Source organism: Mirounga angustirostris, unplaced genomic scaffold (genome assembly GCF_029215605.1).
Source record: "Mirounga angustirostris isolate CCGP_5_RB_7025 unplaced genomic scaffold, mMirAng1.0.hap1 SCAF_5, whole genome shotgun sequence".
Lineage (NCBI taxonomy): Eukaryota > Metazoa > Chordata > Mammalia > Carnivora > Phocidae > Mirounga > Mirounga angustirostris.
In genome coordinates, this window is record NW_026991713.1 from 98601481 (window position 1) to 98668680 (window position 67200).

The 67200-nt window shown below is 42.0% G+C and overlaps 2 protein-coding genes across 6 annotated transcripts; one reads left to right on the plus strand and one right to left on the minus strand.

The window, feature by feature from the left end:
• Positions 1 to 811: 811 nt before the first annotated feature.
• Positions 812 to 11550, plus strand: FGF23 (fibroblast growth factor 23). The gene is made up of 3 exons (XM_045871173.2): positions 812 to 1114; positions 7225 to 7328; positions 9163 to 11550. Exons 1-3 carry the CDS (start codon positions 919 to 921, stop codon positions 9598 to 9600), a joined length of 738 nt encoding a protein of 245 aa, XP_045727129.1. The 5' UTR covers positions 812 to 918; the 3' UTR covers positions 9601 to 11550.
• Positions 11551 to 21077: 9527 nt separating this feature from the next.
• On the minus strand, positions 21078 to 53957 carry TIGAR (TP53 induced glycolysis regulatory phosphatase). 5 transcript variants are annotated; one of them, XM_045874029.3, is made up of 6 exons: positions 53716 to 53888; positions 44992 to 45029; positions 40765 to 40886; positions 28071 to 28148; positions 24360 to 24470; positions 21078 to 23194 (listed from the first exon to the last, which is right to left on the minus strand). In XM_045874029.3, the coding sequence occupies exons 1-6, from the start codon at positions 53745 to 53747 to the stop codon at positions 22763 to 22765; spliced, it is 813 nt and encodes a 270-aa protein (XP_045729985.1). In that variant the 5' UTR covers positions 53748 to 53888; the 3' UTR covers positions 21078 to 22762. The 5 variants fall into 5 exon arrangements, with proteins under 5 accessions (XP_045729985.1, XP_045729986.1, XP_064447753.1 ...); XM_045874030.3 differs by lacking the exon at positions 24360 to 24470; XM_064591683.1 differs by lacking the exon at positions 44992 to 45029 and having other exon boundaries at positions 53716 to 53855.
• Positions 53958 to 67200: the final 13243 nt, after the last annotated feature.

The window sequence follows — 67200 nt, forward strand, 5'->3', positions numbered from 1 at the left end:
GTCCCTCTGCCCCTGGGACCTTCCCGGGTTCTGATCCCCCCTGCTCAGCCACCAGCCTCCCCATCTTCATGACGTCTCTGAGTTAGTCTCCATACTGTTGGAGAGACCATAATACCGGTTTAGTTGCCCTTAGACAGTCCAAACTAGGAAAACTGAGAAATCAAACCTCAGAATTTCATAAAGCAGCAGTGACCTCAAGGCCTGGCTTCCTTTCTTCCTATTTTGAAATTTTCCCAAGATGGCAACTTTGGCTTTTGGACCTCTATTTCCAGCTCCTATGTCTTCATGAAGAGGGATCTCAGAGGGTGCCCTCTGCCCGATGGTGTCCTGTATTATTTCTGTACCTTCAAGACACCCACCTGGTGCTGTGCACAGAGAAAGCACCGGATGCACAGTTGCTGATTGGAATTAAAAGGACAGAGAAAACCAAAATGAGTAGACTCAATGGAAGATTAATTGCACAGGAGTCTGTCGACTGCATGACTGGAGCTGGACTTTTTTTTTTTTTTCGGAACTGCTGGCTGCCTTCACATTTCCTGGTGGAAGTGGGACAGGTCATCAGACAACCCAGAGTCGTAGATAACTTTTGCCCACACATCACTCACTTTTTGGAGCGCTGGCCTGAAATTGAGGGGTGTGTGTGTGTCTGGAACGACGTGCCTTCCGTGCACCTCAGAGGGCTCTGCGTTCTCTTCCAATGGGCTGGTTACAACACAGAGGATGTGGACAGCGGCGTTTTTCCTGTTTGATGTCACAGGGCTACCCTTTAAAAGTCCAAGGGAAAAAAGGAGGGAATCCAGCCTAGGATCCTCACGCCAGATACCCACAAAGAAAAGAAAAAGGCCTGAGAGGCACAGGCAGGGGGCTCAGGGAGGCAGTGTCAGGTTTCAAACCCAGCTAGCCATTCAGAGCGCTGCGATGTTGGGGACCCGCCTTGGGCTCCTGGTGTCTGTCCTGTGCTGGGTAGTCAGAGCCTATCCCAACACCTCCCCGCTGCTCAGCTCCAGCTGGGGTGGCCTGACCCACCTGTACACGGCCACCGGCAGGAACAGCTACCACCTGCAGATCCACAAGGACGGCCATGTGGATGGCACACCCCATCAGACCATCTACAGTGAGTAGGGGCTTCATTCAGGCTGGGAAGGATGGGGAGCTCCTCTGTCCACCTGCCCCCAAGGGACCTGGGGAGGCCTTGGGCTAGACCAGAGTGCCAATCCAGCGTCCTAACTTCTTGCCCAGAATCCACTTATTTGTCTGTGAGTGTGTGTATGTGTGTGTGTGCACGCACGCACCTGTGTGTGTTTAAACCCGGGGAGAAGATTCTTCCACTCCCTTAATTAGCATTTACTTGTTTCTCCCAACACGAATAATTTGTCTTAACTACAATCCCTCTTCCCACAATAGCAGCCACTCTCACTTTGTTCTAGCCAAAGAATCCAAAAATGTACAGAACCAAAAGGCAAGGAAGTGGAGAGGAGAAAAGTTAGATAGGTCATTGATACTGAGTTCGGCTCATAAACGTTGGACAGGGCTAACAATGGAGGTTATAAAGAAGATTCCTGCTTCAGACCAAGGATTGGAATAGATGAACTCAGGGGCTCTTTCCAACTCTGAGCTTCTAATATTCTGGTCTTATAAAACTTCTCAGGAAAAATGTACTAAAGACAGGGCGCCTGGGTGGCTCAGTTGGTTAAGCGACTGCCTTCGGCTCAGGTCATGATCCTGGAGTCCCGGGATCGAGTCCCGCATCGGGCTCCCTGCTCGGCGGGGAGTCTGCTTCTCCTTCTGACCCTCCTCCCTCTCATGCTCTCTGTCTCTCATTCTCTCTCTCTCAAATAAATAAATAAAATCTTAAAAAAAAAAAAAACAAGAAAAATGTACTAAAGACAAACTGTCCAGGTATGTTGTCTTGATGGGTTTGACCAAGTGCATGAACCATCCATGCATCCATGCACGCATGCATCCATCCATCCAACATGTTTACTGGGGGCTTCAGAGGTACCAGTTTGGTATCAGTTGGTGATTCCTCTCTGTGGAGCTGAAATTTCCACTCAGTAGCAGATCGAGCTAGTTGGGAACTCCTTGGCAACATGAGGCCACTAGAATGATTTTAAAGATTAGGTTTGTGACAAGATGGATCACAATCCACAGTTAATCAATTAGCTGTGATTCAAATGAGGGCCCCTTCATGTGCACCCACATAGGGGATTCTGTGGAGAGAGGGGGGATGAGTATTGAAGAAGACAAGGCCTTCGACTTTAGAAGAACGTGTCACAGTTACACTGAGGATACAGAAGCATGCAAGCAGATTCAATCTAGATCAAATGAAAGGAATAACAGAGTAATCACAGTCTCTGTTTAATTAAAGGAAACCTCTTATGGGAATAATGGTTTGCCCTCCTTGCTGTACTGAATTAATCGATAATTTTCTGTGGTCCTGCTGTGTGAAATCAAAAGTCCCTAAAACTGTAGCAAGATGGGGTGCCTGGATGGCTTAGTCGGTAAGCGTCTGCCTTCGGCTCAGGTCATGATCCCGGGGTCCTGGGATCGAGTCCCACATCGGGCTCCCTGCTCTGCAGGAAGCCTGCTTCTCCCTCTCACACTCCCCCTGCTTCTGTTCCCTCTTTCGCTGTCTCTCTCTGTCAAATAAATAAGTAAAATCTTTAAAAAAAAAAAAAAAACTGTAGCAAGATACATGCACATGCAGAGCCAGCCGTGCATGCCTCTCCAAGTGCTCAATGGATGTGACAGGAGATGAGAGGAGGGACCAAAGTTCTCTGCAAGTACCAGGCAGGTTCCAGAACTCAAAAGGGATCTAGTAGGATTCAGGAGTTGACATTTTGGAAACCAGGTTAGAGTCTAATGGCAAAAATCTGAACTAAATCTGGATATACTGGATGTGTCCAAAGTGTTGCTCATTTTATTCAAGGGATATTTAACAGAAACTTTCACTGAAAGGAACCCTCAAGGACATGTCCCCTGGAGCATGACAGAGACAGTGTGAGCCAGCTGTGGTGAGCTGCGTGTGGTACAGTGTGCGATGTTCTGCGTACAAGCAGGCAGCCTGAGCTGTAGAACTTTTCCCTCAAATATCTACCAGCATCAGGCTCAGAGAAGGCATTCATACCAGCTGGAAGTGAATTAAAACGATTGAGAAGAAGCAAAATGAAGGGAAATGACTTCAGATTTTTTTTTGAAATGATTTTGTTTTGTCAGATGTAGACAGTAACTAAGCATTGTGTCTCTAGAAATTAACACAAACCAGCAGAGGGCAACGGTGCGGGGGGGTCATGTTGTGGGGAGAGACTTACTTGTCCTACTTTATATAACCCTTTATACTATTAAAATAAGTCATTGTGTGTATTATCCAAATAAATGTATACACAAAGGTCAAAACTCAGTAAAAAAGGTAAGAGGAAACACCGAGGCATGTGGATAAGTAGCATAAGTAATTCACAGACTGGTGAAAGATTTGCTTACACTTGATGGAAGGTGTGTGGTGTTTTTTCCCTCCTAATTAATTATACATTTCTTGGTGAAATATGATTCATTTGATCATTGTGCTTTAGTCAGTTCTTGATTAATAGTTGAGTGCCCAACCCTTCTTTGGGTTGTCGGTTGTGACATTACCTGCCTGTAAGATTCTATAACCTCCCTTGGGGCTTACATCACTGATATCCTCTGCACCTCCTATACCTCACCCCACTTCCAGAGAGTCTCTCCGACGTCAGTCTCCAATCCTACTATGAAGGAGGCCACCCTCCCACTCCCCACCATCCCTACTTCATAGAAACAGCAGAAGAGATGCTTATTACCCGTGGTTAATACCACGTCCAAGATCCTGATATTTTTCCTTCCATTTTCCCCACTGGCGCTTTCTTTACTTGAAGCTGAATTATCCTGGGGCTCTTTAATCTTGCAAAATATTATCTTTCTTTTGGGGAGCTTGGAAACACTTTACATCTACCATCTCATTTATCATTTACCAGCATGAGACTAGAACAGAGCCAATAATTTTCTACTTTTTTTTTTAAGATTTATTTATTTATTTGAGAGAGAGAGAAACAGAGAGAGCATGGGGGGAGGGGTGGAAGAAGAGGGAGAGGGCGAGAATCCTCAAGCAAAGTCCCCTCTGAGCATGAATCCCAGGATCCTGAGATCATGACCTCAGCCGAAATCAAGAGTTGGATGCTCAACCAACTGAGGCACCTGGGTGCCCCGATAATTTTCCACTTTTATAGCAGAGTGGAGGCAAGTGGCAATAGTAAAATTACTAGCATTTAGAAAGTGCTTTTATTATGGATAAAAATATTATCTCATTACATCTTCAAGAGGACCAAACGAGGTAAATGATTCCACTACCTATGAAAAACAAAGGTTAAAGGACTACACTGGCTCGAGGTAACCTACAGGACACCTTGACCCCAACCCCATGCTTCTTCTGGGATCACAGGCCAGTCCATTAAGCCCACCAGGCTGCAACAGGTTGTCGCTCCAGAAACCAGTGTTGTGCCTTCCTTCTGCCAGATTCTGCCCTAGAACCTGCCTGCCTGTGAAAACACACCTTCCGCACAGGCAAAGGGAAGGCAATCTGTCTCTTCCATTTTCTGCACTTTCTTGTTGGCTCCCGTTGGTTTGACTCAAGGCTGTGCGTCATTTGTAGCAGCTGCTCGCTCTTCCCCTCCAGGCTGTTTGCTCCTGGGATGGGCCCCGGGGCCCAGCAGCACACTGCCCACATTGACCCCAAGCATGAGGCCCACGTGGCTGCCAAAGTCTGGGCTTGTCATAAATGGCAGGCCAGCGCATGCTACCTAATGCCTTCCATTTGCTCAACGCTTTTTGAAAAAAGTAACTTTTCCAACCATGATTGCTTTCGATTCTGATCGGAACCCTGTAAAGTCGGCAGGCCAGCCACTGTCATTCTCTATACGCAGCTGAGGAACCTGAGGCTAGAACAATGACTTGCCAAGGCTACAGAGTTAGGAAGTCGCATAACTGGGACCAGAATCCAAGTGCCCTGGTTCCTGGTTCAGTGCCCCTTCCCTGATCTGCTCAGGGGCAGCGTGACTTGGGGTTCTCACCGGTTGCGACATATATCTTGGCACTTGATTTTGTCTCCTCAGGCGGGTGATGACTTTTATTGGAGGTTAATTTCTGGGTTGGAGGAAGAGGATGTTAGAGTCGCTGTCCTGCGTTTGAATCCTGCATTAGTTCCCTTTGCACATAAATTGGGATGCTGCTACTACCCATGTTAATACTAATAAGATTAGGGCGCCTGGGTGGCTCAGTTGGTTAAGCGACTGCCTTCGGCTCAGGTCATGATCCTGGAGTCCCTGGATCGAGTCCCGCATCAGGCTCCCTGCTCGGCAGGGAGCCTGCTTCTCCCTCTGACCCTCCCCCCCTCTCATGTGCTCTCTCTCTCTCATTCTCTCTGTCTCAAATAAATAAATAAAATCTTTAAAAATATATACTAATAAGATTAGCCAGATCACAGTTGTTTGAGAATTTAAAATCTGTAAAGTACCTAAAGCACAACCACTCAAAAACAGGGACTATGTGTAATTTTTTTCTAGTTAGACTGAAAATTCATCAGGATAAAAACTTATTTTTTACACATTCCTTTGTTTCTTTCAGGGCTTGTCATAGACTTAGCCATATATTTGAGACCCATAGACAGACCTCATTATGGGGCAATTTAAATATCCTCTGCACTTCCTATACCCCACCCCACTTCCAGAAGCTTCCCTCAAGGCTAACTCTTAGCTAAACTTGGAAACAAATTAATGTTTCTCCTTGGCCTTCTTGTTTTCCCTTCTTTCTGGACTTGCTCCTACCCTCATTCCTTCTGTCCCACATCATTCCAACTTCAGTCCATATGAAGCTCTGCTAGAGTCTAGGTATTGTCTGCTACTCTCCTCAGAGGTCTCTACACAGGGTAAAGAGGGGAGACCTAGATGTAAGTCATCCCGTGAGGCTCCCCCACTTCCTGGGCACAAATACTGGGCATTTTCAACCTCTCCATACTACATTTCTAGAACAGAAATTCAAACACCTGCCAGGGGGTTGTGAGGCCAAAGGAGATGCACATGAAAATTCTGTGGTAAGCAAATGCAAGTGACTCCAAAGACTTAAAGAAATGATTTTTAGCAGAAAATGTCATATAATTAAACAGCATTTGGGCTGGAACTCTTGCTGAATGATATTCTTGCCACAAAACAGAAAGCTTTAGACTTTAGTCCTTGGAGCAATGCACTGCAGTTGGTAAAATTGCAAGTCCCCACAAGGGCAGGCAGTTATCAGTTATTCAAAGTGTAAGTAGTATGTGTGGGGTTTAGGCCCTTGTTGGAGATTGGTTGTTGAGTGGGGACACAGAAAGACCATGAGGGACTGCACTGGAGGGGACACCACCAAGCGAGAAAGGGACAAAGAGCAGCCATGAAGATCCAAGAAGCAATTCTGTGCATCCGTGGTATCTCTTTGACACAGAAAAATAAACCCTCTGCTCCCAAGAAGCTCACTCTAGGGGAGGCACTATATAATGTAAACTTAGTTTAGGCCAGGGGAATGAAACACACTCTGTAATAAAGGTGAGGGCATTTGTTCTGATTAGGGAGATTAGGAAAGTCCTCATAGAAAGTCACATCTGAGCCTGGCCTTGAAGGATGAGAGACTTTGATAAGCAGAGAAGGGAGGAGAAGATAATTCTAAAAGTGTTCTTGATACATAATGGGTGTTGGGTGATGGATCACTAACTACCATACAGGTACCTGGGTGGAGCATCAGGCTCTATACACAAGCTGGATTCTTGAAGGACATCTCGGTGTAGATTCAAGAATTTCATAAGCCCAGAAGGCTTTCAAGAACATGATGACCACCACAAGTATTACGAGGTATTAGCCAGGCAACCAGGGAAGTAAAGACAGTGCAGGCTGAGAGGGAAACATGTGTCCAGCACAGGAGAAAAAATGCTGGAAGTTCAGAGTGCTCCATACAGACAAGAGGAGGAAGTAGGAGGCAAATGGGGGATGGGATGGGGGGGTTGTTTGGAGGCGAGAATCAGAAGAAATGAAGCTGAAGAAGTAAGTACAAGGGAGGGTGAAGTGAAGTCATCAGCGCCCTTAAAATCAATCAAGGGAGGTTTCATGGGGGTGGGTTTTCAGGAAGCGCTCAAACATAGGAATTGGATGTGCAGCCAGTTTTTGACCTGGATGATTTTTTCCATAGGTGCCCTGATGATCAGATCAGAGGATGCCGGCTTTGTGGTGATAACAGGTGTGATGAGCAGGAGGTACCTCTGTATGGACTTCAGAGGCAACATCTTTGGATCCGTGAGTTTCTTTTTTGAGCTGGTCACCATTTAAAGATAATTCATTTCTTGAAGGGGGGGAAATCGGAGGGGGAGACAAACCATGAGAGACGATGGACTCTGAAAAACAAACTGAGGGTTCTAGAGGGGAGGGGGGTGGGAGGATGGGTTAGCCTGGTGATGGGTATTAAAGAGGGCACGTTCTGCATGGAGCACTGGGTGTTATGCACAAACAATGAATCATGGAACACTACATCAAAAACGAATGATGTAATGTATGGTGATTAACATAACAATAAAAAAATTAAAAAAATAAAGATAATTCATTTCTTCCCCAGAGCATAAAATTTTATAAAGATTCCATTGGCAGTGCTTGGTGATGTTTTCATGGAGTGATTTAGTCAATCTAAGTAGTAGATGCTCAGGTTTATACAGCTGGAGTTTGAACCCAGGTAGTCTTGTTCTGGGGGACTGGGCTCTTAGCCTCTAGTCTGACCACCTATGGGCACCCATCTACACAACACCTACACAACATCTTGTATGTAGGTCCTCTAATAAAAGCCATTAGTGTCTTCCTGATTCTTTTACTAGACCTTCTTGACCTTGGGCTGGTCCCCTCATTTCTCTCCACTTCAGTTTCCTCACCTGGAAAAAGTCAGGATCTTCCTCCAGTTAAAGATCTCTCATGGGGACTCCTGGGTGTCTCAGTCAGTTGGGCACCTGCCTTTGGCTCAGGTCATGATCCCAGAGTCCTGGGATGGAGCCCCACATCAGGCTCCTTGCTCAGCAGGGAGTCTCCTTCTCCCTCTCCCTCTGCCTGCTGCTCCCCCTGCTTGTGCTCATTCCCTCTCTCTCTCCAACAAACAAATAAATAAAATCTTATAAAAAAGCTAAAAAAAATAAAGCTCTCATGAATGATCTCTGCCCCAACTGTGGTCACCCGTCATTCAGATTGGTAAGCAAAGGATTTCCCAAACCACAGGTTGCAGGCATATTCCAAAGGATTTTGAGATCGTACAGTAGTAGGACTGTTCATCTCAGGAGCCTCTTACCCCCAGACAGACCCACCAGAACTACCATGACAGCAATGACTTTCTGCTTAGCTTGCTGCCCTGTCCCAGCACCTACAACAGTACCTGGCCACAAGCAGACAACTCTCCATGGAACAAACATAGGCATTAAATTAAAATCTCTATTGACCACATTTAGGCATATAGATAGTCCTCATCTGTAAAAACACTCCGTGGAGTCTGAGGATTAACTGAAACAACATGTGAAGGTCCTAGCAGGTGTTCAATAAAACCCAGTACTAGTTAGTGGCAGAGTGAGGGCTCAAACCTAGTCATCTGTTGCCAGAGCTCCCGGCCCTAAATCCCAAACGATATTATCTCTGAGTGCGAGTACCCTCAGTTATGTCTGACCCTACAAACCCCATCCCCCCTCCTTTCTCCAGGCAAGGACACAGACCCAAGCCAACTTCCAGCCAAAGGTAGAGGCGGGAAGGACCGGGTTCCCCTGACGTTAGCCGTCCCTCCAGAAACTGCACACAAGTGCTGCCTGCCGTGGCCAGACGAGCCGAGCCAGCCCCGTGCAGGGCCGGCGGGGGGCTCCCGGCGGGCGCGGGGGCTGTGGGGTCAAGTCCCAACCGTGCTCCTTGCTTGGGCGACTTGGAGAGCACTGGTCAGAGATCACTCCCCGCAGAAGGGAGCGGCGAGATGTTAAGGACGCCCCCTGATAGAGCCCCGGAGGACGAAGCCAGCCCCAGTACCCCCACCCCCACCTCGGAGGGGCGGGCGGGGGGCGGGGCACGGGGGCCGGGGGCCGCCCGGCGCTCACCCCACCGCTCTCCCTTTCAGCACCTCTTCAGCCCGGAGAGCTGCAGGTTCCGACAGCGGACGCTGGAAAACGGCTACGACGTGTACCACTCCCCGCAGCACCGCTTCCTCGTCAGCCTGGGCCAGGCCAAGAGGGCCTTCCTGCCGGGCACCAACCCGCCGCCCTACTCCCAGTTCCTGTCCCGGAGGAACGAGATCCCCCTCATCCACTTCAACACCCCCAGGCCGCGGCGGCACACGCGCAGCGCCGAGGACACGGAGCGTGACCCGCTGAACGTGCTGAAGCCCAGGCCCCGCATGACCCCCGCCCCGGCCTCCTGCTCCCAGGAGCTCCCGAGCGCCGAGGACAACAGTGTGGTGGCCAGCGACCCGTTAGGGGTGCTCAGAGGCGGCCGGGTGAACGCGCACGCCGGGGGGATGGGCGTGGACAGGTGCCGCCCCTTCCCCAAGTTCATCTAGGGAAACCAGAGAAGAGTCCTTTCCCAGCAGTCTTTCCGAAAACGAAACTTTTCGGAGCTTTTCGGAGGGACGTGCGCCCTCCGCAGTCCAGGGAAAGGGAAGGTGGGGGGAGAAGTGCGCAGTTAGCGGCTTCTCCCCATGCACCACGAGGTCCCCCAGAAGGTACCTTTGAGGCCTGAGTCATGGCGCTTTCACCGCCTTCCCCACCTCACCTATACCACCTTTCCGAACTCTGAAGCCCAGAAAGATAAACTAGAAGTTTCGCCTTCATTAAGGAGAGAGGGATTCCCACCACGACCACCACCCTTCCCCCAACCACCCGGGGCAGTTTCTCTTCCCGTGCCTCTCTTCTTCATCAGTCTGGCATTACCAACCAAGCAATGGTTTAGCGAGTTCACCGCTTGGAAGGTGAAGGGAAGAGCCAATACCAGTAGCCTCCGCGGCTCCTTACGTTTGTGTCACCTGCCCTGACCCTGGTGGCATTTTTGAGTCCGCAACCTTGACTAGGGCATTAATAGCTGACTTGGGCAAACTGATAAAAGTCCGAATCTCAAGGCTTCGCTCTTCCTTGAGCATCTCTGGAGAAGAGCTGTCAGAAAGACTGGTAGTAGGCTGGTCAAAACGGAACTGGAATGCTTAGACAACTGAGGCAAGAAACCAAGCTAGAAAATTCAACCTCCCTACGGAGTGGGCCCCCCTTGCCATGCTCTTTCCCCTTCTATGCAGCCAGAGCTGGAGGGCCAAGAAGGACCCTGCCTGTTCCCAAGCGGTCCATGATACAACGCTGTCTATGGGCCCTGTCTTGGGCTTTAGTGAATTTGGCCAGAGGAAGAGCTTTGGCATCGGCTCATGAAAATCTCCCCTGCTAGGAAATGGAAATAAATTTTTAAAATGGAAATAAATTCAAATTCCCCTCGGAGGCATTTGATGAAGCCTACTTCCAGGCTGAGTAGTACCACATTCAGGATAACTGTCACAGGGAGGGAGTCTTGAGACAATGGGACTGCTCTGGGTTCGGTTTTCTGTGGACTGGCAGATTGTGTCCTTCTGTCTAAGTGAAGTGGCATCAAGGACTCAAAGGAAAAGAAGTCCAGTAATCAGGGGACCAAAGTGTAGGAGTTACCCAAAGACAACGCTGTGGCTCTCCTTACTGCTCTGCAGCGCTGGCTATGGAGGGAGTTAAACACTCCCGGCTGACATGCCTGGGTCTTTGTCCACTTGCAAATTCTGGGGGCATTACTGAAGACAGTTTTCGGTCCCAAGAAAACCAAACCTTACTTACCAAACAGCTGAGCACCAGCCAGGTGGGCCTGATGCTCAACCTCCCTCTACCTAGCCTCACCACCTGACTTGGAGTCTTTCTATGAGGGGTTCCCATGTTCCTACCTCTATTTAGATGGCCGCCCACAGAGCAGAATGCTAGCAAGCAAAGTAGATTTCAACAACAGCTTCTTCGCATCACCTTGTTTTTTCCCACTGCCATCATGCCCCCAGCCTTAGAAACCGATCCGTTTTTACTTATGAAACATTGGAAAACTGTTTTCACCTGATGGTTTTAAGGTCTGGTTCCTATTCTGAAACACTAAAACTACGTATACAACTATATAGCAGTGCATGGCAAATATTATCTCCACAGTTTTCATTTCCTGTTGGAGACATTATACTGTTTAAAAGCTTTTGGAAGCTCCCGTACTGATAACTAGATGTAAAATCCCAAAAGGACTTTGGCAGAAAACTGGTTGTAATCTTATAAACGCAATACCATTTATTAGGGGCTCTTCCTTTGGCGGAGCCATAGTAGTCCCCACAATTTCCTACATTCCTTAGCATGTGGCAATATTTATTTATTTATTTGGAAAATTTGCTTATCGCTCAGTATTTATAGATATTTATAAAAGTGTAACCCCACTTTTTTTCTTCCTTCTGTTTAAAAGAAAAATAAAATTTATCTCAGCTTCTCTTAGCTTTTCCTTTCTGTGTTACATGAAAGCATGTCAGATATGATAACGACAGGGATTATGGGAAGGCAGAATTGTGAAAATCCAGAGACAGCATTATTGAATTGAAAAAGAGCATCAGAATTTTAAAATAGTCTGCCATTCATAAATGGACTCAGCAATTTTGATTAATCCAGACAGAACGACTGAAAACAAGGAAGATTTTTTATCAGTACTGAACTTCCGATCACTGCTGCTCAAAAGTGTTTTCTTTAAGGAGAGAATTTTGTATTTGGAAAATACCCACAGAAGTAACCCTGTCAATATCCCAGTGAACCACTTAGGATGTACTTGACACAGACACAGTGTTACTGCCCTGTGAGACTTTGTAGCAGGACCCCAAGATAATGAACCTAGGTCTTCTCTCTCAAGCTGGTGCCTCCAGAATTCCTTCTTTAATCTCTACCTGAGCAACTCCCAAACACAGGAAGCAAAGATGCCTATGACACCTGATGACACCTTTCCATCACAATACAAATACACATTTGTATTCAAATTTACATCTGCTCAAGACTAGTTTTTCACTGCCTGACAGTAGCCTCTTCCCATAACAAACAAACGTAAAAGAATTTAGTACAGTGTTCACTACTTTGGCTGGTGTTCCAATGACCTTCTGACAACCCAGACTGTCTTTTGATTGCATCCAAGAGTCTGGGTACCAAAGTCCTCCGTACGACAGAGAAGGGTGAGGGACAGGAATCAGGATAGATACAGGACTAGAGGTCAAATGTCTTATTTCTTTAATCACATAAAACAAGACTTTTCAAAGGCAGATTATTGCTTTAAAAGTTCTCTCTTTTCTGTTTTTGTTGTTAACATTGCCTCTGCTTGGCAAGGCTCATCCCTCCGTAGTATTTCTGAAGGCAGAAGAGATAAGTGGTTCTGTTTTATTTCTGGCCCAAAGGACTTTAAAATCTGATAACCCATAGGAATGGAACAGTACCAAAATAACCATATTGGAGTAAATAGGTCTTCATTCCATTATAGAGGGAGAATTAAACACTGGAGAGAAAAGATGTCCTATAGACATTGCCCCTCCACAGGCTTGGAAGAGTTCTTTTTTCTGTCCATGACAGTTCTCCCTAAGGAGAGGAAAATTTAAAACTTTTGACACAACACAGTTAGTGGGGTGAGGATGGGAGAAGGTGAGTGAAGAAAAAAATGGGGCACCTGGGTGTCTCAGTCAGTTGGGCATCTGCCTTCGACTCGGGTCATGATCCCAAGGTCCTGGGATTGAGCCCCGCATCAGGCTCCCTGCTCGGCGGGAAGCCTGCTTCTCCCTCTCCCACTCCCCCTGCTTGTGTTCCCTCTCTCGCTGTGTCTCTGTCAGAAAAATAAAAGAAAAATGTGTACATACCACTTTTATGATACATTAGATAATCTGGCTGCTAGAAGCTTCAGAGGTCTAACCATAGGCAGTATGCCCAGTATTTGAAGCCCAATCTTTATCTTGTCCATAGAATTATATAAATCCTGGCATGATAAAGACGGCATCACACCCCTTACACATATTTGTATAGATACTTACTGTTTATTCAGAACTTGTACACATCTTAACTAACCTAATGCCTAACGTAGCTTCCACTTCCATCCATGAGACAGTAGCTGGTACCACACATGCTGTCCTGGCCAAAGAGCTATAAAACGTATATATGAGGCAACTGTTTTCAGACTACAATCTTTTTTTTTTTTTTAAAGATTTTATTTATTTATTTGAGAGGGAGAGAGCACATGAGAGGGGGGAGGGTCAGAGGGTCCCCTCAATCCCAGGGCAGATGCTTAACTGACTGAGCCACCCAGGTGTCCCTATCCTTACTGATTTCTTTGCCTCCTTGCTTACTCAGTCCCTGAGAGGCTGTTCACATTTCCAACTATGATTGTACTTGTCTGTTTCCCTCTTCAGTTTTGTTAGTTTTGCTTTGTGTGTCTTCTTACTCTGTTTTTAGAGACCTAAACATTTGATTTTTATATCTTCCTTATGAATTGGCCCTTTTGTCATTGTAAAATGTAAAAATGGCTTCTTTTACATATGGCAGTATTCCTTAACTTGAAGTCTATTTTATATGCTATTAATGTAGCAAGCATGTATTTCGTATGCTTACTTCTTTTTATCATATATATCTGTATGGACTGAACCGTGCCCTCTTCCCTCCTCCCCAAATTCATATGTTGAAACCCTAGTCCCAACTAACTCAGAATGCGAGTGTATTTGGAGATAGGGCCTTTAAAAGAGGCAGGTAAGTTAAAATGAGGCCAATAGGATGGGCCCTAATCCAGTCTAACTGGAGTCCTTAAATGAAGAGGAAATGTGAACACACTGAGAGACACCAAGAGATGCCTCTTCACAGAGAGAGGACCATGTGCAGACAAGCAAGAAGTCAGCCATCTCTAGGCCAAAGTGAGAGGCCCTGCTGGCATCTTGGTTTTGGACTTCTGGACCCCAGAACTCCAAGAAAATAAAAAAATCAGTAAGGATAGAAATATCTGAGCAACACTATTAATGAACTTCATACAAATTACATTTTTAGGACACTAAACCCAACAACTACAGAACAGTACTCTTTCCAGGCCCAGGTACATATGAAATGTCCATCAAGATAGATCATATATGGGGCCAATAAACAGTCTCAACTCAAAAATCCAAAATCTTACAGAAAAAAAAAATCAGTGATTGAATAAATAAATAAATGAGAGAGAAGAGTCCAATCTCTCAGGCAGAATTCCAAAAAATTTATGTGGATATTCTGTCCTCAAGGAGGGGAACATAAACCCCCACTGTGCACACTGACCTTCTCCCAAAGGGCACAGTACAGAAAAGGGGAAAAAAGGGTAACTTGACCATGGAGAAACCTCACAAACACTAGCTCAGACAGGTGATCAAGGTCAACATCAAAATCAATATCAATAATCAAATGAAATAAGTCATGTTCATAGTATGTACTCTTGCCATGTGACAAAAATGGTACTTGGCCTGTGTTCTTTTCTCAAAAAATTATAACCCAACTCTACTCAGGAGAAAAACATCAAATTCCCACAGAGAGGGATCCAGCAAAACATCCAACCAGTGTCCCTTAAAACTACCAAGGTGATCAAAAACCAAAGTCTGATAAACCGTCACAGCTAAGAGGGGCCTGAGGAGACATAACAACTAAATGTAATGTGGTAAAAATGGGATTGGGAGGGGCACCTGGGTGGCTCAGTCGTTAAGCGTCTGCCTTTGGCTCAGGTCATGATCCCAGGGTCCTGGGATCGAGCCCCGCATCGCGCTCCCTGCTCCGCGGGAAGCCTGCTTCTCCCTCTCCCACTCCCCCTGCTTATGTTCCCTCTCTCACTGTGTCTCTCTCTGTCAAATAAATAAATAAAATCTTAAAAAAAAAAATGGGATTGAGAATTCTGGAACAGAAAACGATATTAGGTAAAAACTAAGGAAACCTGGATAAACAATGTACTTTAGTTAATAATAATGCATTGATAGTGATTCATTAATTGTAACAAATGCACTATGAAAATGAATGATATCAATAACAGGAAACTGAGCACAGGGTATATGGAAACTCTTGCTACTACCTTCTCAACTTTTCTGTAAATCTAAAACCTTTTCTAAAAATGTATATGGAAATACAAAGAACTTGCAACAGCCAAAGAAAACGAAAATAGGAAAAGCCAAAAATAGACCCACATTACATGGTCAACTGATTTTTGGCAAAGGAACCAAAGCGATTCAGGGAGAAAGGAAAGTCTTCTCCAATCCTGATGGAATAACTGGATATTTGTGTGAAAAACCATGACCCTCAACTCCTTACACAAAAATTAATCCCAGATAGAACAGAGACCAAAACGTAAAAGGTAAAACTATAAAACTTCTAAAAAAAAACCAAAAACAAAAGATCTCCATAATTCAGCGTTAGGCAGAGATTTCTTAGAATACAGGAAGAAATAACCATAAAACACATAAAATGGTAAATCAGTCTTATGAAAATCAACAACTATTCATTAAAAACACCATTTAGAAAAGTCATATTATCTGACAAATATAAAAACTGGAATATTATGAATACATAAAAGTGTGTATGTGCTTACACATGCACACAGATAGCTGACAAAGAACTTGTATCTCCATAATACATGAAAAGTTCAAACTCAAAAATAAGAGGACAAACACAATAAAAAAAAGACATTTTGCAAAGGAAGCTACATAAATAGACAATATGCATGTGATAAAGTGCTCCATAGCATTAGTGAACAAGAAAGTGAAAAATTACGACCTCTGCAAGATACTACTGCATATCCACCACCATGGCTAAAACAAGACTGAGGATATCAAATTGGTGAGAATGTGAATCACCCAGAGCTCCCATACTTCATTGGTGGGCATAAAAGGATACGAACACCCTGGAGAAAGGTTGGACAAATTTTTCATTGACTAAGCACACATCCATAACTACTCTCTTACCCAGCAACTGCACTCCTAGGTGGTTATCCAAGAGGAATGAAAATATATGTCCACAAAAGACTTGTAAGAAAAAGTATTCCTAGCAGCATTTTCATAATAGCCCCCAAGCTGGAAATGGTCCATGTGCTCAAAAACAGAATAGACTGTGGTATAGTCACACACTGGAATTTAATGCAGTAATAAACAAGGAAGACCGAGGGATGCCCGTGTGGCTCAGTTGGTTAAGCATCTGCCTTCGCCTCAGGTCATGATCCTGGGGTCCTGGGATCAAGCCCCGCATCGGGCTCCCTGCTCAGCGGGGAGTCTGCTTCTCCCTCTGCCTGCTGCTCCCCCCACTTGTGCTCTCTGACAAATAAATAAAATCTTAAAACAAACAAACAAGGAAGACCGAGATTAGTAATGAGCATACCCGGCATCCAGATCTTGGTGTCTAAATGCCATTTCCACTAAAAGGAAGGAGGGTTTTGGGAGAAAAAATCGGATTCCCAGGACTGGGGCTGGAAAAGATTAATCTGCGTCGGTTATCATATAACCTCACTGATATGAGGAATTCTTAATCTCAGGAAACAAACTGAGGGTTGCTGGAGTGGTGGGGGGTGGGAGGGATGGGGTGGCTGGGTGATAGACATTGAGGAGGGTATGTGCTATGGTGAGCGCTGTGAATTGTGTAAGACTGTTGAATCACAGACCTGTACCTCTGAAACAAATAATACATTATATGTTAAAAAAAAAAAAAAAAGAAGAAGAAGAAGAAGATAGCAGGAAGGGAAGAATGAAGGGGGGGAAATCAGAGCGGGAGATGAACCATGAGAGACTATGGAATCTGAGAAACAAACTGAGGGTTCTACAGGGGAGGGGCTTGGGGGGATGGGTTAGCCTGGTGATGGGTATTAAAGAGGGCACGTTCTGCATGGAGCACTGGGTGTTATGCACAAACAATGAATCATGGAACACTACATCAAAAACTAATGATGTAATGTATGGTGATTAACATAACATAAAAAAAACTATAAAAAAAAAAAGATTAATCTGCATCAGGAGCATCTTGTCCTGCCAGAAAGTAAAGCAGTACTTAAAGAATGATGGGAATATATCAACAGAACACAAGAAGCATCTTGAAAGGGCCCCCACAGGACGAATTTGGGACAATCTGAGCACAAAATAACAATAGTACTGGATTCTGAGTCACTGAATACCCCTGAGTTCACAGTGCTATAAATACATAGGTAGGGAAGAAGGGAAAGTTCTTTCTTACTGTAAAATACCAACTAATAAATACAGAAACAAAAACAGAGTTAGAAAATAATCAATGGAGACTAAAAGAGAGGGCGGAAACTCAACAGGAACCACATAAATAGCAACTTTGTGGCAGACAGACTTGGAGATACATCATGGACTTCCTGATGAGACTCACAAAGGACACATCCTTTCTAGGGTAATTTGGACCAAAAGCATAACCCGAATCTAATGATAATGAGAAGTATCAGGAAAAAGCAATAAATAAATACATACATACATATATTTTTAAATAACAAGGTCAAGAAAGACAGAGAGGCTAAGAAATGATTCCACATCAGAGGAGAAGAAAGAGACCTGAGAGTTAAATGCAGCACGTGATCCTAGGCTAGATGCTGGACTGGGGAAAAATGAGCCTTAAGGAACATCAGTGGAATAACTGGAAACATTTAGATATGGTCTGTGGATTAGATAATAGATTATATCAATATCAAATCCCTTGATTTTGGTATTTATTCTATGGCTTTATATGAGGACATCTTTGCTCTTAGGAAACACACAAAGAGCATGACATCTCCACCTTACTCTCAGGATTCAAGGGTAAAACACACAGACACACAGACACACACACACACACACACAGAGTGAATGACAAAGCAAATTTGGCAAAAAGTAAGCAAGTGGGGACTCTTGGTAAAGGGTATACAGGCAGCCCTTGTATTATTCTTGCCACTTTTCTGTAGGTTTGACCTATCAAAACCAAAAGGTTAGCAAAACACACACACACATACATACATTACTAGAACTATTCTCCATTTAGTGTGAGCAAGCAGCAGCTCAGGCGTATTAAAGAGAACTGTTGAGCCACAAAAATACTATGAGCCAGGCCTAGAACTTGCACACAGGTCTTCTGACAACAAACCTTTCCTGGGTCACTGACTGTTCCCATCAGACAATGATCAAATCAGCAAACGCTCTCCATAATCCTTAGCGTAGGCCTCAGGGCCACCCCACCTCCCCATCCCCTTAGCCCTCCTCTGCTACCATTCTCCCAACTCCCATTGCAGGTCAAAAATGCAAAACAAGATCCCTCCTCAGGGCATTCTCTCTACTCCCAGCCTGGGTTGCTCTTCTCTAAGAGATCAGCAGAGCTCACCCCCCCCTTCTGAGAACACCTTAGAAAGCCCTCTTGTACTTACCTAAATAAGGCAGCATCCTCCCTCCCGTCTCGATTCCCCTTACCTTCCTCTGTTTCTCTCTCCCACTGACCACATTCTGACATGTTACCTATTTATTTGTCTTTCTAGACAGACTACAGGTTCCACGAGGATGGAGACTTGGTCTATTTTTCTGTTCACTGCTATGCATTTGCAGTTCTTATAATAGCTCTAATAGTTCTTAATAGTAGCCTGACACATGGATGCCATGCTTGGAAAGTATGTATTGAGTGACCAGATAAATTAACAAATGCATGTGATTCCAAATAAACTTGCAACTGAATTTTTCTGGAAACGGATTCTAAAATGTATATGGAAGAATAAAGGAGCACAGAATTAGCTAGGACAACTATAAAAATGAAACAAAAATGGCACAAAAGTAGCCACATAGATCAACACAACAGGATAGAGTCCAAAAATCAACCCACACACATATATATATGGTCAATTAATCTACAACAAAGGAGGCAAGAACATGCCACAGGAAAAAGATAGTGTCTTCAACAAATGGTGTTGGGAAAACTGCACAGCTACATGCAAAGGAAGGAAACTGGACTGCTTTCTTACACCACACACAGAAACAAACCCAAAATTCATTGAAGACCACAAGTGAGACCTGAAGCCATAAAACTCCTAGAAGAAAACATAGGCAGTAATTTCTTTGACATCAGCCATAGAAACATTTTTCTAGATATGTCTCCTCAGGCAAGAGAAACAAAAGCAAAATCAAACTACGGGACGATAGCAAAATAAAAAGTTTTTACACAGCAAAGAAACCATCAACAGAACGACAAAGCAACCTACTGAGTGGGATAAGGTATCTGCAAATGATATATCTGATAAGGGGCGAATATCCAAGATATATAAAGAACTTAATACAACCCAACACCAAAAAAAATAAATAATCCAATTAAAAATTGGGCAGAAAACCTGAATAGACAGACAAATGGCCAACAGACATGAAAAGATGCTCAGCATCGCTAATCATTTGGAAAACACAAATCGAAATCACAATGAGGTATCACATCTGTCAGAATGGCTAAAATAAAAAAAGCAAAATGACAAGTATTGGCGAGGATATAGAGAAAAAGGAACCTCTGTGGAGGAACTGTTGGTGGGGATGCAAACTGGTGCAGTCACTGTGGAAAACAGTATGGAGCTTCCTCAAAAAATGAAAAATAGAATTAACATATGATCCAGTAATCCCACTATTGGGTATTTAGCCAAGGAATGTGAAAACACTAATTCAAAAAGATAAATACACCCCTATGTTTACTGCAGTATTACTTCCAATAGCCAGGACATGGAAGCAACCCAAGTGTCCATCAACAGATGAATGAATAAAGAGGATGATGTATATATATACAATGGAATATTACTCAGCCATAAAAAAGAGATCTTGCCATTTGCAACAACATGGATGGACCTAGAGGGTATAATGCTAAGTGAACTAAATCAGACAAAGACAAATACCATAGGCCTTCACTCATATGTGAAATTTAAGAAACAAAACAAATGAACAAAGAAAAAAGAGACAAACAAAAAAACAGACTCTGAAGTATAGAAAACAGATGGTTACCAGACGGGAGGTGGGGGGGGGGATAGGGGAAATAGGTGAAGGGGATTATGAGTACACTTATCATGATGAACACTGAGTAATGTATAGAACTGTTGAATCATTACATTGTACACCTGAAACAAATAAAACACTATTATACTTCAATTAAGAAAAAAAAGAAAAAAGAAAATGAAACAAGATGAGTTATGTACCCTACAGGATATCCAGTTACAAAGCTACAGTAACTAAGTATGATACTGTTATATGGGAATACATAGCTCACTAAAACAGAACTAAGCCCACCGACTCCAGCAAATATAATAATGATGTTGGGGTAACTTTTTTACCACAAGGAAAAAAATATATATAAAACTGAATTCTTACCATATACCATACAAAAATAATCTCCAGATAATCTAAAGATCTAGCATTCAAAAAATCCTTTAAAAATATAAGAAAGTAGGAAGCCATTATATGACCTCCTGGTAGGATACGATAATGGACACGACACAATGATCTGACTTAATAATGAAAAACACTTATATGAAAAAAATGCTTAATAAACGTCATGTAAAAGGCAAGTAAACTGGAAGATATTTGCAATGTTACCTCTGCAACTCACTAAGAAAAACCCAAAGAGTCCAACAGAAAACCAGGCAAAGAGCATAGACCAGTGATTCACCAGTGAGGGGATCCTGTCAATACACATGAGAAAAACGCCCAGACTCATTAGGAATCACGTACAAACTCATCAAAACAATGACATTATACTTTTCACTCATTGGATTCGCAGAATTTCACCAGACAGCAGCAAGTGTTGACAGAAATGTAAAAAAAGAAACTTTCGAAAATTGCCAGTAAGACTGAAAACCAGGCCGGCAACTTTGAAAACTCATTTGACTCTTGTCAAACTGGAGATGCACATTTTTTATGCCACAGTACGAAGAGAGATGCAGAAGGCTGTTCCCTGAAAGAAAATACTGAATATACCCTAATGTCCACTACAGGAGACCAAATGAACAAAATGTGCCACATTTATTTAACAGAATACAGTGACAGTAATACACCCATACATAGCAACATAGACAGAACCCCATGATATAGTAATTGAAAATACAGAATACAGATTGATGATATTTATGTACATTTGAAAAAACACTGAAGCAATAACGTTTCCTTAGGATCCTAGGTGAACGGTCAGGAACAGATATTCATCTGTACGCACAGACGCACCGCGGTGGTGGCTCTGCAGAGTACAAGAGGGCACGGCACTGCGGGGACTGGTTAAAGGAACTTCACTCACATCTCAGTGTGTTATTTCGTTAAAATAATAATAATAATAATAAAATAAATAAAACAAAAAGAAAGCGGGGAAGTTATTACTTCTGGAGGGTGAGAATGCGGACATTTATTACATTTATTATTATTCGTCCTTTTCGCTTCCCTTTTCAAGTTCTCTCTTGCAGAGGCCTCCCTCTAGGGGTCAACCACGAGCTCTCTTCCAACGCTGACAGGAGAGGGGCACGGATGGACCCACTGAGAACACTGCTAACACTGAACATTACGTAGGACTTACAAGCTGTCCACGGTAAATTTGGACTACACGTGATTTTGGTCTTAACTGACAAACTTTAGTATTAACACCCTTGTAAGGTGAAACTCAGCATTCATCAGCACGATAACTTAAAAGCAAACCACATGGAAAACACTTCCATTTCGGTGAGGATTTTTTGAGGGGCCAATCTTGTGTACAGAATTCAGTTAACCAAAATCCCTTTGCTCCAGTGCCATCTGCTGGACGAAAGAGGCAACTGCACCTTCCACAAAACCCCACAGTTGGGGTTACTGGAGCAACATTCTTTCCAAGGAAGCATCCCCCTTCCTTCTGAGGTTACTGTGTACTACACTAGTAACCATTTACTCTCATTAGAGCCTTCTCCAAACTAAATTCTTCAGCCTATTAGATGAGAAAGAGATGCTCTTTTGTCCTTCTGCGCAGTTTCCTTCTTCAATGTTTCTTAGTCAAATGATGCTTTCCATTCTTCCTCACCAGACCAACCTGCAACCATAATCTCCATTCATCCACATCTCAAACCCTCTATAGTAAAAAATTCTAACAGTTGATTTCTATATTAAAAATTTTAGTGTCATTTTGCTTTATATAAAACTGAGGATGGTTAAGAATTTTTAATTTAAAGGACTTTTAAAATACAGTATGTTCTCACTATAAATATGCAATGGGAATTATAAATAGTTCCTTCTTTTAAGCACTGGACGATACAGTAAAAAACATACAGTATCTTACCCAAGAGCCAATAAAATAGGCTAGATTTTTCAGATGTTAAAGAAAAATAACAAAGAAAATGAAAAAAAAAACAAACAAAAAACAAAAAAACATAGTTACAAGGTCATGAATCCCTCAATTTGCAATACTGAATTCCTTGATTCATTTACAATCCAGAGATGTAACTGAACAGGGTGGTAAAATTACTTTGGAAAAAGTCAACTGTACTCAAGACAAAGTAAGTCAATCGTAAATGGTTTCCATTAGTGTTCTCTGTGGCCACGATTCTGTTCAAGCTTTATAATCTGCTGTAATAGCTTTTTAACTGTTTCCAAATCAGCGCTAGCAGAGGATGGAAACAAATAAAGCCAAAGGCACTCCCCTCAGAAGTTCAAAATTTTGATGTAGATTTAAATTTTAGCGAGTTTCAGTCCCTCCATTCAGATGATCCTGTAGGTACATACAAACACACTGAATTGTTGGCTTCACTTCTCTTCCATTCTCAAAGTTTACAATAAAGAGACTAATCCCTGTGTTGGGACTGACTGACATAAATTCGGATTTGTTCAGAGTTGAGGGTAAGGAACACTTAAGGTCAGTCAGAAAATAATTAAACAGGCTTTTCATGTAAGCACCATGACTCACAACTAAGACACTGGCGGCTAATCCTGGTGCGCCACTGTCTGCATTAGATTCAGAGGCACAGGGTTTTCCTAAAGGAAATATCTCTGCCAGAGAAGTTTCCAGACAGTTGCTTGGAGCTCCTTGGGAAAACTGTTCATTCTGACCTGCTTCTTGCAGGATCAGCTGACAAAGAATATCGAAAAAGTCTTTTCCACGCATTTTCACCTACAAGAAAAGAAATTAAAATAAAGTGGCATTAATGATTGTCTTAAAACATAAACATAAAACACAACTGACTGGATTTTTCTAATATGTCAACATAAAGTATTACATAAGCAGATGAAATTCTCTTTCCACTCATTCGATCAGTAGTAAATGCCTACCATACTTCTGGAATGATGGAAGCACACTGGGGCACAAAGAAGAGTAAGATACAATTTCTAATTCCTTACTTCAAAGCACTTACAATCTAGTTAGGGCGAATTACGAGGGAAAAAGGAGCCCGTAAGAGTGTTAACTAGGTAACGACATCTAGAGCACATCAGTTAGGTTAGAGCAACCACCAACAAGGACACAAAATCTTGCCTTTACTAAACTAATAAAAAGTCTTTCCAAGAAAATTATGAAAATAATAAACAGGGGAAAAAAATCCCCAATAATGCAATTCAAAAGCAGAACACTCCAAAGAAAGGCAAGCACGGTGATGGGGTCACTTACAGAGCTAAAGACGCAGGAGGAGAGGCTTGATGACTGCGAGTGTTGAGTTATTTCGCCTCGAGTGTTCTGCCTACCACTGTCCTTGAACAGCAGCGCACAGCTCTCCTGCCTACTACTACCCCTGCTGTGGGTACCGCTGCAGACTCCGAGACTCTCCTTCAAGTATCACCCGGTAACATACGTCCTTTACACCCAGTGCTGGCAATGACTGTCGATGTAACAGTAAATAAGGAAGACAGCTTAAAAAGGAAAAACAGGGGCGCCTGGGAGGCTCAGTCGTTAGGCGTCTGCCTGCGGCTCAGGTCATGATCCCAGGGTCCTGGGATCGAGCCCCGCATCGGGCTCCCTGCTCAGTGGGAAGCCTGCTTCTCCCTCTCCCACTCCCCCTGCTTGGGTTCCTCTCTCGCTGTGTCTCTCTCTGTCAAATAAATAAAGTCTTTAAATAAATAAATAAATAAATAAATAAATAAATAAATAAATAAATAAATAAATAAATAAAAACAAAATAAAAAGGGAAAACAAACACACTGCGCAGAGTTGTTTTATAAACCAAACAACTTTCAAACTGCTTAGCTAAGATTTAGAGACATCTCATTTACCAAAGAAACCCAATTTTAGCTACTTTGACGTTGGCAAGATCATCCACGTGGGAACTCGCCCCAGGGCTACGTACCTGGTCTAAGGTCTCTCCTCCGGGTGGTGTGAACATAGGGCATTCTTCCCCAGCTGCTTTGGCCATTGCCCTGAGCTCACTTAGGGCCCTGCCTTCTGCGACCCCGTATTTCTGCAATGGTCCAATAGACAAAAGTGCCTCAAATGAATCTGCGACACATCCATTAAGTACCTGCTTGCAGCAAACTTGGAACAATCATTCTGGCAAGAAGCTTGGTTTCCTTCCACTTTATTATATCTTTTAAACTGATAATGAGAACATACTCAGTAGAGGCTGCAAACCCTAGAAAATACAGTTGACACCTTGAATTGTACACTGTCCAAATGGGTTGTATGGAACAACACACCAAGTAGACAGTGGGGCTTTCCTGGAAAAATACAGAGACTTGCATGGACTCCAGGGCCAGAGACCAATATATGAAGTACACCAAGTCAGCCACCTCACATCCACACGTACTATCTCATTTGATCCTAACAAGAGCACTATGAGATGGGTATTTTCAGCTCCATATTTATAAATGGGAAAGCTGAGTTTCAGAGAGGTTAAGCAACTGGCCTGTATTCCCACAGCCAATAATCAGTGGAGTTGAAATTCAAACCCAGATCTGTATGTTTTCAAAGCTCATTAGCTCTTTAGATTTATAAAGACTGAGCCATAGCAAAGGACACAGAAGTCACAAAAGAAACACAAATGACCAAGAAACACAGGAAATCTACAATGTAAAAATTAAAATGACACGTTTCAGAAGCTATTAAATTAGAAGATCAAAGACACTACCAATAGCTAGTGTTTATGTAGGAAAAACTTTCTCCTACATCATTCATGGAAGTATAAACTGGCTCAGCTTTTCTAGTAGGAAATTTAGCAATATGTATAAAAGGCTTTAAAAAAAAGTACACCTCAAAAATTCCACTTCTAGGAAATGTATTAGGGGTGTGTATAAAGAACTACAAAGAGGTTTATTTTAACATTATTTGTATCAGTGGAAAATCTAGTCACAACCTAGGCGTCCACCAGTAGCAGCTATGCAACTTCCATATACTGGAATCATGCAGTCACTAATTAGGTGATCATATCCATGTGCATTCATTAGCACTGAAATACACAAGGAGAAAAGCTAGTTAAGAAACAACACACATACGGGCACCTACGTGGCTTAGTCGGTTGAGCGTCTGACCCTTGATTTCAGCTCAGGTCGTGATCTCAGGGTCATGAGACTGAGCCCCACGTGTCGGGCTCCCTGCTCAGTGGGGAGTCTGCTTGAGATTCTCTCCCTCTCCCCAACTTGCGCTCGCACCCCCTCTCTCTAAAATAAATAAATAAATCTTAAAAAAAAAAAAAAAACCCACCACATATAGCAGGGGTACACTTAGAAAAATGCATACACAATCAGATAGATAGACTGACAAACACGAAAAAAAGTCAAGAGCACACATACCAAAATGTTCACAGTATTTGTGCATGGTAGAAATTTTTAACCGTATTTTCCCCCAAACTGTTCTTACTTTTAATTCCCTACAATAGTAACAGATTACTTGCATAATAAAATATTTAATAAAATATTTAGAGATAAACCACCATTTATGGTTTCACACTGCTGATGCCCCAAAATGTTAACACCACCATCAGACAGAAGTCCAACAACTAAATGTTCTTTTTTTATAAGACCATATGCACAGTTGTCAGGTGCTCTTCCAATTCCCAAGTTCAAATTCTTACATCCTCAATTATAACGGGAACAACCTCTAATATAAAGGAGAACATTAAAATCATTACTTGGTTTGTTTTTTCAAGAACGTAAACATCCATTCATTAAATACTCCAAATGCTACACTGAAACATGTCAGGCAATGAGGCAAGAGCAGTGAAGAGACCAGGAGGGACACGCAGCTCCCCACCCTTGCTGAGACTGCAGTGTGGTGGGGTACTAACCTAGAACAGTAGGGGAACAGCGCCGTAATGGAAGGAACTACCGGACATAGACACACACAGCAGAGATGGCTAATCTGCATTTGCAGGGCTGCAGAAGGCCAAAGCCTTGGGGTGAACAGAAGGTGGCCAGGTGTGGAAAGCATGTATCCCAGGCAGATTCAGAAGTTCAGTGAGGAAAGAGCATAGGATGCTTGGACAACTCTGAGAAGATCCGCGAGAGGCCTATCACCAGTGGTCCAGAACATGGAATCCAGGGCCAGATGGCCTCAATTTGAATCTGAGCTGTGCCACGTACTAGCTCTATGATGCTGGGCACAGACTTGACCTCTGTGTGCCTTGCTTTCTGCAACTGTAAAAATGCGGTTTTTAAGTCTTCACAACATGGGGGTGTTGTGAAGATTAACAAACCTGCAGGGCTCGGAGCAGGGCCAGAGTGTAGGGAGTGCCATGCAAATGCTCGCTAATATTATTAAGGTCAGGCACGGAGCACAAGGAAGAGGACGGAGGCAGATGGAGGCAACAGATCATATCCTACGGCACGCTGACAGGCCAGGCTGGAGCTTGGACAGCCTCCCGAAGGTAAAACAGAAACGGAACAGTTCTACACAGGTGCGCAGCAACCACGTTTTCCAGACGACTCTGGCTGCGGCACGGAGATGAGATGAGAAAAGCAAGCGCCAGTCATGAGACGGGAGGATCGCTGTTCCCAGTGAGCTAGGAGACAGAGGACACTGAGGGCAGTAGGATGGCAGCAGTGGATTCAGGAACTACACAAGAGCAGCCCTGACAAGATGATGGTAGGATGTGCACGTGGGAGGCAAGTCCAAGTCAAAAATGCGTGGTTTGAACAACTGGGTAAAGCAGGGGCCGGGGACAGAAAAGGTGGTGCGTTCCACTGAGCTGTGGGGCACACATGGGAGATAAAAAGTAGGTAGTTTGAGACGTGAGCTTAGGCAAGAGCTCTCAGCTAAACATACATATATGGACATCAACTGAAATCACAGGAGAGGATGAAGCCACTAAGGAAGAGAGCAGAGTGAGAAGAGACAGCGCAGCCAATGATCACACTCTCCCTACTGTAGATGACAGGCCTCGCTCAGTGCTCCGCTGAACTCACGATGCTTGTCTGTCACTGGAACTGGGTTCCCAGGCACAGAGCGAGCCTCTCCAAGTAGTATCTCTGAGGAAGTTGTAGTATATATTTTGGATGAGAACAGAGAACACCCGCAAGTTATGAAAAGCAATTCTTTAGAGATGCCCAGCCATTTGACATTTCTATCCAGGTACAGAAGAAATCACAGGGCTGCCAGGGACATCAGCCTGCTTAAAGGCCTGTACAAAAGAGCAAAAACTGCTGCTCTAGGAGGAGGCGTGGGGTCAAATCTCAGATCTGAAAGTGAGGTGTGGCTTTAGCTAAATTGCCATTTCAGCAAGAGTCATTTCTGATATATAAAATGGGCACAAGAAAGTCTATTGAAGCTTAAAATTGAGAAGTAGGATGGGGAGGCTGACAAGAGAACTTCGCACTTTTACCTCCAACTCTTCTGTACTAGTTGTTACGAGCAGACTTTGCTTTTATAATTTAGGATGCCTACCTCACACAAATTTAATAACTAAGTAAGATACTATGTATGAGCGTATATAACAGCCACGGTCACATAGCAGGTTCTTAACATATATATTAGCTGATTCCACACCCCTACCAAGAATGCATCAGATCAACTGAGGTGGTTTACTGATAATTTACGGTGAAGAATAATATGTAAGTAAGCTACTTACTCTTTCTCGAAGTCTTGAATCATACTTTACTGTCAAATCTTTGCAAACTTTGCTCTTCTCCAAAATCCCATGCACAGTCTGAAAATGGAAAGACAACGGTTTCTTTTCTCATAAAAACAGTCATTCTGGCCAAAATGTCAAAATACAGCACAGTAAAATCAAAAAGAATTAGAGGGTCGCCTGGGTGGCTCAGTCAGTTAAGCATCTGCCTTCGGCTCAGGTCATGATCCCGGGGTCCTGGGATCTGAGTCCCGATCAGGCTTCTTGCTCAGTGGGGATCCTGCTTCTCCCTTTCCCTCTGCCACTCCCCCTGCTTGTGCTTGCTCTCTCCCTCACTCTCTCTCTCAAAGAAATAAAATCTTAAAAAAAAAAAAAAAAAAGAACTAGAAATAATTTTCCTTCATGAAAGTTGCCTCTCTTCTGTACTCCTCATCCTTCGCCTCTTCACACGAATTTGGATATTTCCTTCTGCGCTATCTTCTAGTTCAGAGGTCAGCAAACTATAGCCCAAATCCAGACCGAGGCTTGTTGTTGTGAATGAAGATCTATTAGAACACAACCCCTTACATACTGTTTGTGGCTGCTCTCACTTACAACAGCAGGAGTTGAACAGTTGTGACAGAGAGCACACAGCCCATAAAACTTAAAATACGTACTATTTGGCCCTTTACAGAAAAGGTTCCAGTTCATTAATTCTCCATCCAGGTGTGCCTAAACTGCTGTTAAACCCATCTACTGAGTCTTAATTTCAGTTACATTTTCAGTTCGAGAATTCACGCTTGGTTCTTGTACATCATTTCCAGTTCTCTGCTGAAATTCTCAGTGTCATTTTTTAATCTATGCGTTCAGTGGCTATTTTAAAGTCCGTGTCTGGTAACCAGTTATCGAAGAAGTCCTGAAGCTGTTTCTGTTGTCTTTTGTTTGGGCTCATTTTTGTTCATGTTCCTTTCTCTCGTGGTGTGCCTGGTTATTTTTGATCAACAAGACACTGTATTTGCAAAACTGTAGAAATAATTTAAGTCCACAACCTGCCTTTTTAATCCCCTCCCCACAAAGTAAACATTGTCATCACTATGATTCTGTATTATCAATATTTGTTTACATTTACCTTTACCAGTGTCTTTGCTCACCAATCTTTTCTAAAACTTAGACCTCCCTTCTGGCATTATTTTCCTTCTTCCATTAGCCTTTCAAAGTTTCTTTATAGCCTGTTTGTCCGAAATGTCTTCATATCACCTACATTCTAGACAATGTTTTTGCTGGGTATAAAACTCTAGTTAGTCTTTATTATCACTCAGAGCATTAAAAAAAAATTATTACCGATACTAACAAATTTGTTGATAGTCTAATATTGGCCATTAGTGGATGATGTTTGTCCTTCTTTGGAGTTTTGCAATTTTGTTATTGTAAGCATAGATATGGGCTTCTTTTTATTTATCTTGACTGGGATTTATCACCCTTTCTAGATCTGTTATCTTTCAACAGTTCTGTAAAATTATCAACTGTGACTTCTTTGACCCCTTTCCCATTTTAAAAACCTCCTTCTGAAAGACACCAGACCTCATCATATTCTTGATTTCTTTCAAACTCTCATATTTTTAATATGTTCATTACACTGTGCTACATTTCAGTTACTATCTTACATTTACCTATGAGCTAATGATTATTTTGGCCATGTTTAATAACTTAGTACATCCACTGAGTTTCTGATTTTTGGTTTATTAACTTGTTCTGCATTTTTAAACCAATTTTATTGAGGTATAATTTACAACAAAAAATATACCTAGTCTTAAGTGTACAGTTCACAGAGTTTTAAAATATATATATACCTTTCTAAATACCACCAAAATCAAGATATGGAAGAATTCTGTCATCCTAAAAGATTCCTTTGTGTCTTTTCTAGTTGATCCCCCCACTCCTGGCCCCTGGCAACCACGGATCTGCTTTATGTAACTGAAGATTAGATCTGTCTTTTCTAGAGTCTCCCATAAATGGAGTCCTACACTATGTACTCTTTTGTGCCTGGCTTCTTTTGTTCAACATGTTTTTGAGACTTTTCCACGTTGCTGTTGAGCTGTATTCCACCGCGTGAATGTATCACAGTTCACTTATCCATTCATCTACTGATGAACACAGGCGATCCGATTCTTTGCTTATTATAAACAAAGGTGTTAAAAAATTATATACAAGTCTCTCTGTAAACATACATGATTTCTCTTGGATAAATTTTTAGGATGGAAATTGCTGGATCATATGATTACTATATGTTAAACTTCCACTCTTTTCCAAAGTAGTTGCTCCATTTTACATTCTCACTAACAATGTAGGAGTTCTAGTTGTTCCACATTCTTTTATCTTTTTTTAAAAAAGATGTTTTATTTATTTATTTGAGAGAGAGAGGGCACAAGACGGGGGAGGGCCAGCAGGGAGCCTGTGGTGGGACTCGATCCCGATCCGGGATCCCTTGACTCCGGGATCATGACCTGAGCCTAAGGCAGTCATTTAACCAACTGAGCCACACAGGAGCCCCCACATTCTTTTATCTTTTTAATTTTTTGCATTTGCAAATGTTTGTGTAATAGCATCTTACTGTGGTTTTAATTTGCATTTCCATTAAGATCACTTCTGCTAAGCATCTTTTCATCTCCTTACTGACCTTCCATATTCTCTTCTTTTGTGAAGTGCCTGGTCAAATTCAAATCTTTTGCTCATTTTAAAGTGGGTGTTTGTCTAATTACTGAGTTGAAAAAAATTTAGATAAAAAATCTAGATAATTTGTCAGATATATACACACACATACATTAGATATGTAATATACACATTCATAATTTCCTCCCAATCTGCATCTTGTTTATGCTTTGCACTAAGAAACCTTTAGAAAGATTTTTCTCTGTGTTTTCTTATAGAAGATATATAGACTTAGCTTTTAGATTTGTGCTGAGATCAGCTACAAGTTAATTTTTGTGTTATAGGAGCTAAAGGCAAAAGTTCATGTTTTTCCATATGGATAGCCCATTGTTTCAGCACATTTTATTGAAAAGAATACCTTTCAAGTGCTGAATTACCTTGGCACCTTTGTCAAAACCCAACTGATAAAAAGATTCTGACTTCCAGGGAAGATGGCATAGTAGGAGAAACCCAGGTTTACCTCCTCCCACGGATACAACAAGGTAACATTCACATCAGTGTAAATAACCCAGAAAATGACCCAAAGACTGGAAGAACAAATTCCACAACCAAAGGTAGAGAAGAGGCCACACTGAGATGTGATGGGCCACCCACAGGAGGGAGGGAGCCAAAGGCCTGGAGAAGGAAGAGAAACAGACCCTCACATTGGGAAGCTCCTGTGAGGAAGACAAATCCCTCATAACATTTGGTTTTGAAAACCAGATGGTCCAAATTTTGTGAGCTCTTACACCCAGCAGGACTGAAAACCTGGAATTTAAAAAATCAACAGGATTGGCTCTAGGAGAGCCCCGAGGGCAAGAGGAAGCTGAGTCCAAGCCCTTAAAGAGACTCAGAGACTATGACTCATGCCACAGATTTACAAATGGATTCAGATATAACCAAGATGTCAGAGATGGAATTCAGGCTAGCAATTGTGAAGACAATGGCTAGAATGGAGAAATCAATTAATGGCAACATAGAGTCTCTAAGGGCAGAAATGAAAGCTGAATTGGCAGAATTTAAAAATGCTAGCAATGAGATCCAATCTAATCTAGATAATCTAACAGCTGGGGCAAGTGAGGCAGAAGAACAAATTAGTGACCTAGAAGACTAATTAATAGACAAAAAGGGAAACGAGGAGGCCAGGGAAAAACAACTTGGAATCCATGAAAATAGAATCAGAGAAATAAGTGACACCATGAAACGTTCCAATGTCAGAATTATTGGAATCCTTGAGGGGGTGGAGAGAGGACTAGAAGATATATTTGAGCAAATTGTAGCTGAGAACTTCCCTAATCTGGGGAATGAAACAAACATTCGTGTCCTAGAGACAGAGAGGACCCCTCCCAAGATCAAGGAAACAGGCCAACACCCCGGCATGTAATAGTAAAACTTGCAAATCTTAGAACCAAGGAAACCATCTTAAGGGCAGTTAGGGGGAAGAGATATCCTTACATACAGAAGGCGGAACATCAGAATAACATCAGACCTATCCACAGAGACCTGGCTTGCCAGAAAGAATATGGCAAGACATATTCAGGGTACTAAATGAGAAGAACATGCAGCCAAGAATACTTCATCCAGCAAGGCTGTCATTTAGAATGGATGCAGAGATGCAGAGCTTCCAAGGCCAGCAGAAACTGAAAGAATATATGACCACTAAGCCGGCCCTGCAAGAAATATTAAGGGGGGGGGGTTCTATAAAAGGAGAAAGATCCCAAGAGTGATATACAACAGAAATTTACAGGGACAATCTATAAAAACAAGGTCTTCACAGGCAACATGATGACAATTAATTCATATCCTTCAGTAATGACTCTCAACGTGAATGGCCTAAATGCTCCCATAAAAAGGCATAGGGTTGCAGACTGGATAAAATGACAGGAACCATACATATGCTGTCTACAGGAGACTCATTTTGAACCTAGAGATACATCCAGACTGAAAGTGAAGGTATGGAGATCTATCTTCCATGCCAATGGACCTCAAAAGAAAGCTGGGGCAGCAATTCTTACATCAGATAAATTAGATTTTACACTAAAGACTGTAGTTAGAGACACAGAAGGACACTATATCATTCTTAAAGGGCCTATCCAACAAGAAGATCTAACAATTGTAAATATCTACGCCCCCAACATGGGAGCAGCCATCTACATAAGCCAGCTGTTAACCAAAATAAAGAGTCATACTGATAACAATACATTAATTGTAGGAGACCTCAATACTCCACTCTCAGCAATAGACAGATCATCTAAGCAGAAAATCAACAAAGAAACAAGAGCTTTGAATGACACACTGGACCAGATGAACCTCATAGATATATACAGAACATTCCACCCTAAAACAACAGAATACTCATTCTTCTCGAGCGCACATGGAACTTGTGCACTCGAGAAGACCCACATACTGGGTCACAAATCAGGTCTCAACCGATACCAAAAGATTGAGATTATTCCCTACATATTCTCAGACCATAATGCTTTAAAACTGGAACTCAATCACAAGAAAAAATTTGGAAGAAATTCAAACACTTGGAAGCTAAAGACTACTGTGATCGAGAATGTTTGGGTCAACCAGGAAATCAAAGAACTTAAACAATTCATGGAAACCAATGAGAATGAAAACACATCAGTCCGAAACCTATGGGATACTGCAAAGGTGGTCCTAAGGGGGAAATACATAGCCATCCAAGCCTCACTCAAAAAATAGAAAAATCCTGAATTCACCAACTAACTCTACACATTAAAGAACTAGAGAAAAAGCAACAAATGATGCCTAAGCCACGCATTAGAAGAGAAGTAATTAAGATTAGAGCAGAGATCAATGAATTAGAAACCAGAAACACAGTAGATCAGATCAACGAAACTAGAAGCTGGTTCTTTGAAAGAATTAATAAGATCGATAAACCACTGGCCAGACTTATCCAAAAGAAAACAGAAAGGACCCAAATTAATAAAATTATGAAAGGGGAGAGATCACAACTAATACCAAGGAAACAGAAACAATTATTAGAAATTATTATCAACAACTATATGCCAATAAACTGAGAAATCTGGATGAAATGGAGGCCTTCCTGGAAACCTATAAACTGCCAAGACTGAAACAGGAAGAAATTGACAACCTGAATAGGCCAATAACCAGTAACAAGATTGAAGCAGTGATCAAAAACCTCCCCAAAAAACAGGAGTCCAGGGCCTGTTGGATTCCCTGGGGAATTCTACCAAACATTCAAAGAAGAAATACCTATCCTCCTGAAGCTCTTTCAAAAAACAGAAACAGAAGGAAAGCTTCCAGACTCATTCTATGAGGCCAGCATTACCTTAATCCCCAAACCAGGCAAAGACCCCATCAAAAAGAATTTCAGACCGATATCCCTGATGAATATGGATTCCAAAATCCTCAACAAAATCCTAGCTAACAGGATCCAACAATACATTAAAAGGATCATCCACCACGACCAAGTGGGATTTCTCCCCGGGATGCAAGGGTGGTTCAACATCCACAAATCAATCAATGTGATAGAACACAGTAATAAGAGGAGAGAGAAGAACCATATGGTCCTCTCAATTGTGCAGAAAAAGCATCTGACAAAATACAGCATCATTTACTGATTAAAACTCTTCAGAGTATAGGGATAGAGGGAACATTCCTCAAGATCATAAAATCCATCTGTGAAAAACCCACAGCGAATATTATCCTCAATGGGGAAAATCTGAGAGCTTTTCCCTTAAGATCAGGAACACGTCAAGGATGCCCACTCTTGCCACTATTGTTCAACATAGTACTAGAATTCCTAGCAACAGCAATCAGACAACAAAAATAAATAAAAGGTATTCAAATTGGCAAAGAAGAAGTCAAACTCTCTCTTTTTGCAGACGACATGATACTTTATGTGGAAAACCCAAAAGACTCCACCCCCAAATTACTAGAACTCATCCAGCAATTCAGTAATGTGGCAGGATACAAAATCAATGCACAGAAATCACTTGCTTTCTTATACACTAACAACACAACTGTAGAAAGAGAAATTAGAGAAACGATTCCATATACAATAGCACCAAAAACCCTAAGATACCTCGGGATAAACCTAACCAAAGAGGTAAATGATCTATACTCTAGGAACTACAGAGTTCCTAGAACTCATGAAAGAAATTGAAGAAGACACAAAAAGACGGAAAAACACTCCATGCTCTTGGATCGGAAGAAGAAACATTGTTAAAATGTCTATGTTACCCAGAGCAATCTATACCTTCAACGCCACCCCGATCAAAATTCCAATGACATTTTTCAAAGTGCTGGAACAAACAATCCTAAAATTTGTATGGAATCAGAAAAGACCCCGAATTGCCAAGGAAATGTTGAAAAAGACAAACAAAGCTGGGGGCATCACGCTGCTCAATTTCAAGCTATATTACAAAGCTGTGATCACCAAGACAGCATGGTACTGGCACAAAAACAGACATATAGACCAATGGAACAGAATAGAGAGCCCAGATATGGACCCTCAACTCTATGGTCAAATAATCTTCGACAAAGCAGGAAAAAATATGCAATGGAAAAAAGACAGTCTCTTCAATAAATAGTGCTGGGAAAATTGGACAGCCACATGCAGAAGAATGAAACTCGACCATTCTCTAACACCATACACAAAGATAAACTCAAAATGGATGAAAGACCTCAATGTGAGACAGGAATCCATCAAATTCCTAGAGAACATAGGCAGCAACCTCTTTGACATCAGCCACAGCAACTTCTTTCAAGATTCATCTCCAAAGGTTAGTAAACAAAAGCAAAAATGAACTATTGGGACTTCATCAAGATAAAAAGCTTCTGCACAGCAAAGTAAACAGACAACAAAACAAAGAGACAACCCACAGAATGGGAGAAGATATTTGCAAATGACACTACAGACAAAGCACTGATTTCCAAGATCTATAAAGAACTTCTCAAACTCAACACCTAAAAAACAAATAATCAAGTCAAAAAATGGGCAGAAGACATGAACAGACACTTCTCCAAAGAAGACATACAAATGGCCAAGAGACACATGAAAAAATGTTCATCATCATTAGCCATCAGGGAAATTCAAATCAAAACCACACTGAGAGACCACCTTACACCAGTTAGAATGGCAAAAATGGACAGGGAAAGAAACAACAAATGTTGGAGAGGTTGTGGAGAAAGGGGAACCCTCTTACACTGTTGGTGGGAATGCAAGTTGGTACAGCCACTTTGGAAACCAGACCAGTGTGGAAGTGCCTCGAAAAATTAAAATAGAGCTACCCTATGACCCAGCAATTGCACTCCTGGGTATTTACCCCAAAGACACAGATGTAGTGAAAAGAAGGGCCATATGCACCTGATTGTTCATAGCAGCAATGTCTGCAATAGCCAAACTGTGGAAAGAGCCAAGATGCCCTTCAACAGATGAATGGATAAAGAAGATGTGGTCTATATATACAATGGAATATTACTGAGCCATCAGAAAAGATGAATACCCAACTTTTACATCAACATGGATGGGACTGGAGGAGATTATGCTAAATAAAATAAGTCAAGCAAAGAAAGTCAATTATCATATGGTTTCACTTATTTGTGGAACATAAGGAAGAGCATGGAGGACATTAGAAGGAAGGGAAAAATGAATGGGGGGAAATCAGACAGGGAGATGAACCATGAGAGACTATGGACTCTGAGAAACAATCTGAGGATTTTAGGAGGGAGGGGAGTTGGGGGATGCGTTAGCCCAGTGATGGGTATTAAGGAGGGCACGTACTGCATGGAGCACTGGGTGTTATATGAAAACAATGAATTGTGGATCACTATGTCAAAAACTAATGATGGGGGCGCCTGGGTGGCTCAGTCGTTAAGCGTCTGCCTTCGGCTCAGGTCATGATCCCTGGGTCCTGGGATCCAGCCCCGTATCAGGCTCCCTGCTCTGTGGAAGGCCTACTTCTCCCTCTCCCACTCCCCCTGCTTGTGCTCTCTCGCTGTCTCTCTCTCTGTCAAATAAAATCTTAAAAAAAACCCAAAAAACTAATGATGTATTGTATGGCGACTGACATAACATAATAAAATAATATTTAAAAAAAAGAGAGAGAGCACAACAAACTGCCCAACAAGATAGAATACAGAAGCAGCAGTTTGAAAAACACCTGGGAAATACAGGAGGGAGAGTTATTTACTAATCTCAGAGCAAGTCCAGAGGGGCAGCAGTCCCAAGGAGACTCCTCCAGGAACAAAGGAGCTGACACGCACCATCTCCCTCCCCAGCCCCAATGCACACATACATGGCCCCTGGAGGACCCAGCGAGGCAGACATTCACTACCTAACTTGCTAACACTGCCACCCCACCCTCCAGCACCTTGTGGATCCACCGCCTTCAATACAATGTTGGCCCCGCCCAACCAGGGTGGTGCCACAGGTCTGGCAGTGCGTAAGTAGCCCCGACAGTGGCCAGCACCACTCCAAAGTGACTCCTGCCCTGGGAAGAGGGAAAGATAAGCACACACCCGAGTCACACTGTGGCCCCAGCAGTGGGCTGAAGGCAGACAGCTGGTCTGATGGCAGGCCCTGGCCACCAATGAAAGCTTCTTGGAGCACAACACAGGGCAAGCACCCTGCAGTCTGGTGCTACCACAGCTCTGGCAAATGCCTGGTCCGACTCAACGCAAGCCCAAGGCAGCCCCACCAGACTGGCCCACTAACAACACAGGGCCAAACCCTGCCCACCACAGGCAAAGAGAGCCATTGCAGATGACTGGACTGAAAGCAAAAGCGGCTTAGCCTTGACAGCAGGGTGCACACAGCACAGAGGAGACACCCCTGAAGAGTCCGGTGCTGGTGAAGAGGGGACACTGCGCTGCAGGGCACGACAGGACGTCTTCACAGGCCATGACTTGCAACAGCAGGAGATGTAGCTGACTTTCCTGACACACAGAAACAGACACAGCGAGTTACACAAAAGGAGGAGACAGGGATATGCCCCAAATGAAAGAACAGGACAAAAATCACAGCAAGAGACCTAAGTGAAATGGAGATAAGTAATATGCCTGATAGAGAATGTAAAGTAACGCTCATATAGATACTCACTGGAGTTGAAAAAAAAGTGGAGGACATCAGTGAGACCCTTAACACAGAGATAAAAAAGAACCAATCAGAAATGAAGAACACACAAAATGAACTACTGGGACTTCATCAAGGTAAATTCAATAATTACCTATCAATAATGACTTTGAATGTAAATAGACTAAATGCTCCAATCAAAAGAAATAAGATGACAGAATGGATAAAAAAACAAAACCCATCTATGAGCTGCCCACAAGAGGCTCATTTCAGGCATAAAGACACATGCAGATGATTGAAAGTGAGCGGATGGAGGAACATTTATCATGCAAATGGATGTCAAAAGAAGGCTGGAGTGCAATACTTATATTGGACGAAATAGACTTTGAAACAAAGACTGTAACGAGAGACAAGAATACTATATAATAATAAACAGAACAATCCAACAAGAAGATATAACTATTGTAAATATTTATGCACCCAACATGTGAGCACCCAAATACATAAAGGAGTTAATAACAAACATAAAGGAAGGAATTGATAGGAATACAATAATAGTTGGGGACTTTAACATCTCCCTTATATTAACAGACAGATCATCTAAACAGAAAATCAACAAGGAAACAGTGGCTTTGAATGACACACTGGACCAGATGGATTTAACAGATAGATATATTCACAACATTTTATCCGAAAACAACAGACTACATATCCTTTTCAAGTGTACATGGAACACTCTCCAGAATAGATCACATGTTAGAGCACAAAACAAGTCTCAATAAATTCAGAAAGACCAAAGTCCTACCATGTATCTTTTCTAACCACAACAGTATGAAACTAGACATTAACCACAAGAAAAAATCTGGAAACATCACAAATACATGCTCTTTACCATGTTTAAATAACATGCTACTAAATGATGAATGAGTCAACCAAGAAATTAAAGAGGAAACCAAAAAATACATGGAGACAAATTAAAACGAAAACACAAGGTTCCAAGATTTTTCTTTGGGATGCAGCAAAAGCTATTCTAAGAGAGAAGTTTACAGCAATACAGCCCTACCTCAAAAAGCAAGAAAAATCTCAAAAAACAACATAACTTACACCTAAAGGAGCTTGAAAAAGAACAAAACCTAAAACCAGCAGAAGGAAGGAGATTATAATAAAGAGCAGAAATAAATGAAGTAGAAACTAAAAAAAGAATAAAGCAGATCAATGAAACAAAGAGCTGATTCTTTGAAAAGATCAATAAAACTGATAAACCTTTAGCCAGACTCCTTTAAAAATAATAATAGAGAACTAAAAAAGATCAACTGACAAAAAAAGCCCAAACCAATATTAAAAAAAAAGAAAAAGAAAAAAAAAAACCCACAACAACAAAAACACCCTAACCATATAGGTATGGGTCTATTTCAGGTCCCTCAATTGAGACTCTTCATTTTTCCTTTTTTTTTTCCTTTAAAGATTTATTTATTTATTTGAAGGAGAGAGAGAGAAAGAGAGAGAGAGAGAGCATGAGCATACACGAGTGGGAGAAGGGGCAAAGGGAGAGAATCTCAAGCAGACTCCCAGTTGAGCGTGGAGCCTGACGTGGGGCTCGATCCCACGACCCATGAGATCATGACCTGAACTAAAATCATGAGTTGGACACTTAACCAACTGAGCCACCCAGACACCCCCATTTTTCCATTTTTAGTCTTCTTTCTTCCTTAATTTTGGGATGTTCTGTTTCTATGACTTCATGTTCACTGACCTCTTCTTTAACAGTGTCTAACCTGCTAGTAATCCCCTCCTGTGAAATTTTCATTTCAGAATATTATATTTTTGATCTCAAGAAGATGAATTTGGTTCTTTTTATATCTTCTATTTCTTTCCTCATTATGTTCCTCTGAGCACAGATCAGCCTCGCTGTTAAGGTGTGACCTTTCTGAAGTTTCCACCGTATGCTTGATGTATTTAACAAAATCTCTCCACTCTGCGTGGTAGGAACTCAAATCATTCCCAACCTGTGGGAGCTCTTGACATTGTCTGGCTTCTGGCTCCCCAGCAACTGTTCTCTCCCTAGCAGTTATGTTTTATACCTGGCCTCATGCAATTTCACCTACGCACATGCAGACTCTAGTCCACCCAGAATTTCAGGGGATCCCTATCCATATTTCTAGAGTTCTTTCTCTGTGCAGCTCCCTCTTCCAGCACTCTGCCCCACAATCTTTAGTTATTTAATCTCCCCAAATTCCAAGCATTGTCTTCTCAATTCACTGAAGTCACTGGCTCTATCTGGCTTCTCCTACCAGCATCGGGAAATTACGTCAGGTGGAACACCAGGACAATCCAAGGGCTCACCTCATTTGTTTCACTTCATTTGGGGATCACAGGCCCACACCGTCTGAAGTCTAATGTCTGCAAACAGCTGTTTCATAAATTTTGTCCTCTTTCTCTAGTTGCTTATGCAGGGAGACTGTATTCCAACCCTGTTATTCCCTCATGGTGAATTATTCCCTCCATGGAGTCTTTAGACATTTATTTGGTTCCTTTTTAATTCTCTGGGGTCATTTTTATAGTAATCTGTTCCCTAAAGATATTTCAAACATGGCTTTTATTTCTTTAGAGTAACATAGTTGTTTTCTTTTCTAACTGTGTCTGGATTCCAATATTTGATGTCTTTGTGGGTTAAATTCCCCCGTCTGGTGTTTCTGCTGGCTCTCTCTCATAAACCTTCTTTGTCTTTTTAAAGATATTTTGTTAGACATTTTCCCCAAACTACTTTAATTTAAAAATTACCAAAATAAAATAAAGTACAAAAGTAAAATGAAAAGAAAGAAGTTCTGTTGGTGGGGGAAGGAGAGGAATGGGTATGGTATCTGCATGTGACTGAATTTCCTACAGACTCAGGAAGCAGTTTTCAAGGTTATAACTGTTGAGACTCTTTACTCATCAGTCTAAACCTTGACTTTAACTTACCTGCTTTGTCCTCATGAGGTCACTGGAGAAAACATGAGTAAACTTCACATTATTAAGAAACATGCCAGCGGCAGCTGCTTGTTTAAATCCAGTTTCTGAAAGAGGCTCATCTATTCCTTGTCCTGTGGTAGTCAGAGAAGGAACAATAACATTCAAATATAAAGATAACAGATGCAAATAAATTACATGTAAGAAAATATAAATAGAATTTATCTATATTTTATTAAAAAATTTCCTTGGGTACTTTTCTATATAACTTTTCAGAGAACCAAAAAAGCAAGTAAAATTAAGCTATAATCCTATAAAGGCTCAGGTATTCAAATGTTTCCCAAAAGAATGTCTGCCTAATGGGAATCAGATGATGATGAGAATTCAGTTGTCTCCAGCTCTCCCCTCTCTTGTGTCTGCCCATCCCTTCGTTAGCTGTTATTTTCTTAATGCTGGCTCTGATCTTATATTCTCAACCCAGGCGCTGCATTTGAAAGGTAGGATCCTCACCTAAAAAGTTTCCCTTCTTTACCTCCACTGCCCAAATGTTCAATATTGTATTATTTCCCCTCACCCTTGTTCCCTTCCTCCTTCATTCCTTCCTTTTCCTTAAAAAAAAAAAAAAAAAAAAAAAAAAAAAAAAAAAACTTTGGAACCTTCATTTCCAGGAGAAGGGCTGATTAAACACTCTGAAGCGCCCTCCTATTGCGAAAGAACTAAATGGGTATGTGTGTGTGTGTTATGTGTGTGTGTGTGTGTGTGCATGCTGCTCACAGGATCTAAGGAAAGTCTCTAAGAGGAAATGCAAAGCAACCAAAATACCCTGAGCTGAAACCTGAATATTAACATTAGAAAAATGGAGTTGCCAGGATATCAGCACACACAAGGGGGCAGCTGGGGGAGGGAGCCTGCTGCATGGCACAGCAAGGTAGTAGGACTGAACTCAGCATTCCTGGAAGCCAGAGACCCTACAAGGAAGCTGGTATAGTCTCAGGTCAATAGTAAAATCAAATGCAAATTCGCTTCAGAGCAAATCTGACTGAATAAAGGCTAACACGTTTCCTACTAAGTTAGAGCAAATAATAGTTCAGTCAGTAACTTAACATACAAGAAAATAATTCATCGTGAATGAAAGTCAGCAGAAACAACAAAAAAGAGATTCAGAATCATTAATACTTCAGACATTGAAATCAGCAAATACTACAAACTGTGAATAAAACATAAAGACGGAATCACAAAAATAAGCAAGTAACAAGAACTCATCAAAAACGACCAGACAGCTTTCTAAAAGAACCAGACAGATCTTTTAATAATGAAAAATATTATGAATTGTTGAGGAGGTAAACAATCCTTCAGTGGATAAAGGGAGATTCAGTAACAGAAAGGCTTAATGAACTCATAGACAGGGCTGAGGTATTACCCCACATGCAGCACAGACAAAGGAGATGAAACACATCTCACATCTATTAGAGACATGAAGGACAGAATGATATTCCCTAACATACATCTGACTGGAACTCCAGAAAGAAGAAAGAAAATATGAAGAGATAATGGCTGAGAATTTTCCAGAAATGATGGAAAATCTACAGATAAAACACCAAGCAGGATAAATTAAAAAGAAAAAAAAAAATCCCTTCTAGATATATTAAGGGAAACCTATAGAATACCAAAATCAAACAAAAGATTTTAAAAGCAGTTGCAGAGAAAGACTGATTGCCTACCATGGAACATGATTTGGCTGAGAGAAGACTTCTTCTTAACAGGAGCAATGGAAGCAAAAAAAAAAACCAAAAAAACAGCACAATAACAAGTGCTAAGAGAACTGTCAGTCTAAATTATCTAGGCTAAAAAAATGCTGAATAGAATAAAAATAGAATTGTCTAGAATAGAAACAATTAAAACTATCTTTACCACCAACCAATGTGCTGTAGGGGACCTTTCAAAGAAGATACTTCAGGAATGAAGGTCTGAGATGCAAAAGAAATGAGAAGGAGAGAAACTGGTAAATATATATGTAAATCTAAACAAACATTGTCTAAATAACAAATCAAATAATAATGCCTATGTCGTGTGGTTAAAAAAGGATAGGACTAAGATACTAAGCAATAGTCATATAAGTTCCTTGTATTTTGGGGGAAAGGAAATAGTGATATTATACTTCATTAGATATGAATGGTAAAAATTTAAAGGTAACAATTGAAAGAATGGAAATAGTTTATCATTCCAAAGCCAGTAGGGAAGGGGGGGAGGGGTAGGAGAGGGAGGAGGGGAGGGGAGGAAGAGAACCAAAATCAGCTAAGTAGTATTTACAAGGTAACACTTAAGACATCAGCACCCAGAAAGGTTGAAAGGAAGGCAAGAGAAAAACATACCAGGTGAATTCCAAGCCCAAACAGCTGGAGAAGCTATATTATACTCAAAAATGCAAGACTTTATGACAAAAGTCTTAGGATTGTGAGGATACTATAAATAATCAACGATCCAATTCACTAGGAAGGCAGAACAATTTTTAAACCTATATATGTATGTGCCTCATAAAATAGTCTCTAACTACATAAAAGCAGAACACACAAAGCACAAATTGATAGAATGTCAGGTACTAAACTATAAGTTGGCCACCACAATGGGAAATTCTACATCTCACCCATAAATTGGTATTTCAGTCATGCAGGCAAATTAATAAATTTACAAAATTAGCAAAGCATGGAAGATTTGAACAACAAAACAGAGGTTAATTATTTGACATATAACTCCAAACCCAACAATCAGAAAACACAGATTTTTCTCAAGCATACAATGGTAGATTTATAAACACAGCATGTTAACAGATTTCGAAGAGTATCATCAAATAAGCCATCTTGTCAGAATACAAAATGTAATTGGAAGTCAATCATAAAAGAGAACGAGCAAAAACAAAAAGCCCAGTCATCTGGAAATTTACAAAATAGTTCTAAATAATTCATGGCTCACTGAAGAAATCATAGTGGAAATTTAAGACACCTGGTGCTGAATACCTATGAAATGACTACATATCAAAACTGTAGTTATGCAACAAAAATGGTATTTGGAAATATATAAGCCTTGAATGCTTTAACTTAAAGAACTAATAAGCATCTAACTGACAAAGTTAGGAAAAGAACACAAAACCAGGTGTGTCACACCTGGTGTGTCAAAACCAGGTGTGACCACAAAAATTTGTATTCCTGCTCCGCTGTTAGTGTCTAATGAAATGAGACAGGTGGGCAGTACTAAAGGACAGGGTGGTAAGGGACAGAAGTACAGAAGCTAATTTGGGTTGGGCACATGTCACTGGAAAACAAAGGTTCATTTAATTATCAGACTAGTTTTCAGAAGACGGAGTGAGGCACTCTGGGTATGAAAATCAGGTTCTGCAAATTCTAGATGTCCCTATCCAAAAAAATAAAACTAAATGTTTTTATAATCACAGCCCAGAAATAGCCTGTCTGGGGCGCCTGGGTGGCTCAGTCGTTAAGCGTCTGCCTTCGGCTCAGGTCATGGTCCCAGGGTCCTGGGATCGAGCCCCACATCGAGCCCCACATCGGGCTCCCTGCTCAGCGGGAAGCCTGCTTCTCTCTCTCCCACTCCCCAATTGTGTTCCCTCTCTCGCTGTGTCTCTGTCAAATAAATAAATAAAATCTTAAAAAAAAAAAGAAAAAGAAATAGCCTGTCTGGCTGAGAGATTACCCAAGATATTCTTTAAAAGCTAGACTTGCTGGATCATAGGGAGATTAAAAGATCTGAACCCAAATTATCAGAACAACAGAGGAAGAATCTGTTAGAATAAAGTAACAATCCTGTGTGAGAATAGGAATTCGCTTTTTACACCTCTTGTTACTACTAAAAACAATATAACTATCTTAGCAGAAAAATACCATTAACACCAGCCAGCAAACTTCATGTTTCCAAATAGGAAATCATTTTAAATCACAGCAGTTATATTTTAAGATCACTAGACAATATAACTCTTCAATCAGCTGACTGGGGCCACTTGAAGCTACCTATAAACAACTTAGAATCCTATTCTTTACATTCAGTTCACTTAAGAGACTTATTCCTCTTGGTGACCATCTGCTCTAATCGTATTTCTATGGCTATGACAGTTTCTCTAATGCTGTTCACAATACGAGCTGCCCCCGGTCTACCCTCCCCCCACCAAATCTGATTAACTCACATATCACATTAACACTAAAGGAGACAGCTAAAATAAAGTATACTAACCTTGAATTATTTTCTCCTTGTTAAATCTTGTTTCTCCACTAAAATAGAGAGGGGGGGGAGAAACCTTTATTACCAAACCAGGTTACTTTTGAAATGAGAAAAAAATCACCAATGAAAGGTAATGATATTCACAAAGGCAGCATATGAACACTGTAGCATACTTCATAATCTAACCCGTAAACATAAAACTTGTTCTAACCTGCTATTTGCAATCGTCTACTCTAATGTATTTAGTTGATGAGCTAAGAATTTCATCCTGCCCCAAATTAAAATGTGTAACTCATGAATCAATCGTAAGTAAATTGTAAGTAGCAAATTCTATGAAAATACATATATAATTTTTATTAAATAATCTTGTGAAAATAAATGATGTTGACTAAAACTCTTTTTACAAGCAGCAGAAGGAAACCATGAGTCCATCTGTTGCTGGACTGAATAAGCAAGTGCAAGGGAACCTGAATTCAGGGGGAAAGAAGGCCCCAAGCCTTCAGACACCTTGGCTTCTCCCAGCTCCTAGAGCTCAGACACCCTGGCTTCTCCCAGCTCCTAGAGCTCAAGCTGTTCCTTCTTGTAATGCTGACAACTATCTTGCAGACCACACTGAAAAACTGAGGTTTCGGTACTATGTTTTGAAGAAGTCAAAAACCAAACCGAACCAATTCTGAAGCCACCAGAAGAGGGAAAGGACTGGAAACTTTATCACAAAATAACCATCAACTGAGGCTGGAGGGGAAAGAGAGTGAAGCGGGATGTGCTACCTGGACCAGACCAGACAGCAGGACATACCTGCAACAAAAGCAATCAAGTACATGAAAAGCTATCAAGAACTGAGTGGAAAATTCTTTGAGGCCTTTTTATGTGCTAAGTACAGTGCCAGGCACTGGAAACGGAGACACAAAGGACCGGGAGTGGACTGGGAGAAAGGAGTTGGCTTGTTCTGTATGGACACTGGACACAGAATTGGAAATGATAGGTAAAAATAGTAAATAGGTTTCTTCAGATCAAGTTGTTTCCTCATTTGGTATCAAATGCCCACATATTTATAGATTTCTATGTCAATGAGAGGTGAAAATCCTTTAAAGTAAACTTCATTGCCATGTAGCAGGCTGAGGAACAAAACTGCTTTGGCTGTATCCTTAGGAGCTTGGTTAGGCTTGAGTGACTCTGTTCTTTGTCTGTAAAATGGGGACAATATTAGCCCTATTTACACAGGACTCTTGGGGCGCCTGGGTGGTGTCAGTTAAGTGTCCGGCTCTTAATTTCTTTGGCTCAGATCTCGGTGGGGTTTGTGGGATCGAGCCCATACTGGGCTTGCACTCGGGTTGTCTGAGATTCTCTCTCTCCCTCTGCCCCTCCCTGCCCTCCTCACCTGTGGGCGCACTCTATGTCTCTCTCTAAAAATAAATAAATAAATCTTTAAACAGGACTCTTGGGGTAACTGAATACAGGCCAAGCAAACTGTTTATCACAGGTAAAGTGTTTAAACACTGCTCAGCTTTAAAAATAAACAAACACTGCTCAGCTTTTAGTAAGCACTCAATAGTTCTGTTTATAGGTCATTCTTGGACAGAGCTACACAGAAATCAAAGATTCAACTTAATGCATTTTAAATCTTGTAAAAATTGTGAAATAAACAATATAAACAAATAACATACCATAAAACCAACATTCAGGTGACCCCACCCAAGTTGACAGATCATCACCTCCAGCCTCCTAGACCTTGTCTCTTTCTGATCACAATGTCCTCCTAACCCCAGTGGATCCACTACCTGGACATTTAGATGCCCACTTGCTTCACCTTTCTTCATAGCTTTCCCACCCATGTATAGCACAGATTAGTCCCCCTGTTGTTGAACTTGATAATGAATTGCTTCTTACAGTATGTAGTCCTCTATGTTGCTTCTGTTCTTTAACATTGTTTGTGAGATACATCAATGTTGTTGAGGGTGGCATACTTCTTACGTACTCATTATTGTGTAATATGCTTAAGAGTTTACCACAATGTATTTATATAGTCTACTGTTGATATTTACATTGTTTCCAGTTTAGAGCTAAGCCGCTGTGACTATCTTTGTACAGAGTGCATCAAATTCTCTAGGGCAGTGGTCCTCAAAGTGTGGCCTCTGGATCAGGATCACTGGCATTGCCTGAGGACTTCTGGAAATGCAAATTCTCAGGCCCCACCCCAGACCCCTGAATCAGAAACTCAGAGGTTGGTGTCCAGTTATCTGTGTTTTAATAAACCCACCAGGTGATTCTGATGCACATTCATGTTTGAAAACCACTCGAGGACTGACAAATTACTCTTTTTGTAAACAGTTATATTGGAATACAGTCACACATGTGTTTGTATGTTGTTTATGGCTTCTTTCACACTATAATAGTGGACTTGAGCAGTTCAGACAGAGTGCATGGCTTGTATAGCCTAAACTACTTCCTACCCTTTAATTAAGTTTGCTAACCCACACCTAGTGATACAGGCCTAGCACTAGAATTGCTGAGCCACAGAGTATGCAAACATCCCCCAGCAGCATTTCACATCCTCTCCAACATTTAGTAATGTCAGAGTTTCCCATTTGTGCCAATTTGGCACTAGAACAGTTTATCTCAGTTTGATCTGAATTTGTATTTCCCTGATTACTGTGAAGGCTCATCACCCTTGCTCTGTTTTAAATAAAGCACTAGTTAAAAAACAAAACAAAACAAAATCCCTCACCTGGGACTGATTTACACAGATCCAGAAAGGAACTCCATCAGACCTGAGAGTCAGAATCACAAACCCAGGCCTCTGCCTGGAACCCTTGTCCATTGTTTACAGAAATAGTTGTTTGCCAACTCTGCCTACAGCAGTGGTTCTCAAACTTGAGCGTGTATCAGAATCCCCTGGAGGGCTTATTAAAACATAGACTGCTGGACCAGGCCAATAGGTTCTCATTCTTCAAGACCCAACACAGAGCGAGCTCTCTGTGGGAGTCTTCCCTTCCCAGCACATTTCCCCACCTACCTATCCCATTTAAACACCCCAATGCTATACTTCCATTTTACCCAGCACCACTATTAAAAGTTACCACCGGTATGCTAATTAACTTTTTTAGTTGTGTGTCTACCCTGGCTCCAGCTCCTTAAAGGCACAGCCAGAGGTTGCCTCGCCCTAACATACTCATTACCTGGAGAAAATCCTGGGAAATAACAGAACCTCAGTGTATGGCCGTCTGAAAATACCTATCAAAATAACAAATCTGTTTGCCCTTTGATCCAGCAACCCTATTACTGGGAATGTTTACATTCATCCATATTTAAAATAATACTTGTAACAATATTATTTCTAATAGCAAAAAGATGGTAAATAACCTAATCGTCCATTACTAGGGAACTGGTTACATTAACAAATAAATGGTGGTGTGGCTACATAATGGAATACTATGTAACTGTGTCCCCTAAAAAGAGAGTGATTTATGTAAAGATATGGAAAAATCTCCGAAATATATTAAGGAGAAAAAGCAAGGTGCAGCATAATATTAAAAAAAAAAAAAAATGTTACCTTTTTAGAAAGGTGGTAAATAAGAATAAACATTTGGACCTGCCACAAAACAAAACAAAGAAAACACTGGAAGGATACATGAGAAACTAATAAATATGATCATCTAAGGGGTGAGAGGAGAAGAGGTTAAGACGAGGGAGAACTGTTCTGATTTCTAAATATGTGGATGTAGCTTTAAAAAAAATGTATGACGGGGCGCCTGGGTGGCTCAGTCGGTTCAACGTCTGCCTCGGGCTCAGGTCACGATCTTCGATCTCGGGTCCTGGGATAGAGCCCCGCATAGGGCTCCCTGCGAAGCAGGGAGCCTCCTTCTCCCTCTCTCCCGCCCCTGCTCATGCTCTCTCTTGCTATCTCTCTCTCTCGTAAATAAATAAAATCGTTTAAAAAAATGTATGACAAATAAATGAAATGTCTCAGAACTGTTTACCACCGGTTTGTCATTATTCTCATTGTTGTGGTTAATATTAATAAAACATGTCTTATACTCCAAAATTTATTCAGAATCATACAAAACAGATGTGAAAGAGTATATGAATCTCTACCATTCAGACAGAGAAAGCTTCCAGGACGATGATGAAGAAATTGTCATTTCTAATACAGAAAATGATTCCCAAACATTGGATTCACTTCCTGTCTCAGCCTTCTAATTTTGCTGAGTGAGGTCAAGAATAAAAGAACTGCTGTTAAATATAAGTAATGTCCTCTTTAGACAGTAGCTTGGTAGCCAATTCAATTTCCAGCAAAATTCAAAGAACCCTCCCTCTGCCATGTTTACTTTTATAAAGGAACTTCAAAAGCTTTTGCCTACTTTATGCCAATCACAAGCTCTCCTGCTCATTTTATAAATTTAAGATCAAGGATGAGGAGAAATTTAATAATTTGCCAATCCAGGTTTTTACAAATCATACAAATTCAGCAGATGATAATTTTTTGTATGCTTGCTAAAAAGACAGCTCACGATTTTAGTTCAATCTCAGTAGCTGATTTGATAAGATGCAGAATAATATAAAAGATTCTATTATCAAAATGTCATACTATAAAAAAATGGAATCTCAGTACTTTCTGACAGTTTTGTAACAGTACTGCCACACCATTTAACTATTTTTGACAAAGGGAGGAAAAAAATAGCAATGATATAATGAAGGATTTTATTTAGCTATAAGTCAATAGAGAGACTGCTGCCGACATTAATTACTGTATTATTAACAATCACTGGCATTCTGCTGGGCATTTTTTATTTTTTGCCTTTAAATCACTTTACAAATATTACAGAGCAGGAAACCTAGAAATAGAATTTTTTTCCCCAAAACTTTCATATATATTTACTTTCACAGCTTTTATCAGCTTTATCAAGAGGTTTGCATAAATCCTTACGGCAACTGTATAAAGGGTTTTTTGGGAGTGGGAAAGAAAAGTAGGAGCCTAAAATAGTTTTACTATTTTTTTTTTTTAAAGATTTTATTTATTTATTTGACAGAGACACAGCGAAGAGAGGGAACACAAGCAGGGGGAGCAGCAGAGGGAGAAGCAGGCTCCCCACTGAGCAGGGAGGCCAATGTGGGGCTCGATCCCAGGACCCCGGGATCATGACCTGAGCCGAAGGCAGACGCTCAACAACTGAGCCACCCAGGCACCCCTAAAATAGTTTTACTATTAATCTACTTCCCTTAATGAAAGTTTGGCTTGTGATAGAGACAGAGAAGGTAGAGGAAGCTGAAAGGTCAGAGGGATATATTTCGAAGGAGTCAGGAATAACACTACTCATTTTCAAAATTTCCGGTGTGATCCATTTCCAAAACAGAACACCTGACTCTGCAAGAATCCAAATGCTTATGCCAAGAAGTTAAGTCTTATGACCAGCCATTTATAGGCCCTACAAATATGCATCATTCATTTTGTAGGTTATTACACTGTTCTTCACTTCAAAAGATATTTTATTTTGTTAGCTCTGGTTTACATTCTATGGCATTTCCTTAGAAGTCATTTATAAGGCTTAATTTCCCAATCATATCCTTTAAATAATTTAAATTCAATCAACAAGTATTGTTTGCCACACGACGGAGATAAATCATAGGAAATTAGTACAGTTGGGGGCATGTTTTCATATGCTTTAGTGTACATGGAAATGCAAAGCCTCACCTGATATTTAATCATGAATACAGCTTTATCCTAATTCTTCTCTACCAATTAATTCATTCAAAAACATGGAAGATTTCAAGGGCTAGTAACACAGAGACTTTCACTAGATAGGTTGAGGGGAAAAAAATGTAACACACCCAACTCATGATATGTTTTTGTTTATAAAGAAGTTAGTCGTAGTTGTAAACGGTCTCCCAATTGATCAACTGTATTCTCAGAAAACAAATACCACAGTAACATAACAATCCCATAGATGTTTATAAAAGTTTATAGGTGATCTAATATTTACTGTGCTTGTTTTATTAATGACCAGACTGGCATTCAACAAAAAGTAACTGCCAATAGAGGTAGCGTAAGGAAAACAAGCCAGTTTTGCTATCAATGACTTTACTAATTTATCATCTTTGAGTCAATAAAAGTAAACTTAATTTAGTTTGTAAAAAAAATTTTTTAAGTTTTAAGAGCCAGCTAAAAATGGAAGTGAAATGGGATGGCTTTGCAGGCAACTAATTGCAAACACACAAATAATTTCAAGGGAACTGGGGCCTTTCAATGGATTGTGTAAGTGATGGAAATGCCAACCTACGTATATTGGGGTTTTCAACAATGCTGTACTACAAGATCATAAGAAGTTACAGTTTAATAATATTGAAAGACTTCAAGTTTGAAATCTTGGATATTGTATTCCAAAAACGATACATACCCCATAAATATGATGAAGACAAACACACATGTAGTAACAGCGCAAGATTCATAAAGGATTTGGTTGAACTTAAAGAAATTGCATTTCAAAGTTTTCTTGCATTATCTGAAGAGGCATCATTCAATAAAATTATCCATCTCCTAAAACATACTGATCATGTCATCAGTTTCAAAGCATCTATCTTAATTATACAGAATCAGGTAACAGAAAAGGCTGGTGCTATTCCCAATATTATGCTAAATGACCCAATCTTGTGAATTCCAATGAGTCATCATATTTAACTATGGTGACTATTATTAACCAAGTTTGAAATCATTTCTTTTCCTGAAAGAATCTTCAATTCTTAGCTTGGAGAACTCAGAAGGGGAAAGAGGGATGATCTAAACAGAGTTAACCATAACTCTACCAATTATTTCAACACTTTAACTTCACTTTCCCACAAATAAAACAGAACAAAGCAAACTATTCTTATCACTCTTTACAATTACATTAGCAGAAATAAAAAGTAGCCACTAAGTGATATTCCAGCAATCTAAAACACTAGGTTTTAACTCAATTAAATAGGAGGCAGAAGACTCAGCGGTTGAGAGGATGGGCTGCAGAGTCTTACTCCTTTGGTTCAAATCTCAGCCCCCCATCTAGCCACGTGACTTCAAGCAAGTTACATGCCCTCTGCATCCATTCCCTCACCTGCTAACTGAAGAGCAGTCCTCACCTCACTGGACTGTTGTCAGGACTTAATTACAACAGGGCCTGGCACATAGTAATTTATAAAGACTTATTTCTAAATTGATTCTTCATAGGATTTCTTTAAGGAATCAATTTTTAAAATCAAGCCCTTTTTAAGAAGCAGGGAAGGGACAAAATCCACATTCATATAACTATTGTCCAATAAGAATCTAAATAGACATCATCCTACTTTTCAAGGGATGGTTAATCCAGATTTCCTACAACTTCAATTACATGTCAGACACTGTGCTGTAACACTGGAAAAATGAGGGCTCCCATTTCCTTCTCTGCTACCAGTAAGCTATATGCCCTTAAGTAGGTCATAAAATGGTCATAAAGCATTCTATAAAATGGGGGGGGGGGGGGTGGGAAAGAAGAGACAGAGAGAAACTCGATTTCTGGTTTAGTCATCAAAATCCTGTGAGTCCTAAAGGGATAATTCTGATGATTCACAAGATTATCCTGCTATGAAGGAAGAAGAGGACAAAAAGAAGATAGCAGTTAAAGTCAGCTTGACCAGGTTAAGTCCTATTAGTACTCCTTCTGAGCTCCGGAAAGTCAAAAATGGTATCTTATTTATCTGTATAACCCAGTACACTGGCACGCAGTGCACAGAATGCTGGTCTGGTAAAACTATACGTAAATATTGAGGATTAACTACATTTTTATTAGAGATGTCCTCGGAGAATTAGAAGTTATCTAATTCTTGAGACGGATTTCTTCCCCTCCGTTGCGCTATACACTTTGCCTTTGCCTCATTTAATTCTCACACTAGCCCAGGGAGGTAGGTATTATCATTACCCCATTTAATGTATCAGGAAACTGAGGTCGTAAAGATTACGTCGCTTAACGGAAGCCCTGGTTACAAGGCTCCTCCAAGCCAGAGCCCGGATTCTAACCCAGGTCTATCTGGCTTGAAAAATCTGTGCTCTTAACCACCCTGAACTGCACTTCCACTGACACTCGGCCAATAAGCGTTCAGAAGCTAAAAGATAACAGACATAAAGACGTATCTGCCTTTAGCTCCACCGTGTGATGTTATGATAAAAATATGTGTTCGGGGTGATGCGGTCGGCCGAGACGAGGGCGGAGGCCCTCTTCCTCTGCCAGCAATGTAATCTCCGGAGGGAAGAAATAAATCTCAGATCCGTGCCTGCGGCTGCCCCGGCAAGCGAAGGGGAACAGCAGAAGGCAGCCGGCACAAAAAGATCTGCCTTGGACAAGCCATCCCGCAAATTCTTTAGAATCCGCCGGGGAGCGAAAAGCGGCGCACGGGGAAGTCCGGCGACAAGGCTGTCTTTCTTCAGTTTTAACTCCGCCAAGTGCCCCCAGCCCTCCGTGTGCTCATCCGCAGTGCGGGACTCAGGATACTTAGGACCCGCCTTCCTCGCTCAGCGGGGCGGGGGGACGGGGCGGGGGGACGGGGCGGGGGGCGGGGGGGCCAAGGGAGACGGCCCCGGCGAAACCACCTTCGAAACAGCCGGGTCCAAGCCAGCCCTCCGAGGGGACAGCAAGCGGGGGAGGGCGGGGGAGATACCGATCAACGGTCTCTTCACCCACTCCACAACAGCTCACTGACCAGAAGGCGAGAAGGGCACCCTGCAATACTCACTGCCGGACGACGGTCAGAGCGAAGCGCGTCATCTTCCTGGCGCCCGGAGACAGGGAAAGTGCTCGCCGCAGCTGCCCAGCTCGCGTGCCCCGCACCCTCCCGCGCGCCGCTTCCCCGCACTGCGGGACCCCTCGCCCACACCACTTCCGCCAAGCCCCGCCGGCCGGCCGGCTCCGCTGCCATAGGCCGAGGCGGCCGTCTACGTCATCCCCGGAGGGCCAATCAGGGCGGCGGAAGGCCGGCAGGTCGGAGGAGACTGGTGAGCGTCGAGGCCCCGCCCAGGGCCGTGGCGCTTGCGCCCCTGCGCGCAGGCCTGTGATTGGCGCGCGGCAGGTGCGTGCGGGGCGGCCCTGGAGTCCGCAGTGGAGGTGATTCTTGCCTCGGCAAGTTTGGATCGGGGAGATTCCGGGTAGGTGAGGGAACCAGCTCACGGTTTGGGGTTGATTTCATTTGAAGCTGTAATGCAGCTAGTGGCCTTACCTCAGGGGTGTACAGCGCCAGACACATTGGGTCCGATGAGGTTTTACTGTTAACCCCTAACGCTGGGGATGTAGGGTCAGCAAGGTCTGGGGACTTAGACCCACCCGGTTTCGGTCCTCGCCTGCGCCTTGACAGACACACTCCTGCAGCAAACTTGAGGCAGGTTTGTTTTGAGCGCGTTTCTAGACTAGGCCTCATCCTTGGCCTGCTGAGCCCGGTTTCACCGAAGACCCCTGCGGAGCTAATTTATCGAGAACCCCCTCACCCTTCGTATCTAATCAAGCTCCTCTTCCTCCACCCTTGGTATTTAATGGAGCTCCCTGTCCTCCAAGTTCCTCTTCCCCCTCTCCCTTGATATCTAACCAACCTCCTCTTAGTTTCCATTCCCTCCCTCACTCCGCCCCCAGGCTGTAAACCTCCATTGGTCTCTGCTGTATCTGGAGTTGAATTCAGTCTCTCCTCCACACTGCCATAGTCTTAACCCCAGTTGCAGTGGACTTAAGTAGTCTTCCCCCCCCGCCCGCCGTTTTTTAAGGAGCATCTGACGAATAATGTTTCTTTAACAGCTTTCAGGGCCTTGAGAGAGTTACTTAACCTCTGTGTTACATGATAAGTAAAATGGGATAACAGGTAAAGCTTACTCCTGCCAGATTTACAATGATATAGCTTAATAATGTTAACCTTTACATTGTTTTCCATCCATTTTTACTTAAATTCCCCTATTTGATAATGCATTTCCCCCCGATTATATATGCAAAGATGGGTTAGAGAAGTCAAGTGATGCATGGTATTTATAGGCACACATTTCAAAAACAGTTTCACATGTGTGATCACATTTGGCCCTCAGAACAAGTCCAAGGTAGACAGGGTATCTTCACTTAAGAGACGAAGAATCTTGGGACGCCTGGGTGGCTCAGTCGGTTAAGCGGCTGCCTTCAGCTCAGGTCATGATCCCAGGGTCCTGGGATCGAGTCCCGCATTGGGCTCCTTGCTCAGCAGGGAGCCTGCTTCTCCCTCTGCCTGCAGCTCCCCCTGCTTGTACTCTTGCTCACTCTCTCTCGCCTATGCTCTCTCTAGCAAATAAATAAATAAAATCTAAAAAAAAAAAAAAAAGAGAGAGACGAAGAATCTGGCCTAGAGAGAAATTGAGCAATTATTCTAGGCTCACAGCTGGTCTGTGGTGATACAGGACTGGTTCAGTGATTCTCAAACCCACCCATTGGAACCATCTAGGACCCTTTGAATGCCAGGCCACAGCCCAGAGAAATTAAATCTGAACCTCTGCCGGAGGGATCCAGACATCAGTAATTTTTTTTTTTTTACTCCCCAGCTCTTTCCAATGTACAGTCAGCTTTGAGAACTAGAAGCTTAAGGGAGTGCTTCTCCAACTTCAACAGGCATACAAATCACTTGGGGATCTAGTTAAAATGATTCTGATTTAGTAGATCGGGAGTGAGGACCAAATTCAGCGTCTCTAACAAGCTTTCAGAATGACGGTGGAAGGATAATTCAGAGGATTCTAAAAGGAGGCCCAAATTACCATGGGAGTACACTGCCTACACACAGTAGATAGTTCATATAAATCTTCTGAATACCTGAATGAATGAATCAGCCCAACAGATTCTCCTGGAAGTTTGAACTAGAAAAGGGAAATTAATTAGGTAGTTATATGTGAGGGCTAAAGAGAAAAAGCATCAAGAGCAACCGTAAGATCAAGCAATGAGGAGCATGCAGACTGAAGCTATGAAGAAACAGAAACCACAAATTAGACAAGCTTGAGAACAGATTTACAGAGTAGGGAGTAAGAACAAGCAAGGTAATGGAAGAAATCAGTAAACACACAGAAACAGACACAAGTGTGTAATGCAGAGACTACCTGGTCCCTAGTCCCTCCAGCTGCCATAATACCAGATATTTTGTAGGTTCTTTTTTACAATAAAACCTCTTTCTCTTTAGGGTAGTCTGAGTACATTTCTAAAGCTTAACTAAAAACAGACTTCCACTTTGTCTCATTTAACACTCAACAATAGCTCTGCAAGGTATGAATTATTAATTTAATTTTATTTTTTTAAGATTTTATTTATTGATTTGAGACAGAGAGAGCATGAGCAATGGGGAGGGGCAGAGGGAGAGGGAGAAGCAGACTCTCCACTGAGCAGGGAACCCAATGCAGGGCTCCATCCCAAGACCCTGGGATCATGACCTGAGCCAAAGGTGGCCGCTTAACCAACTGAATCACCCAGATACCCCTATTTTTATTTTACAGTTGAAAAAATTAAGGCACAGAGAAGCTAACTAATTTCCCATCTCTCAAGATCTCAAAACTGAGTTTGACCCCAGGTAAGTATGCTCTAGGTGGTATCAAAACTATAACTATGAAGGTAAGTACTGGCTCTGTTTCATTATTTCCCCGGCTCCTATCAAAATGTTTAATACACAGTAGGGACTCAATTAAAATTTGTTAATGCATGAATGAGGAATATTTCTTACGCTCAATTTCTCGAATGAACCAACATCTAAAAAATTATCTGATAAAATGGGAGAGTACTAATTTAGGAGAAATTTAGAAATTTTAAAGCACCAGTATTAAAGAATTATGCAAGAAATATGTATAAAAAGAGTGTTTTCATTAACTTTAAGAATTAAAAAACACAGTTGAGAAATGAGGATCTTTGAAAGAATGGACATAATCTTGCATTATTCACTCAACAGTTCCAGGATTGCTCTTCAGCTTCTAAAATGAACAGGGAGTTGGTTTAAACTTTGTTTAGATAGAAGCTAGAAATAACCACCGATAGGCTTTTGTTGACAACCTATCACATCACATATGCCCTTTTTTTAAAAATAAAAAATAGTGCTTTGTTGTGGTATAGCATATGATGGACTTCTGAATTAGTTAGGATGGGCCAAGTTATGCTGAGGTAACAAATTAACCCTGAAGTTGTCCATGGCTTAACACATAAAAGTTTCTCTCTTGTGTAACTTGTCTGACATGTATCAAAAGGGCTTTGCTCCACATAGCCACTCAGGGATTGGGGTTGACAGACATATCAATGTAAACACATAGATTCATGATTCCTGGGGCAGGAGAGAACAATTGAAGGTCTTGAACCAGTTCTTAGAGGCTTCCTCTGTGCATTGTCCAGAGCTATTGACATGGCCCTATTTAACTGCAAATGTAATGGGAAACATGGAGAACACATACATGTTTAGTGAGTGGACAATGCCATAAATACTGTGCATGTTGGATTATCCTAGGATTCTGTCCTTAGCTCTCTTCTTCACCTAACCATGCAGTCTCCTAGGTGATCCTATCCAATGTATAGATATTTATATCTCCAGTCCACAAGTTTCCAGTCTCCTCCTTCATTTGTCCAGTTACCTACCCAGCATCTTCACTTGGATCTCCAATGGGCATCTCAGGCTAACTTTGTCCACACGGAATCTTTGATTTTTACCTCCTAAGACTGCTCACCCTTCCTCAAGTCTTTCTCATCTCATGGCACTACCTTCTACCCAGTTGCCCATGTAATCCTAGATTCTTATCTTAACCTAACACTCTTCATCAAATTCATCACAAATTTCTGTAGGCTCGATAATGCACCGAGTGCTGGACTTTTAGTCATGTTTTCAAATAAAGATTTAATTATAGTCTTCACTAAAAATGAGCCAAGGGTGAAAATGCTTGATCTACCCAGGATGTGGGATCAGGGAGGAGAGCGTGGGTTGGCATCAGTTTCCAGATACTTTTAACAATAGCATTAAGGGTGAAATTAATTATATTAATTAAGTAACCAAATGCTGGCCTGCTGGTTAATAGGAGTCAATGAAATTTCTATTTTTCTTGTTTATAATTTTTTAACTAAAGGGTTTTTTCTTATTCTGAGATTAAGACTGAAATAGTCATAGACTTAAATTTATAGGACTTCAAAGATCTTTAAAGATATATGTCTTTGAAACTTGTGGAGACTCATTTTGTGAACTCGTCCATGGTCATTTTGTATAAATTCCTCATGTATGCTTGGGAACAATGTGGGTTCACTCATTATTGGGTACAGAGCTCTATGTATGTCTGAATTGAGCTTACTTATGTTGTTCAAATCTTAATCAATCAATAAATCTAAAAGCTAAAAAAAAAAAAAAAGTTTCTGTGTGCTTTATTACCAAGTTATGTGTTGAGTCCCTCACTCTTCTTTGTGACCTTACTACATCCTACCCAAAGCTCCATCATCTCTTGTCTGGATGACTGTGGGAGTCAGTCTGTGCTCTTGTACACTATACACAATCTCCTACTCAGCAGCCAAAGGGATGTCTTTATAATCACATCATGCCAGCCCCTTGCTAGTAAATTATTTAATGGAGTGTCACTGCCACTAGAATAAAGTCCCCACTGCTTACCCAACTCCTACAAGGCCTGGGTGACTTGGGCTCCCTCTAGGTCTCCGGTCCCATTTCTCTGTTCACTCCCCTTCTTCACCAAGCCCTAGCTGTAATGCTGCTTTCTGTTCCTAGACCATGACATGCTCATTCCTGTCTCAGGGTCTTTGCATTTTTTGTGCCTTCTGTTTACAAAGCTCCCCCCGCCTCACCCGCCCCAGACGTTTGAGTGGTTATTTCCTTCTCAGCTTTCAGATCCTAACTCAAGTCACCTTCTCAAAAGGCCTTCCCTCAAGCAAAGTAGCCTGCCTGGTGACCATCTATCATCCTATTTTATCTGAAACTCTACCACTTATTTACCTTTTTTACAGGTTTATCACCTGTCTGCCTCTGCTAGAATGTAAATTCCTTGAGGCTAGGGATGACCTTGTTCTCTTTCATGTCTTCAGTGCCTGGAATAGTGCCAGACACATCGTAGGAACTCAATCAATATTTGCCACCGTTGGAAATCATGTTCCTAAAGAATATCTAATGATATGGTAACGTTCCCCTGATACGTGATTAAATGGGAAAAAAAAAAAAAGGCTAGGATAGAAAACTATTCACTGTGAGCCTAATATTATAAGAAAAAATAACAGACATTTGAAAAAAGACAAGAAGAAACATGTTATTTGTGTCAAAGATTTCTCTAGGAGATATTTATAATGCTAAAAATGCTTATGTGTTGTTTTTTTTTTAACTAAAGGACTTTTTCCATAAATATATGCAAGATGCCTTTCACAAAGAAAACTATTCAGAGGGTGGATGAGAGACTGTATATAATGTTCTCTGTTCTCACAATGCTAAGGCAGGCCAACTCAGTATTACTACTATTTAATACAGTAGAACTGAATATTCAAAAAGAAATCTGAATTGATGAGTATGTGCATTCTCTGTATTTTTTCTGTTCACTTTTACGGAGTTTGGCTCTGATTATGTCACTTTATGATTCTAAGATAAAGCTCTCTAAGACCAGAAGAGAGACAAGAAAATTTTAAAAATGGACAGACAAAACTGACAGCAGATACCAGTACAAACTGAGAGACTCCAGGGCCAACTAAGAATTGTGGTTTTGCAATTACCCAAGTTATTCCTAACAACACTACTTTGCTTTTTCCCCTCTATTACTTTTAAGTTGGAAATTATAGTGGCTTATGCAAATTTAATAAAAGAGAAAGTCTTGGGCTTTTACTGGCAGGGACTTCCTTGCCCCACCCACTGTCATAATTGATTACATGCTGTACCCTGATGGAAAAACAGAATTTCTCGGCCAACAGAAAATCACAAATACATGGTAAACCATCTGCTTTGTCTGGTGACTGAGAAATAATAATGTGACCGATGATCCGCGTGAGAAGGGGCTGCCAGTCCAACTGTGCCCAGTCTTCCATCAGCTTGCTGTCTGAAGGTGGAGGAGGATTTGTTTTGGCAGCTGCCTTGCCAACATCTGACATCTGTCATCCAGGGTTCTCCATCATTGCTTGTTCCAAAAAAATCATATCTGTTTGTCAAATAGCTTTTCTACTGATGGACAGTCGAAGGATGCCTTCTCAGCCTGATGTGCTTCTGGGGAACTCCCCTTTATGTGAATACATGTATCCACTAATCCCTTTTCATGCCTTGCCTTGGAGCCTGTCACTTACTGGGAGAGAGAGCTCTCCCCAAGCCCAAGTTCATTGCTGTTTGGAAGAGCAGCATGGAGAGGCTACTCTGAAAGTTAAAAATGCTTAGTTTTACAGCCATGGTATCAAGAGTGGTCTCCTCCATCAGGATCCATAGAAAAACAACATCCCCTCTCACCCCTGGCCTTTTGGGAAATTAACATGTGCATATATAATGCCTTTAAAAATAATTCACACAGGGGCACCTGGGTGGTTCAGTCGTTAAGCGTCTGCCTTTGGCTCAGGTCATGATCCCAGCGTCCTGGGATCGAGCCCCACGTCGGGCTCCCTGCTCCGTGGGAAGCCTGCTTCTCCCTCTCCTACACCCCCTGCTTGTGTTCCCTCTCTTGCTGTGTCTCTCTCTGTCAAATAAATAAATAAAATCTTTAAAAAAAAATAATTCATACAGCATTGACATGTTTGCATGTATTCAGATCCTCTGATTCTTGTGCTTCCTATGTAGTACACTTGACATAGACCACCTCACTTAATCCTCTTAATCCAGTGAGGTTTCCCGTTTTGTTAAAGAACCCAGAGCTCTTACTGCTTATCAGTGCAAGCCCTGAGATTCAAACGCAGATCTTCTTAAGTGAGACTCTCTCTGCTACAGCACCCTGACTCTCCCTGTCACGATATGTATGACAGATTATATGAAACATACAAATGTATGGTACAGTCAGTAATGCTCCAGGCAGATAGCAAGCACTGGGGGGTAGCGAGTGAGAAGGCCCAGGCTCTTGCTTTTGCCACAGCCCTAACAGAATGCTAAGGAAAAAAGAAGACCTTTAGGACCCCAAAATCTTTTTTTTTTTTAAGATTTTATTTATTTGACAGAGAGAGACACAGCGAGAGCAGGAACATAAACAGGGGGTGTGGGACAGGGAGAAGCAGGCTTCTCGCGGAGCAGGGAGCCCGATGTGGGGGCTCGATCCCAGGACGCTGGGACCACGACCCGAGCCGAAGGCAGATGCTTAACGACTGAGCCACCCAGGCGCCCCAGGACCCTAAAATCTTGATCTCTTGGCCCTACTATCTGGAAAGATTAGAGTATAAAGCAAGTAAGGCAGTAGGAAATGCCATATCAAAGCAAATTTTCCATAATGTCTTTGTTTTCATTTTACAGAGACATATGGAAAATGTAAGTGAGATGATTGCTCTTGCTTTTTTTTTTTTTTTTTTTTCAAAAAAAATTTTGTAACCTCTACACTCAATGTGGGGCTTAAACTCATGACCCTGAGATCAAAAGTCACATGCTCTTCCTGAACCAGCCAGGCAACCCTGAATGACTGTTTTTATTTTTTTTGTTTGTTTTTTAAGATTTTATTTATTTCTATGTCAGAGAGAGCACAAGGGAGAAGCAGACTCCCCGCTGAGCAAAGGGCCCAGTGCAGGACTTGATCCCAGGACCCTGAATGAAATGCAGGTGCTTAACCAACTGAGCCACCGAGACTCCCTGAATGATTGCTTTTAGACTCTCTAAGGCATCAAGACTTTCCAGGAACTGAGCCATGAATGGAAAGCTGCAGAAGCCCTAAGTTGGGCGATCCTAACCTCAGAATGGCATGAATCCTTGCAGGGTCTCTGGCTACTGCATTCCTGCTAGGGTAATATTTTTTGAAATAGGACTTGGTGTTTTTCTTCCAGTATTTTTCCCCGGCATTTTTTGGTCCTGTATCCTGGGTCCCCTTTTTCAGGGAAGGGAATGCAACAAGGAAGAGCCTAGGAAAAGAATCTCTGTCCCTGGGGGATAATGAAAGTAATCTTGACATAAATGAAGTCTTAAGCGACTATGTCGAGAAGGCTCCTGCCCTGGACTAGAAAGGTTCTCCCGGCTGAGGGGAAGTGAGGGAGTGTCAGGGGGCCCCCTGAGAAACAGGGACAAACTAGGTGATGTGATTTTTTTAAATGCCATAAGTTTTGGGGTTGAGGGGCACAGGAGGGGCTCCCCTGGAGGTGAAGAGACCCCAGAGAAGGAGCAGCTGTGTAGCGCCCTGGACCGTCTTTTGGTTCCCAGCCCCCAGCCTGGTGTGGGAACAGCAGAATATTTCTTTTACATTCCAGAGTAGCAAAAACTGAGAAAGGCCCAGTAGCAATGTTTTCAGTTCTCTTGAAATATTTCAGAATATGCGGCCTCTGCAGGTGATTCACGTAACCTAGAACCCAGATGCTACAGGCATTCTCAGTTGGCTCCAGCAGCTGTAAGGAAACATCACCGGGGTTCCTTAGAGAGCTGACGTTTGTTCATCACGGGCCTGGAGGCTGCAAGTCCGGGCCTGGGTGCCAGCAGTATCAGGTGCTGGTGAGAGCCCTCTTCCAGGTGGCCGACTGCCCACTTCTCTTTGTATCCTCATGAGGTGGAGAGAGAGAGCTAGCTGCCCTTTGGCTTCTTCTGATAAGGCCCCTAATCCCATTCATGACCCCATCACCTCCCAAAGTCCCCACCTCCAAATACCATTACCCTGGGGATTAAGTTTCAACATATGAATAGGGAGGCACACAAACATTCAGTCCATAACACATCCCAATGGAGGATGTACAATCTAAGGTTGGTCCAGAGGTATCCTAATCAGGAGAACCATAGTCCACAGGAACTTCAGTTACCTGTATCTCGATTGATCACGGATACTTTAGTTAGTGCCCTGAAGTTCAGAAATGAGCATGTATTGGTGAAAACAGCAGTCTGTCAACTATAACAATGCAAGTTAGTTCTGGGCCTCATTGAAATTGAGATAGGTGTATTGGCCTACTGAAGCCATCTCAGGACACTCCACACCTCTGAATAAACAGGGGGACTAGCCTACACCTCATATCTTAAACAGCCCCGTGTTCAGACATAGGATGAGGAGGCCTTCTGATTGCTTATTGCTAACTCTAAAGGTAAGAGATTCCTACCTTTGGAATATTTACCTGGAGAATGAAAGCTTCATGCAAGGTAGTGGTAGAAACAGAGCCCTGAGCTATTACATCACTGGGGGGACAGAAGTGTGAAGCATTTCGGGCCTGCAGTGTCTGCTAAATGTCTGTATGCATGAGCTGCAAAATTTAGTCCAAGCTCTGCTTTCACTGTAAGTTGATAGCAAGGTTGCAAGGGAGTGGCCAATGCTCACACACTTTAAATTTTTTAATGGCTACAAATACCAACCAAGAGACTCTAAGAATTCACTTATGTCAGTATGCAAAGTCACTGATCCTGAAGGGGCTCTGCAGGCTTGAACTGGAGGCCCAAGGATCACATTTCCACCCCGCCCTGAATGCTGGGGCTAGGCAAACCCAACCGAGAATGAGAATGCAAACCTGGGAAGAGGGAGAACACACTAAGAATGGCCTGAAGAGGCAGATCCTTCTGGTCAAAACTCATTTTAGGGGAAAACAATTACATTCCTGCAAGTGTGAGTGCCAGGCTGACAATCACAGTGGCTCCACATTTATAAACCACATATACTGAGAGGAGCCTACCTGAACAGAACCACCGCCTCTCGCTGAGAGGCAAGGCACAAATGCTGGGAAAGAACATGCCACTTTCAGAGTACAAATCCACCGAAAACCTCTCCTTGGATTCCAAGGCCCCTTTCTTTCTCCTTGGACCTTGTCTTCATTGAAGGGGACATTCCATCTGGTGATTTCAACCAGTGGTATCCTCCCACCCACCCCACCCGGACTGAAAGTCACTCTCTCAGCTCAATCCTCAGTAAATGAAATAAAAATACATCAAACAGCCCAGCAGGTGGGAGATGCATAACATTAAAATCGCCACACCTGGGTTCCAGTCCTATTCTGCTAACTTCCCATGAGCTGTATGACCCTCCAGTCACTTAGCTAAGAGACAAAGTATCTGATGCATGGTGGGACCTGCGGATTACACAGAATGGGTGGGAAGAGCTCTTTTAAAACCACAAAATGCGGGAGGAGAAAGATGGTGGAGGAGTAGGAGACCTAAATTTCGTCTGGTCCCAGGAATTCAGCTGGATAGGGATCAAACCATTCTGAACACCTGCAAGCTCAACAGGAGATTGAAGAAAATAATAGCAGCAACTCTCTGAACAGAAAGGCGACCACTTTCTGGAAGGTAGGACATGCGGAGAAGTGAATCCAAGGCGACATTCGGGAAGATAGATGGCGGGGGAGGGGGCCTCCATCGGCCACTTCTGGCAAGTGATAGAGCATTGGAGCACAAAATCGGAACTTTTAGAAGTCGGCTCCACTGAGGGACGTCGCTCCAGTGGCTAAGCAGGAGGTGGAACCCTCACTGGGACAGCGTGGTCTCAGGACCCTCAGGGTCACAGAAAGACTGGGGATGCCTGAGTGCGGCAGAGCTCCCAGGTATGGGATCGGGGAAGCCGGCTGCAGAGATGGAGCGGAGGCAAGGGCTCTCAGCTCGGGGTTGCCATAAACCATGATCCGTGGCACAGTTGGGCCACTGCTCCTCCAGCAGGGACCCACCAAGCAGGAGATCCAGGGAGACTCTCCTTCCTCCCCCGGGAGGAGAGGCGCAGGAGCGCACTGCAGGGATCTGCTGGGTTTGGAGACTCCACACGGGATTGGGTGACAGAGATAGAAATGCTTGGTCACAGGCCGGGTGAGCACAGAGTGCGGCCAGAGACACAGGAGTGACCGACTGCTTTTCTCTGGGGGTGCACTGAGGAGTGGGGTCCCAAGTTCTCGGCTCCTCCAGGGCGGAGATTGGGAGGCCGCCATTTTCACTCTCAGCCTCCAAAGCTGCATGGAAAGCTTGCAGGGAACAAAGGCTCCCAAGAGCAAACCCGAGCAGATGCCTTAGCTTGGCCCCCAGCAAGGGTGGAGCAATTCCGCCTCTGGCAAAGACATTTGAGAACCACGGCAACAGGCCCCTTCCCCAGAAGATCAGCAAGAACAGCCAGCCAAGACCGAGTTTACCAATCAAAGAGAACAGCAGAACTCCAGCACTAGGGGAATACTGCACATAGAATTCATGGCTTTTTTACCATGATTCTTCAGTCTTTCAAAGTTAATTTTTTTTTTAAGATTTTATTTATTTGAGAGAGAGAATGAGATAGAGAGAGAGCATGAGAGGGGGGAGGGTCAGAGGGAGAAGCAGACTCCCTGCTGAGCAGGGAGCCCGATACGGGACTCAATCCCGGGACTCCAGGATCATTACCTGAGCCGAAGGCAGTCGCTTAACCAACTGAGCCACCCAGACGCCCCGTCAAAGTTAATTTTTTTAATTTTCTTTTTTTCTTTTCCTATTCTTTTTTTTTTTATTTTTCTTTTTCCCTTTTTCAACCAACATCTTATCAATCCCTTTTTTAAAAATCTGTTTTTATTTTTCATTTTTAGAGTCATATTCTATCCCTTTATAGTAGTTAACCTTAGTTTTGGTATAGATATAAGTTGTTCTCTCTTTAAAATTTTGGGATACAGTTTCTTCTAACAGACCAAAATATACCCTAAATCTCTAGTGTATGGCTTTGTTCTAGTCTCCTGCCTGATCACATTCTCTCCTTTTTTTTTTTTAATTCTTCTTCTTTCTTTTTTCAACCAACTTCTTATCTTATCAATTCCTTTTATAAAATCTTTTATAATTTTCATCTTTACAGTCATATTCCATCCCTTCATCGTATTTACCCTTATTTTTGTACATATATAAGGTTTTGTTTCTTTAAAATTTTGGGAGGCACTTCCTTCTAACAGACCAAAATATGCCCAAAATCTAGTGTGTGGCACTGATCTATGCACCAGCCTGATCATATTTGATCATATTCTTTTTTTTTTTAATCTTTTTCGTTTTCTTTCTTTCCCTTTCTTTTCCCCCAGTTTCTGGTCTCTTCTGATTTATTTAGCGTATATTTTTCTGGGGTTGTTGTTACCCTGTTAGCATTTTGTCCTCTCATTCATCTATTGTCCTCTGGACAAAATGAGAAGATGAAAAAATCACCTCAACAAAAAGAACAAGAGGCAGTACTGACTGCCAGGGAACTACTCAATACGGACATTAGTAAGATGTTGGAACTAGAGTTGAGAATGACAATTTTAAAGATACTAGCTGGGCTTGAAAAAAGCATGGAAGATATTAGAGAAACCCTTTCTGGAGAAACAAAAGAACTAAAATCTAACCAAGTCGAAATCAAAAAGGCTATTAATGAGGTGCAATCAAAAATGGGGGCACTAACTGCTAGGATAAATGAGACGGAAGAGAGAATTAGTGATCTAGAAGACCAAATGATGGAAAATAAAGAAGCTGAGAAAAAGAGAAATAAACAACTACGGGATCACAAGGGCAGAATTCGAGAGATAAGCGATACCATAAGACGAAACAACATTAGAATAATTGGGATCCCAGAAGAAGAAGAAAGAGAGAGGGGGGCAGAAGGCATATTGGAGCAAATTATAGCAGAGAACTTCCCTAATTTGGGGAAGGAAACAGGCATGAAAATCCAGGAGACACAGAGAACCCCCCTCAAAATCAATAAAAATAGGTCAACACCCCAATATCTAATAGTAAAACTTACGAGTCTCAGAGGAAAAGAGAAAATCCTGAAAGCAGCTCGGGAGAAGAGATCTGTAACCTACAATGGTAGAAACATTAGATTGGCAACAGACCTACCCACAGAGACCTGGCAGGCCAGAAAGGGCTGGCATGATATATTCAGAGCACTAAATGAGAAAAATATGCAGCCAAGAATACTATATCCAGCTAGGCTGTCATTGAAAATAGAAGGAGAGATAAAAAGCTTCCAGGACAAACAAAAACTAAAGGAATTTGCAAACACGAAACTAGCCCTACAAGAAATATTGAAAGGGGTACTCTAAGCAAAGAGAGAGCCTAAAAGTAACATAGACCAGAAAGGAACACAGACAATATACAGTAACAGTCACCTTACAGGCAATACAATGGCACTAAATTCATATCTTTCAATAGTTACCCTGAATGTAAATGGACTAAATGCCCCAA

Bases quoted from the DNA above. Each gene is read 5' to 3' on its own strand.
- FGF23 (XM_045871173.2), top strand. From the start codon at position 919: ATGTTGGGGACCCGCCTTGGGCTCCTGGTGTCTGTCCTGTGCTGGGTA. The intron at 1,115-7,224 runs GTGAGTAGGGGC...TTTTTTCCATAG, and splicing joins ACCCCATCAGACCATCTACA to GTGCCCTGATGATCAGATCA. The intron at 7,329-9,162 runs GTGAGTTTCTTT...TCTCCCTTTCAG, and splicing joins GAGGCAACATCTTTGGATCC to CACCTCTTCAGCCCGGAGAG.
- TIGAR (XM_045874029.3), bottom strand. From the start codon at position 53,747: ATGACGCGCTTCGCTCTGACCGTCGTCCGGCA. The intron at 40,887-44,991 runs GTTAGTATACTT...TGACTACCACAG, and splicing joins CAAGGAGAAAATAATTCAAG to GACAAGGAATAGATGAGCCT. The intron at 28,149-40,764 runs GTAAGTTAAAGT...TTCCATTTTCAG, and splicing joins ACCTCATGAGGACAAAGCAG to ACTGTGCATGGGATTTTGGA.